General features: G+C 36.8%; 9 protein-coding genes across 23 annotated transcripts in view; 7 read left to right on the top strand and 2 right to left on the bottom strand.

Moving 5' to 3' along the window:
• The window catches only part of LOC109819039 (Tetratricopeptide repeat (TPR)-like superfamily protein), a 3,698-nt gene extending 210 nt beyond the window's left edge, over positions 1-3,488 (bottom strand). The window contains exons 1-8 of one of the 3 annotated variants that reach the window (XM_020384623.3): positions 3,189-3,483; positions 2,975-3,041; positions 2,857-2,896; positions 2,352-2,562; positions 2,186-2,257; positions 940-1,020; positions 151-212; positions 1-66 (exon numbers count right to left, since the gene is read on the bottom strand). The exon at positions 1-66 is cut by the window's left edge and continues 210 nt beyond it. In XM_020384623.3, coding sequence (XP_020240212.1) covers positions 1-66; positions 151-212; positions 940-1,020; positions 2,186-2,257; positions 2,352-2,562; positions 2,857-2,896; positions 2,975-3,041; positions 3,189-3,440 — 851 coding nt within the window. In that variant the 5' untranslated portion in view covers positions 3,441-3,483. Of the gene's footprint in view, positions 67-150; positions 213-939; positions 1,021-2,185; positions 2,258-2,351; positions 2,563-2,856; positions 2,897-2,974; positions 3,042-3,188 lie in introns of those variants that run through there. The other 2 variants (XM_020384630.3, XR_014427851.1) reach the window with 2 other exon arrangements.
• Positions 3,489-13,919: 10,431 nt separating this feature from the next.
• LOC109812127 (uncharacterized) lies at positions 13,920-15,716 on the bottom strand. The gene has a single exon (XM_020376012.2). The coding sequence runs from the start codon at positions 15,714-15,716 to the stop codon at positions 13,920-13,922; it is 1,797 nt and encodes a 598-aa protein (XP_020231601.2).
• Positions 15,717-19,955: 4,239 nt separating this feature from the next.
• LOC109787822 (F-box protein PP2-B15) lies at positions 19,956-40,488 on the top strand. 7 transcript variants are annotated; one of them, XM_083059710.1, is made up of 4 exons: positions 19,956-20,364; positions 20,447-20,565; positions 25,761-26,142; positions 30,962-39,802. In XM_083059710.1, the coding sequence occupies exons 1-4, from the start codon at positions 20,053-20,055 to the stop codon at positions 31,046-31,048; spliced, it is 900 nt and encodes a 299-aa protein (XP_082915836.1). In that variant the 5' UTR covers positions 19,956-20,052; the 3' UTR covers positions 31,049-39,802. The 7 variants fall into 6 exon arrangements, with proteins under 7 accessions (XP_082915836.1, XP_029125751.1, XP_020201993.1 ...); XM_029269918.2 differs by lacking the exon at positions 30,962-39,802 and adding an exon at positions 29,920-30,187 and having other exon boundaries at positions 19,958-20,364; XM_020346404.3 differs by lacking the exon at positions 30,962-39,802 and adding an exon at positions 29,979-30,187 and having other exon boundaries at positions 19,958-20,364.
• On the top strand, positions 36,107-36,493 carry LOC145950037 (uncharacterized). The gene has a single exon (XM_083060955.1). It carries the CDS (start codon positions 36,107-36,109, stop codon positions 36,491-36,493), a length of 387 nt encoding a protein of 128 aa, XP_082917081.1.
• A 1,842-nt stretch (positions 40,489-42,330) lies between the features above and the next one.
• Positions 42,331-47,203, top strand: LOC109815270 (enolase (DUF1399)). Of its 5 annotated transcripts, none has more exons than XM_020379952.3 (8): positions 42,331-43,268; positions 43,345-43,462; positions 43,549-43,944; positions 44,069-44,353; positions 44,945-45,465; positions 45,573-45,697; positions 46,215-46,331; positions 46,476-46,678. In XM_020379952.3, the coding sequence occupies exons 1-8, from the start codon at positions 43,072-43,074 to the stop codon at positions 46,541-46,543; spliced, it is 1,827 nt and encodes a 608-aa protein (XP_020235541.1). In that variant the 5' UTR covers positions 42,331-43,071; the 3' UTR covers positions 46,544-46,678. The 5 variants fall into 5 exon arrangements, 4 of the variants coding, with proteins under 4 accessions (XP_020235541.1, XP_020235551.1, XP_020235528.1 ...); XM_020379962.3 differs by having other exon boundaries at positions 42,332-43,268; positions 46,210-46,331; positions 46,476-46,525; XR_002241151.3 differs by having other exon boundaries at positions 42,341-43,268; positions 46,210-46,378; positions 46,476-46,525.
• A 1,480-nt stretch (positions 47,204-48,683) lies between these two features.
• On the top strand, positions 48,684-52,229 carry LOC109812148 (pectinesterase). Its single transcript, XM_020376047.3, has 2 exons — positions 48,684-50,843; positions 51,362-52,229. The coding sequence occupies exons 1-2, from the start codon at positions 49,952-49,954 to the stop codon at positions 52,060-52,062; spliced, it is 1,593 nt and encodes a 530-aa protein (XP_020231636.2). The 5' UTR covers positions 48,684-49,951; the 3' UTR covers positions 52,063-52,229.
• A 922-nt stretch (positions 52,230-53,151) lies between these two features.
• LOC109795517 (putative pectinesterase/pectinesterase inhibitor 21) lies at positions 53,152-55,975 on the top strand. Of its 2 annotated transcripts, none has more exons than XM_020355052.3 (3): positions 53,152-53,435; positions 53,514-54,583; positions 54,973-55,975. In XM_020355052.3, the coding sequence occupies exons 2-3, from the start codon at positions 53,533-53,535 to the stop codon at positions 55,674-55,676; spliced, it is 1,755 nt and encodes a 584-aa protein (XP_020210641.1). In that variant the 5' UTR covers positions 53,152-53,435; positions 53,514-53,532; the 3' UTR covers positions 55,677-55,975. The 2 variants fall into 2 exon arrangements, with proteins under 2 accessions (XP_020210641.1, XP_020210642.1); XM_020355053.3 differs by having other exon boundaries at positions 53,524-54,583.
• Positions 55,976-61,585: 5,610 nt separating this feature from the next.
• LOC145949558 (epoxide hydrolase 1) lies at positions 61,586-64,505 on the top strand. Of its 2 annotated transcripts, XR_014427852.1 has the most exons (4): positions 61,586-62,147; positions 62,465-62,709; positions 62,818-62,922; positions 63,036-63,176. XR_014427852.1 is itself a non-coding variant. In XM_083059712.1 (3 exons), the coding sequence occupies exons 1-3, from the start codon at positions 61,674-61,676 to the stop codon at positions 63,283-63,285; spliced, it is 969 nt and encodes a 322-aa protein (XP_082915838.1). In that variant the 5' UTR covers positions 61,587-61,673; the 3' UTR covers positions 63,286-64,505. The 2 variants fall into 2 exon arrangements, 1 of the variants encoding a protein (XP_082915838.1); XM_083059712.1 differs by lacking the exon at positions 62,818-62,922 and having other exon boundaries at positions 61,587-62,147; positions 63,036-64,505.
• A 4,514-nt stretch (positions 64,506-69,019) lies between these two features.
• The window catches only part of LOC109791538 (epoxide hydrolase 1), a 1,937-nt gene continuing 525 nt past the window's right edge, over positions 69,020-70,431 (top strand). The window contains exons 1-2 of the mRNA XM_020350850.3: positions 69,020-69,594; positions 69,913-70,157. Coding sequence (XP_020206439.2) covers positions 69,121-69,594; positions 69,913-70,157 — 719 coding nt within the window. The 5' untranslated portion in view covers positions 69,020-69,120. The remainder of the gene's footprint in view (positions 69,595-69,912; positions 70,158-70,431) is intronic.

Raw genomic sequence — 70,431 nt, forward strand, 5'->3', positions numbered from 1 at the left:
TAGTTGAAGACCCAATTTCGACAGAGACAGTGAACCTTGGAGAGAGAAGCCATATAATCATCAGACCTGCATTAAAGAAAGAATGTGCAACTTTTATGTTCCTATTTGCATTCTTGTCTAGCTAATATGTGTACATATTCAAAACCAAACCTTTGTCCATAAGAAGACTGGCATGCCGCAACTATGTGAACTTTAGCAGCATCTGCTTGGTTCTACCCATGCAAAAATCATTAACATGCATTCACAAATTCGTAAGTCATCTTCAAACTAAATAAAACCATATAAAGTATAAATGATCTGACACAGTAAAAGATGGCATGTTTATACACAAAATTCCAGTTTGGTCCACTTTCTTCAAACTTGCAACTGTGCTTGCCAATTCAAAAAAGCAATTTGTGCAAAATGATAAAACACTTCTCTCGTCCCTATAATGGGCGTCTGCATTTGTGCATGGCAATATTTGGTTGGAAATGAATCATCAATCATCATACTACGTGCCCAGAAAAAGAAACAAAGCAATTGCAGGGATTCAACCCAAGGTTTTTGTACCTTCAAATCTTTTAAGCAAACCAATATTGCCCAAGGAAATCAGCTCCTTATTAAACACATTCATTCATGAAAATTAGGCTGAATTCTAGCAAAGTTGGTACATGGTAACAACCTTATAAATTGGAAATACCAAGGCAATGAACAATTATTTCAACAACATATTTCTGATTTTTCCTTATGTCAAAAGAAAGAAAGAAGAAAATTATTTTTCTTTGTCAAATTACCATCCCCATGAATATTCCACTCAACAGAGCCTGTGTGACAACAGCCAGAGTTGCATTGGCGATAATGATATCAATTATGGTGTCATGCATATAATATCTTAACATGTTTAAGATTGGAATAACTAGTATAGGTAAAAAGGAAAAATCTTGGAAGTTGCAAGAATACCTGAGATTCGTAATAAAGTCCAGCATATAACGAAGCATAAAAATATTCACCTTCTCTGCTACCAGAGAATGCAGCTACAAGCTAGACAGATAAATCAATTGCTTGCGTCAGATTGCATTCACAAAGGCATGAGGCATCTTGGAGTGCCAATAACAAAGTCAAATAAAAATATTGTATAGCCATTGCAGGAAAATGAAGGTAGATAAGTATAGTAAACCAGCTTATAAGTTTTACAATTACAATTTTGTGATAAAATATACGAGAAGGAAGAATTGTAAATATGACACCTTAATCTAACCGTCAATCAAACACATTTTTACTAAAATCTTAAAGAAGAAGGGACTATGAAATCCAAACAAAGCCCACATTAAAAAGGCACAAAGTTAGCCTATTTGCACTTTTGGTCCTCCACTTCTAAAAAGTTAAAGTTTTGACTTTCTATTTTAATTTGAATAATGTCATCTTCCTAGTTTTTAAATTGATATAATTTAGTCTCTGTCGATGTGCTGCTGATGTGGATAACAGGTCCTTGACGATAAATACTAGCCTCAAAAAGTCCTCACTTTCTTATTCTCACACCAAAAAGAAGTGGAGTTTTCATTGTACTTTCAATATATATTTATTTTTTTTGTATGAAAAAAAAATGAATTGAAGATACTTACTAAGTTATTAAAAGTTAATAATAGGCTGAGGAACAAGCAATGTCCCCTTGACATATGGCATAATAACATATTAATTAATCTTCAAGAAGATAATCTCAAATTTAGCATTTGTGTAAACATAAGAAATAGAGTAAATCGATATCCATCTCCTTTTTCAACATTACACAAACTCCCTCACGTTATATAACAGTATAATTAGGATAGATTTAGGTACATGAAAGGGATATACAGTGTTATATTGTTAGATAAAATGAAGAAGGCTTATGTAAACTGTGTTAAATCTTAGAAGATGTTAGTACAATTTGTCCTAACAAATATATCAGAATACGTGAAAATTGGATCACATAAATACAATGGCTCAGAGAATCTTAACTTAAGTATCTCAGAAAGGACTCAATATCTGAGAAGGATCACCAGATTATATGAAGTAAATGTGCAGGAAGAAAAAAACAATGGCATGCTTTAAAAATTGTCAAGGACCAACTCTCCTAAAATTAGCTCAAGCTATTAGAGGAAGACTTGAGCATTGTGTTCTATCTAACAGAAATAGCCGCATATTAATTGAAGAGAGCATTGAAGCACACCTTTTCAGGATCCCCACCATCTTTAAACATGTTATATGCTTCCCGCATGACTGGCCTTGGGTCTGTGCCAACCTAAATTCATTTAGAAAGTGGATAATCATTTGAATTGAATATTCACACATTCCATTTTCATATCAACTTCCTAGTAATTGAAATATAGACTTGCCTCAAGATACCGCTTCCTTGCTTCATCCACTCCATACAATTGAGCTTCACACAGAAAGCACCATATGGACTCTTCAGTGTCATTTGGATTTTGCGCAACATCTAACCGAAACTGCTCAGCTCCCTCATCAAATCTACGGCAAAAGGGGTCCAATTCAGATACTTTCAGATCCAATTTGGATTTTGCTAGCCCACACTCCTTTGACTTTGGACTGATTTAGGTAAACTTCCACATAAGCACTTTTAGGAGAAAAAAGTAAGAAAAAAAAAAAATAAGTTTCTCAGTAGGCTAAAATTAGCTTATGCATTAACTAATTAATAGAAACTGTATCTTATTAGCTTTTTTAAAAAAAAATTAATTCATGTATAAACTAGTTTTATCTGAAGAAGTTTCTTTCAATTTTTCTTCTTATTTTTTTCTCCTACAAGTGTTTTTGGATAAATTTATCCATAGAGAACTTTCAACAAGGATTGTATCCCAAAGTTAGTTAGGGGAGTGTAAGTACCGGTTAAGGTAGTAAAGTGATAAGCCCCTTTGCCAAAGATCTGGTAACAACGAGAATGTCTCAACCGAAATATCAAAGTGAATTCATAGAAGCATTTTCCAAAAGTGTATAAACCTACACGCCTTTTGACGAGGGTCCAGCTGAATTGCCTTGTCGAACTCCTCAACAGAACCCGAAACATCACCCTTAACAATAAACAAAGGTTAAAATATTCATTTCATCATCATAGTTATATCTCTTTTTTAAATTTTAGTCCTAGTCCAAGAAAAATATAAGTTGGTCTCTACACATGCATAAAAATCGAATTTTTTTAGTGGGTTTGGGGAAAAAACCTGGCGAAAGAGAGACATTCCGCGTCGGATTGCGAGAACGGCTTCACGGGCATTGTTATTGCCACCGGTGATGGCGTCCCAGATGCCGGAAACAGAAGGAAGGAAGAGTCTTCGGGTGAGGATTAGAGAATGGGAAGCAGAGAAGGGTGGTTTGAAAGATAATGGGAATGGAAAAGAGGAAGGGTGGTGCAGAGAAGGGGAAACCAAGATGGTGGGTTTAAGGTTGTGGGAAATGGACATTAACGATGACATGGTCGTCGTGGCCAGAAGCTAAGGTAAGGTAAGGCATCAAATTATAAGGTCACTAATAGTTTTGTACACTATTTTTTTTATTTTTAAAATTATAGAAAATTTTATCCAACAAAAATATTATTATAAAACAATAATAATAAAAAATTAATGTCACCTAAAGATAAGAATAAAAAATTAAAAGTGTTAAAAATATTACATAAATAATAGGATGAAGTATTATTTAGACAATAAGATAAGCTAATTTTGTTTTTAATTTTTATAAAACTTCTTTATTTGATTTTCATCTTACAAAATATGAAATTATTGTTTTGGTTTCTTATTGTTACAAAGTATCAAGACTTTTTTTTTTTTTTATAATATATTATTTTTAATTTATAAAATAATCTATCTTTCATATTATTTACGTAAACATACTAAATTATTATCTACAGTAAGAAATAGTTTACGTGTGAATTGATTTGTTAGCGTAGATGTCCCTTTCCAGTTTTCTTAAGTGATGAGAAATCGATTTTTTAAAAACCGATTTCTCATCGAGGTTACTCGTTTTTTTTAAAACAAATTTGATTTTTTAATTTCTTTTGTTTAATTTTTTAAAAACTATTTAAATTATAATTGAAATTTTAAATATAATTATTTTATTATTTTTAATTAACTTGAGAATTTAATTTTTTAATAAATATAGATATTTTAATATTTTTAATTATTTTAATAATTTCATTTTATTTCAACAAATATATGTATTTTAATATTTTTTGAGCAAATATTTCTAAAATTATTTTAGTTATAATTTAAAATTTAAAATTTAAAAATTAATATATTTTATAATTTGAATATTTCAATTTTATTTAATAAATATTGATAATATAATATTTTGAAGTAGTTTAATAATTTAATTTTAAAATAAATAAAGATATTTTAATATTTTAAATAATGTATTTATTTATTTATTTATTTTATAATAAATATAGATATCTTAATAATTTTTTAAAATATGTTGACTAAAAAAAGAATATTTTTAAGGTAATTAAAATTTTAATTTCTATTAAAAAATATAGATAATTTGAAATTATTTATTAAAATTATAAAATATGAAGTTATTGGATTCCTTGACACACTGTATAAAGTTATTGGATTCCTAATACGCATGCATTAATGACACTTTAAATCAATGATAGACACACTGCATAAAGTTATTAGATTCCTGACGTGCATGCATTAATGACACTTTTAATCAATAACACTCTTAAGCAATGACACTCTGCATAAAACAATTGATTTCTGACGTGCATGCATTAATTGTCTCACTTTTTTGCACTATATATGCACTATATATCATAAAACTATAAGCACAACAATTCTATTATGTTATTGCATTCATCAATTTCGTTGTTCTTCTAATTCAAGAATGTCTTCTTCATCTTCAACTATGTTGTGGAAACAACACTTCCATAGATCTAATGAAAATCATCTTATGATAAGTTAATATATATTTCATAATCTTTAGAAGTAGTATTACAAATAACTTCATTACTAAATTTAGGATTTACCAAAAAAGAAGAAAAAATATATATATATATATATATATATAATTTTAAAATGTTTATGCATAAAGAAAAGATAATAAACATCTAAATTTTAAATAAAATTATCAGCACAAAATGAAGAAAGTAATAAGAAAAAGATGCAAATTTTCACTAATATCATGTGAAAAGGATAAAGGATAGATATAATTAAAATTTTGTTATTTTTCTGTTAAAAAGATTTTTTTTTTTTGAAAAAAATGAGGATCAGTTTTAAAAGGATAGTTAAGATCGTCAAATATAACATGTCTTTTAGAATAGGCTAAAAACCTAATTTGGTCCTTTATAATATTTTAAAGTTTCAATTTAGTCCCACTTTAATTTTTTGTTTTAATTTGGTCCCTAATAATTTAAATTACTGCAATGTCGGACTTCCGTCCAAATTTCTTAAACATAGTTAACTGTTGGTCACGTAGATGCCACGTAGATGAATAGGTGGATGTCAAATTTCTTTAATGCATCTGGAACGACCCGTTCCAAATGCATTATTTAACACACAACGAGTGCAAGTAGAACAGACCATTCTGAATCTAAAACAGTCCGTTCTGGTTTCAGAACGGGCAACCACATATATATGTTCAACAAAATGCAGCAATGTGGTTCAAAGATTGAAAACAAAAATTCATAACATAACATAAATTCAAATACTGAAATATGGTTCAGAGACTGAAAACAAAAATGCATAACATAACATATACTAAGAAAGTTCAAAGAAATTACTAAGGAGGGAAATGATTAGCATAATGCTAAAGGTACCAATTATAGATCCTATCCACCATATAATTATAGTATTGTGTAGTGAAATGTTGGTCTTGTGTGTCATCTTCCTCTACTTCAGGTTGTACCTTCTCAAAAACAGGTTGTTGTTGTTTTGGTATATTGGTCAATGACTCAAAGAGGAAACACTATGTCGTTTCATCCTTGACTGTATAGTGCCGATTTGGTAGTAAGTGGTTCACTCCAATTTGACTAATAATGAAATAAAACCTGTTAGCATTGTCCTTAGTGATACACTACATTACATAACAAGTATTATAATTAATACTTCTAGGAGCTCCTATATCTTACAATTGGTCCAGGAAATGGTGTATAGCCCAAACGTTTAGCAATTGAAGTTATCAATCCCCCATTGACAATATTACCAAATCTAGTGTTTAAAATACTTTGTACCTTAGGTTTTTTTTCCTTGCACGATTCACAACCGTGATTTAGAATCACGGGCGTGAACTATAATTATTGACCGTTGGTGGTTGGCGTTCTGGTTCCAGATACATTAAAAAAATTTAGCATCCACTTATGCATCTATGTGACATTCACGTGGCTAACAGTTAACTCCGTTTAAGAAATTTGGATAGAAATCCGACATTGCAGTAATTTAAATTATTAGGGATCAAATTGAAACAAAAAATTAAAATGAGACTAAATTGAAACTTTAAAATATTTGAAGGGACCAAATTAGATTTTTAGCCTTTAGAATATATTGTTTGCCTTAAAAAAAACATTTTAACCAAAAAATAACAAATTTTTAATTATATCTATCCTTTATCGTTTTCATCATAAATAGTAAATTTCCTAATTAAGTTTTAGTTATTTTTCTATTTTTAATTACAAGTAAGAAGTTTGTCACGGATGAAAAGGTTTCAAATTTACAATAATTTTATTTACAATATAAACGTAATTTTAATAAGAATTTTCGTTTGTGTTTTCTATTTTCCTAAAAACAAAAAAAGTAAGTGTAAACAAAGGCAAGGTGCCCGCCCTACTGGCTAAACTATTTTGAGACACGCGACGATAAATTATGAGCTTAGGACGTAAACGGTACATGGTGCAATTTTTTTCTTTCCTTTTTTGTATTTTAAAACCTTTTCTTTTACGGTCGGAATTTTAAAACTTCAAAACCAAGACTCACATCGTTCCATTACAAAATTTAAAGTATACTTTTTTTTTTTTTTTGGATGTGTTCATAAGAATAGATATTCCACCTTGATAATACATGTAAATTTTATTAATATATATTTTGTACCTGCAAAAGGGGTACACCAGTAATCTTCTCGTAGTCTGAGGCCGAATGAGAGCTCCGATCCAATGCACTGGTGAAGGGGTTGGTACCTGCAAAAGGCACTCCAACGCTCAAGTCAGGACAAACACGAATATCTAGGATAATTAATGAACAGTGACGTTACCTTTTGACCTGAGCTATTTATACTGACATTTATGGGCCCTGGACCCCATGGGCCCTGCAATGTATTTACCGTATTAGGTAGTACACCTTAATCAGTTAATTAACCCCTAATCATGGATTAAGGACAATGAGTAATGATGGGCCGATCCTGGTGGCCGACTGGCGTTCGGCCACCTGGTTCTGCCATTCGGCGGCTGACAGGGTGGTGGCCGAACGCCCCTACCTGCCCCTACCAGTACACTGCCCCCAGCCTTAAAGGAAGATGAAGCTTTCTTTAAGGGTAAAATGGTGACGGTTGCTAGGGTAAGGTGAACGGGTGCGCACTTGTAACCGTTGGATCTCGGGGATCAAACGGTTATATTTTTTCAAAACTTGAATTTTCCCGCCTCTTTTTGAGCTTATAAATAAGTTGAGTGGTAGGGCCATTCGCACGTACTGCTCTCAACCGAATTGTGGTAGCCGAAGGTCTTAGAAGCCGATCTGACTAACGATTGTGGTTCTGCGAAGAAACTGCCGCTTGACGAGTTTACTATGGGGGTGTTGAGGGTGTTGAATGTTGCTCCTACCCAACTGCACCCGAATAGCTGGGCACAGTTGCAAGGTTTCAAACACCTGTGTAAGTGTCTTCACATTAAGCCCTCTCCACTCCTCTTTTTATATTTCTACTCGTCCCAACCTTCTATATTGGCGAAGTGGCACTCCTTAAGCCGAGTGAGCGATCGACTACTATTGGATAGTTTCACTTCTTCATACAAAAACTTCAAGGCCGGATTCTTCCGAGTGACTATCAGGCCAAATGGACGACGCTTTTTCTTTGATAAGGACGAAAAGCCTCTATTTCCACTGTACTGGACTCGTGCCCCTCGGCCTTACGACGTAGTGCCGAAGAAAATGCTGACAACCGAAGAGCGAACGGATCTAAAGTTATTACTTCGTCTTCCTCGGCGCTTGCCGACTAGGTCTTTAATCAACTTGGTTGAATCCTCTCGTTGGTGGAATGACCTGATAGGTATGTTGTCTGTCCTATTTCAACTGTAAGCTTAATTCCTATTGATGTTTACCTAACCCTTTTTGCAGGATTTATGGTTACCAATGGTGCCGACGAGCTGAACATTCGCAACCTACTTGCTGCTCGGGTGAAGCAAGTCCGACAATTTGGGGGGGTAGGTACTTCGGCTGTTGCGCGCTCCCCCCAACCCGATAATGATGACCGATTGCCTCCTCCTCCGAAACGCAAAAAAAAGAAAGGAAAGGGGAAATAAGCCAATCGGGAGCACACAAAAAGAAAGAGCTCCGAGGAACGACGAGAGCAGGCCAAGAAGGCCAAATCAGCGCCCGAGGCATCACCTAATCAGACTGTGATTGTGGTGCCGCCTCAGCTGATGTCTCGGGCATTTCTCAGCGATGATGCATCGGTCGAGACAGTGATTCGGTCTGACATGGTGTCTCCATTCGGGCAGGAGTTTTTGGCTACTTTGGACGCAAGAGCCAAGTGGAGGCTTTTTTGCGAGGTGCAAACTCGCTCATTGGCCCTGGCTCATCACCTAGCCATGGAGCCTCTCGGCGAGGTAATGCATCTGAAGCAAAGTCTGGAGGAGGCCGAGAAGACTGCAGCCGAAGCAATTTTGGTCAATGAAGAAATAACGGCCAAAAATCGGGAGCTAGCGGCCGAGTTGGATGCTGTTCGGCGAGACAATGATACTCTTCGTTTAGACCTCCAAAAGGCAGCTAATGAAGAGCGCCGCCAACTGGAGGAAAGTCAGGCGGCGTATAACAACCTTAAGGAGCAGGCGAAAGAAAAAATTGTTGCTCAACATGAAGCCGGCTTTAAACACACCGTTCGGCAGGCCAAGCACTTCGACCAATTCCCTGAGGATTTTGAGTTCGACATGACTCAATATTTTTATCAAGGGTCACTCATGTCGTTTGCTGAAATGCCCGAAGGGGCAAATCCCGATGGTGAGGAGCCGGAGGATGCCCCCCAGGCAGAAGAAGATGCCAATACTTCGTCCGGTGAAGAGGAAGGTGAAGAAACTGCCAACCCCGAACCAGAGGGGGAAAATGAGACTCATGTTCAGGGTGACCCAGTAAACAATCCCGATGATTAGTGTTAGGATTTTACTGTTTGTAGTAACGGTGCCGATAGAGCCTCCACCTTTTGAATGAAATGATATTATCCCTTTTTTTTTTTTGATTTCTGTTATCTTTAATAAGTTTTCATTCCAAGTACTTATCCAATTTGCACGTAAGACTTAGGTAATAACTTGGCCGAATCAATATTTTTGCTTGTAACATGAAAACAACTTGTATTCTGAAGCAAGACCGAGTGGATTTATTCGGATTTGTGCTTCTCTTTGAGCTAGACCGATTGGATTCATTCGGAATTGCGTTTCTTTCTAAGAAATACCGAATGGATTCATTCGGATTTGTGCTTCTCTTTGAGCTAGACCGATTGGATTCATTCGAAATTGCGTTTCTTTCTAAGAAATACCGAATGGATTCATTCGGATTTGTGCTTCTTTCTGAGCAAGACCGAGTGGATTCATTCGGAATTGCGTTTCTTTCTAAGAAATATCGAGTGGATTCATTCGGATTTGTGCTTCTTTCTGAGCAAGACCGAGTGGATTCATTCGGAATTGCGTTTCTAAGAAATACCGAATGGATTCATTCGGATTTGTGCTTCTTTTTGAAAAATACTGAATGGATTCATTTGAAATTGTGTTTCTTTCTAAGAAATACCGAATGGATTCATTCAGATTTGTGCTTCTTTTTGAGCAAGACCGATTGGATTCATTCGAAATTACATTTCTTTCTAAGAAATACCGAGTGGATTCACACGGAATTGCGTTTTTGCGTAATTTTTCGAAGGCACATCCTTGGCCGAGTTGGTTAACTCAGAAGAGAGGCCTTTTTGTGTGATTTTCCGAAGGCACATCCTTGGCCGAGTTGATCAACTTGGGAGGGAAGCCTTTTTGCGTGATTTTCCGAAGGCACATCCTTGGCCGAGTTGATCAACTCGGGAGGGAAGCCTTTTTTGAAAAAGTACTGATGGAGAGAAAAGAATTGAACGAAAGAGAAGAATTGAACGAGAGAGAAGAATTGAACTGCATTTCATTGATTTGTGCCTCATTAAAAACCTTGTCGGCCAAAACCCCTTTTCAAGGGGAGAAAAGACCGATCAAGGAAAAGAGTGCACCATGCATGTATATTGATGATAATTTCCTTCGGTTACAAGCATGTCTAGCTAAAATACATTTTCAAATGAGTTGAGTTCCAGGTGCGGGGGATGGTTTTTCCCGATAGCTCTTCTAACTTGTACGCTCCATTTTGAAGGCTGTGTCGGATTCTGAAGGGGCCATCCCAATTGGCTGCTAGCTTTCCCTCGCGGGGGTTGCATCTAGCCGATCCTTGCACTCTCCATACCAGGTCACCTTCTTTAAAATTACGCTGTGTGAGGTTGCAATTATACCTCCGAGTCATTCTTTGTTTGCACGCTTCGGCAACGAGATGAGCCCGATCGCGCACCTCATCAACCATATCAACCTCAGCCCGAAGCGATGTGTCATTAGAAGCCTCATCAAAATGTGTTCGGCGAAATGATGGCTCCCCAACTTCAACTGGGATCATTGCTTCCGTACCATATGTTAACCTGAATGGTGTTTCTTGTGTTGTGGATTGGGGGGGTACAACGATAGGCCCATAGTACCTCTGGATGTTCTTCTACCCATAACCCTTTGGCATCCCCTAAGCGTTTCTTTAACTTCGAAAGAATTACTTTGTTGGCCGCCTCGGCTTGACCATTCGCTTGAGGGTGTTCAACTGACGTGAATCGGTGTTTGATTCCTAGTTCTTCGAGGAATTTGTTGAACTTGTGATCGACAAATTGGAGTCCATTGTCAATTATTAGAGCATAAGGAATTCCAAAACGTGTGACAATATTCTTCCAAAGGAACTTTTGAACGTTGTTGGCTGTGATAGTGGCAAGCGGCTCGGCCTCTATCCACTTAGTAAAGTAATCAACGGCGACTAACAAGAACTTGCATTGTCCTTTGGCAAGAGGAAAAGGCCCTAATATATCCATACCCCAAAGGGCGAAAGGCCATGGCGAACTAATGGAGTGTAGTTGTTCGGCGGACGCATGAGTTAAGTTGCCATGCTTTTGGCATTGGATGCACTTTTTGACATAATCCATACAGTCAGTTTTGAGTGTCGGCCAATAGTAGCCGGCCCGAAGAACCTTTGCTGCTAATGTTCTGCCCCCCGAGTGCGACCCGCAAATGCCTTCATGAACTTCCCTCAAGACATAGTTGGCTTGTTCTGGGTCGAGACATTTGAGTAGCGGGGATGAAAATCTTGCAGCTTGAGTTCTCAACTTTTTGGCAGCCAAAGGGCATGATGGTTGAGCGCCTTCAGTGATGAAGCGCACAATGTCGGTCATCCATGTGACAGGTGGCTCGGAAACTGCCAAGCAATCAACCGTATCGACACTTGGTGCAGAAAGTTCCAGATGGAGAGTGGTTCGAAGTTGTCCCGGCTTGTGATTGCTAGTTGCCAGCCAAGCCAACTGATCGGCTCTTTCGTTATTTCCTCGAGGGGTATGTTTCACAAGTACTTCATCAAAATATTGTGTCATATTTTGGAATGTATGGTAGTACTTTAACAAATGAGCGTCTTTAACCTGGAAGTTATTATTCACTTGCTCCGATACAACTTTTGAATCAGTCCAACAAATAAGCTTCCTCACTCCTACTTCCCGGGCTAACCTTAATCCAGCCAAAAGTGCCTCATATTCGGCTTGGTTATTGGAGGCTTTAAAAGCGAATCGGAGTGATTGCTCAAGTGTCAAGCCTGTCGGTCCATCCAGAATTATACCTGCCCCACTACCTTGATTGTTAGAAGAGCCATCAACATGGATCGTCCATGGAGCGTTCTCAAAATGTCCAGTCGGCTATAATTCATTTATGAAATCGACCAAGTATTGCGACTTTATCGGACCTCTTGGTTCGAATGATATGTCAAATTCTGACAGTTCAATGGACCATGCCATCATTCGTCCTGCTAATTCAGGTTTCCTCAGAACCTTAGCGATTGGGCAATCCGTGCGTACGACTATTCGGTGCCCCTGGAAGTATTGCCGAAGTCTTCGTGCTGTGTGGACAAGACAAAGTGCTATCTTTTCAAGTAATTGATATCGTGTTTCTGATTCCTGCAGCATTCGGCTAATAAAGTAGATAGGCTTTTGGGTCTCGTGCTCTTGTATCAACACCGCACTGATGGCTTCCTGGGAAACGCATAAGTAGATAATAAGGTCCGATTGAGGGTCAGGTTTTGAAAGAATCGGAGGTGTTCCGAGACACTGTTTCAACACTTGAAAAGCCGCTTCACACTCTTTCGTCCATGTGAACTTGTGTACTTTTTTCAGCAAACTCAAAATTGGTTTGGCTGTTTCTGTGAGGCATGGAAGAAATCTTGATAATGTCGTGAGCCGACCTGCCAACCGTTGTACCTCTTTCACGCTTTGCGGGCTTCTCATGTCAATAACTGCTTGGCACTTGTCAGGATTAGCCTCAATGCCCCTAACCGAAAGCATGAATCCAAGGAACTTACCACCTGCGACGCCGAATGTGCACTTTTCGGGATTGAGTCTCATATCATATCGTCGAAGTTGCTGGAAAATTTCGACCAAGTCCGTGATATGGTTGTAGAGTTCTGCCGACTTTACTACCATATCATCCACATAGACTTCCATATTTCTACCAATTTGTTCCTTGAACATCTTGTTCATCAGTTTTTGATATGTGGCTCCGGCATTCTTGAGGTCGAACGACATTACTTGGTAACAATAGTTGGCCGAACGGTGATGAAAGCGGTCTTTTCCTCATCCTAGGAGTGCATTTGAATTTGATTATATCCTGAATAGGCGTCAAGAAAAGTCAGCATGCTATGTCCAGAGGCCCCATCAACTAAACGATCAATGCTGGGCAACGGGTAAGCGTCTTTCGGGCAGGCTTTGTTGAGATTTGTGTAATCGGTGCACATCCGCCATTTCCCATTAGCCTTCTTAACCATAACTACGTTTGCCAACCATGTTGTGTATTGCACCTCCCGAATAAACTTTGCCTCAAGCAGTTTAACTACCTCGTTCTCAACAGCCATTTTCCTTTCGGTTCCCATCTTCCTCTTCCGTTGAGCTACTGGTTTAGCTTCCCGGCAAACGGAGAGTTTGTGACACATCACTTTTGGGTCAATGCCTGGCATATCAGAAGGTACCCAAGCAAAGAGGTCCTTGTTTTTATGGATGATCTTGCCTAATGCTTCTTTTTCCGATTTGGCCAATCCGGCCCCGAGATATGTGACTTGGGAAGTTTCCGAGCCGATCTGGAATGCAATCTTCTCCTCGGTTGATTCCATTCGTTCGTCCTCATTCATTCTGGGATCCAAATCCCAATTTGAAGATGTATCTGCTGCTAGGGGGTTCACCACATGAACTCTCTTTGATTTTGATTGTGTTTCCTCAACAGGAGTTACTTGTAGACTAGCGAAGTAACATTCTCGAGCTGCCTTCTGATCGGCATGAACTGTGAGGATTTTCCCTTTTTCAGATGGGAATTTCATTGCCAAATGCGGTGTGGAAACGATAGCGCCCAACATATTCAATGAGGGCCGACCCAGAAGAATATTGTAGGACGTATTAGCGTGTACTACTATGTATTTGACCTAGATGTCTTTATACTCCTGCTCATCAAAACAAAAGCGAGTAAAAAGTTTAATGTACCCCTTGGTACTTGCCCTCTCCCCTGAGAAGCCGACTAGTGGTTCGTCATATGGCATAAGTTCTTTCTCGGAGATACCCAGTTGTTTGAAAGTGTTCCAATACAATTTATCTGCCGAACTGCCTTGATCCACCAGTGTCTTTCTAACGATGCAGTTGTGAATTTCGACGCTAATCACCATGGGATCATCCTGTATGGGATCTATGCCTTGGAAATCGGCATCGGTGAAAGTTATGGCCGGTAATCTCCGAACAGGTTGTCTATCGATTGTGTTGACCGACCGCACGACACGCAAGTGTCTTTTTCGGGCCGAAGAAGTAAAACCTCCGCCGGCGAATCCTCCCGCGATGGTGTTGATGACTCGCCTATGTGAAACTGTAGGTTCATCTTTTCTCTCTCGTGACCGGCTTCGCTCGCGACGAGATCTATCCGAACGGTCTTGCCTAGGCTGATCACGTCTCGATTGATATTGACGGGACCGAGACGAGCCAAGCCGATCAACAAAATTATGAAGCCGGCCTTGCTTGACTAACTCCTCAATTTTGTCTCTAAGGGTTGCGCACTCCTCAGTAGAATGTCCCCGATTACGGTGATACCGGCAAGATTTACTGGTATCAGCGCGTGGAGGAGTGGAAGCCCTTTTCAGGACAGCCAGTATTTCCGTCGCCAGCGCGTGTTCAAGCACCGCGGATCGACTTGCGTTGAGAGGGGTATAGTGTGTATACTTCGATCCCCGCACGGGTCGGTCCCAAAGGGTTATCTCCTTGCCTCGCCCCTTGTATGGTTGCTCTGTTTGCTTCTCTGGCTTGCTTGATGGTTCGGCTCGGGCTTGATTGCGATATTCAGCCAATTCTTCCATTTGCATATACTTATCGGCCCGCCTTCGTAAATCATTCATGTCCGAAGGAGGCTTTTTACAGATGCTATTAACAAACGGCCCAGGCTTTAAAGCTGTTGTCAGGTGATGCAGTGCAACAGCCGGATTGAGATCGCGGATTTCCAAAGCAGTCTTGTTGAACCGATCCATAAATGTCCGAAGGGACTCTTTTTTGTCTTGGCGAAGATTGACCAGGGATAGAGACGTCAAGCTATGAGGTCGGCTCGTTGCAAACTGAATTACGAACTGGGAAGACAATGTGTTGAACGAATCAATGGAGTTAGAAGGGAGTCGAGTAAACCAACTCAGGGCCCTGCCTTTGAGAGACGTCGGAAAAATCCGACACAAGGCAGCATCATCTGTTGTACTCAATGTAACCTGCGTCAAAAAAACATCCAAATGTTCATCAGGATCTGTTGTACCATCATACTTATCGATGGGCAAGGATTTCCAATTATCCATTAAAGGGAGTTGCATAATGGAAGGAGTAAAAGGGTGACGATGCGAGCCAACAGTGGCCATGTCTGTAGGACGACCAACAGTATGTTGAGCCGAAAGGATTATTGGAGGTGCCGCCGCCGAGGCATGTGGAGCCGAGGTATGGACCTCATGAGACTGATAGGACCCCTGGGTCGGCATGTTGGTCACTTGAGTGGGTTTCCAGGTCGGATCATTTTTTAGTGCTTCGTTTTCGGCTCTTAATGCCGAAAGCTCCTTCGCATCCTTCTCCCGCTGTTGTTTCATCGCGGCCATCTCCTGTTTTAATAAACGAACGGTTTCCGAGAGGTCGGTCTCATCCACCACTTCAACACGCTCCTCCTCGAGCTGTTGTTCTACCGTATTCATTCTCCTTGTTATCGCCATTGTCTTGCTCAACTAATCTTCACAATCATCTCAGTTCGGCCCCACGGTGGGCGCCAAATGTACCTGCAAAAGGGGTACACCAGTAATCTTCTCGTAGTCTGAGGCCGAATGAGAGCTCCGATCCAATGCACTGGTGAAGGGGTTGGTACCTGCAAAAGGCACTCCAACACTCAAGTCAGGACAAGCACGAATATCTAGGATAATTAATGAACAGTAACGTTACCTTTTGACCTGAGTTATTTATACTGACATTTATGGGCCTTGGACCCCATGGGCCCTGCAACGTATTTATCGTATTAGGTAGTACACCTTAATCAGCTAATTAACCCCTAATCATGGATTAAGGGCAATGAGTAATGATGGGTCGATCCTGGTGGCCGACTAGCGTTCGACCACCTGGTTCTGCCATTCGGCGGCCGACGGGGTGGTGGCCGAACGCCCCTACTTGCCCCTACCAGTACATATTTATATATAGATAAAAGTTCAAATGATACCAGTATAATTTTTACTAAGTATTACACCACTTAATAATTTTATATTAAATGTACATTTTATAAATTCAATCATTAAATTAAAATTTATTTATTCTTAGATTATATATATATAATTTTATATTAATTTAAAATAATTTGATACTTTATTCTTATAAAATAAAATTAATGTAATATATATTTTAAAATATAATAAAATATAAATATTTTGATATAAATATATAAAAACGATACGAATTTTTAATTTAATAATTAAATTTATAAAATATATATTTAATATAAAATTATTAAACAATATAATATTTAATTAAATTATATTAATATGGATATTATTTGAATTCTCCTCTTTAATCAAATATTAGATTGGATTTCTAATTCAAACTCGACATTATTTTATCTTTTTAAAAATTGAGTCGACAAAAAATGATATCAACCCTAATCCGTGTCAAGGTTTATTTCCTTTTTTATAACAATACAGGATACAGATTTGACCATAACTGAGGGTTCCAATGCCAAATATGCTATTGCTGGCCATCTCTATTTTGACAATCATCTTCATGACCATACCATCATATCACCCTCAACATCAACACAACCATTAACTTCTAATTTTATATTTAGAATTTTTCACACATTTTTTTGCCACGAATTATCACTATTTTTATTTCTCGTATTTGCACTTCGCTCGAAAAAAAAATAATTAAGAATATAATATGTCAATTTTGTCGTTGAAGTTTTCCAATATTAGATAACCCCAAAAATATCTTTTGGACAATAATTCCAAGAAGAGGACATGTGGGATTAGAGTCTGGTCATCATCGTCGTCATGCAAATGCATAATGCCACGAGAATACAATTTGAATTTGGGAATTGGGAGTCCCCAAAATAAAAATAATTAACGTGGAATGACTATTCAAAGATTTAAAGTTTGTGAATATAGCTGTCAAAAAAGAAGTCTGTGAATAGAAAATATTATCTTGACTACTTTTGGGTTGAGCTGGTTATTAATCAATTACCGAATTATACGGCTCTACATTACAGACAAACATGGTAATTGTTGATAAGATCCACGTTCGGAATGGAGCCCACTATCTTTCCGCAAGTTGACAGCTAGATTGCTACACCTTAAGAAATGTATAAAAAAAGTTATTTATAAAATAATTGTCAACTTCTTTTACTAAAGTTATTTATACTTTAATTAAGTTCCGAGTTAATTTTTATTTTATATTTTTATTTATTATAAGATTCATACGAAATATTTATTATTAGAGCTAATAATTAATTTTTATCAAAATTATGAACGTACACAAAATATCTCTTCTAAATATAATATATTTTATATTTAAGATTAAGAATTAAAAATATAAGTAATTACTATTTATATTAATCAATGTTAGTCGACAACTAACTTTATACTTCTAAACATGTTAGGTTTTTTATAATAAAAAATTATTTATAAAATAATTATGAGGTTTTCATTGTATTTTTTATTTTTACTTTAAAACAAATACACATTTTAACTTTTGAATTATTATAATTATAACCATCAACTAAATTATTACACTTAATCCAGTGCAACTAAAATGCAGCGGAAAGATTTGAATAACATACAATCAACATAGGATTCTCACACAATAATTGTCTCGTTATTCATGATAATTATACATTTATGGGACAAAAAACATATTACTGAAAACACAAAATTTCCTTACGGGATTATATAATGTCTTGTGCATATATACAAACTACATCAACTATATAATTGTATACAAAATAAACTCTACTTGTCGGTCAAGTGTCTAAACATGACCTTTGGCTACATTAGAGTAGCAGCAACACAAAAGAGCCATACCAACATGACTTGTCACCAACCATCCAAGAAAACTTACTAATTTTGTCCTACTTTTATACCAAGTATGACTATTGTAATCTTAACCACAAGAGAAAAAAAAAGGTAAGTTGGTGAAATAGAAATAACATACATATACATCAACTTATAACAATACAACATAAGCAATATGTTCAACATCCCATGCAACACTACATATCAACTTTCAACTTATAAACAACATCTCAACAACTTACAACACCACAACACATTTTAACAACTTCAACATAACAACATAATCAACATAGACAACAATAAGCAACTAATGTGTCGTAACGTATATAAATTATGGAGAGCTTCTACAACTGAGATGAACAATTTAAGTAACTAAATCTTATCAACCCACAATTTTTGACCTATTGCAACTAGGCCAAGTATAAATAACCTTAGACCTCAAAGAGTGTTAGGTATAGATTTTAATTTTGATTTCTTAGGTTTCGCCACTTAAATTATAAAGTCTAGTATTTTTATAAAGGTAGAATAGTTCAATTAAAGTCTACCACGACATTAGGTTGCAATACTAATTCTATGAGATTAGCATACCAATTACCCTTCAAATACTATGTTCTTTCAATACTCTTTTAGGGATTAAGTCTCTTGGTTGGTCACTTTATACATGTATGTTTTGACTTTACCCACATACGGATTCCACATAAAACATAGAGGAGACAATTTAAAGTAACTACCTATTCAAAAAGCCAACTTACTTATTAAAGGGTTTTAAACTAAACTCTTTGAGCACCATAACTTATATCCATATAGTAAGATATTTTTATTTCTAAAACATTTTTTACTCTCTTCTAGTTTTTGTGTATTTTAGCAAAGACATGCATATCTACCACTTGTCTAACAACTTAATCAACTTAATCGACTATAACATCTATATAATTACAATTTTATCATCTATTAACATGCAACTTAAAACATTATACATCTTACAACTTAATCAACTTCATCAATCTCATCGTAGACAACTTTAAACATCATCAATCATATCCATAATTATCATACTTCAACATTAAACAACTTAAAACAACATACTTCATATCTCTCAAAACTTGCCATCCAACCAGCCAAGACAACATGCAAACCAACATACAACATATATGCACCATAAGCAACATTGTTGTGCATCGGAGGTGACCACACACACATGTGTTCATAATGATAAGATATTGTCCGTTTTAGGCTTAAGTCTTCACGATGTGATATTTTGCTTACATCCCAACAAACACCAAACCAACTCAAAACAACACAAGCAATTATAAAAAATCATAATTATTGAAGTTAATCAAGAACACCATTTCAAGAGCACTTCTAACAACACCTCCGAATTGCAACCTTCACTAATTCAGTCATACAAGTGACGAATTCAGACAACAATACTAAACATTCAACATAGCAAATCAAATCACAGAGCTTCCCTTACCTCTAGTCAATCAACTGAGAAGAGGAGAAGAAGAAGAAGAGAACTCTATACGACTTTGACTTGAGATTTCCAACTTTAGGAACTTGAATCCCCAACTAGGCAAGCAAATAAACTATAGGAATGAAGAAGAAAATGATTTCAGTTAAAAGAAAAAAGAAGAAGAAGAAAAAGAAGAAGAAAAGAATTTCTTAAAACTTTAGAGAATTTCTCTGTAATTTTTTTTTTAACTTAAGGTTAACCTAACTTTATTTGAAACTATCCGTACAACTTAACTCTTCAGGATTTTTTTTGATCTCTAAAACAATCAAACAACAAAATAACAATAATTAAATTACAACATCTAAAACACGCCGTATTATAATTAATAAGTAATAATAACTTATGTGATATTCAAATTCTACCATTAAATATGAAAAAAAAAAGTAGAAAAGAGGTGAACACATGAGACTTGGAAAACCTGAAATGGACACGTATCAAGTTGTCTATAATAAGGAAAGGAAAGGAAAGCACGGGTTGGCGTGTTGACGAATGGAGTCCAAAACACAGCAACAGTTGGTTTCCTTTGATGATGAGTGTCCGACGAAGATAGAAGCATTGGCAGAGGATTGTGTTTCCAAAATTCTATCCTACACATCACCAGCCGACGCATGCAGATTCTCCATGCTCTCTTCATCCCTCCGCTCCGCCGCTGACTCTGACCTTCTCTGGCGCTCCTTCCTCCCTTCTGATCACACTCACATTCTCTCCAGGGCCCTCTCTCCCCTCACCCTCAATTCCTCTTCTTTCAAACACCTCTTCCACGCTCTTTCCCACCCTCTTCTCCTAGACGCTGGCAACATCGTATGTATTTCATAAATCATAATCATATACACATATGCTTCATTTTTAATAAATAACTTATATATATACACTATGCATGTAGAGCTTCAAATTAGACAAGTCTTCTGCTCAAAAATCTTATATCCTATCTGCCAGGGAGCTTTCCATCACGTGGAGCAATGACCCCTTGTACTGGTGCTGGAGACCAGCCCCTGAATCAAGGTAATTAATTATGTTACCGTCACTCTAATATATGTAGAAGAATCCAGCCACCAAAACCAGCCAAACAACTTTCGGTGCTGGTGAAAAAAAATCAAAAGGGAAAATTACGATTTTGCCCCTAAGCTTTAGGATATTTACGAGATTGTCCTTGGAGCTTCAACTATAAATAGGCCTCCCCATTTCACTTGTAAATCAACTCAGAAATTACTCAAAAACACAAGTTTCCTCTTGTAGAGTGAGTGTTTGTTGAGTGAAGAGTTCTGTATTCCCACAATTTGTGGAAGGTGGTAATAAAATATTTTCGGAGTTGGTCCCGTGGATGTAGCCCTAGTGTAAGGGTGAACCACGTAAAATTCTTGTGTTGTCTACTTTCTTTTCTTTTTTTGTCTATCATCATCTAGCTAGTTTTATTTATTTGTTGCCGCCTATATGGCTGGATCCGCCTAAATGGCTGGTTTTATTAACATGTTTCTGCTTTCTTTCCCAACAACTGGTATCAGAGCCAGGTTGTTTCTGCTAAACAGCTGGCGAGAGTACTGTTCAAGTAAATAGTATTTTGTAAAAAAAAAAAAATACTATTTACGTGAATAGTGAATAGTGCAAATTGGTCTTCATCACCAATTTGGTAGAAGTTTGCAGAAGCGATCCGAGAAGAAGCAGATAAGTCATGGAGAGCAACACAGGCACCATGGTGAAATTGACGGCAACAAATTATTCATTGTGGAAGTCAATGATGGAGGATCGTCTTAATTTATTGGACCTTTACGATCCAATTGAAGGCGATGGATCGAAGCCCGAAAAGATGTCCGATGGTGATTGGAAGAAATTAAAGAAGAAGACTTTAAGTACCATCCGTCAATGGGTGGATATTACTCTCTATAATCAAGTGTCCAAAGAAACAGATCCCCAAGTTCTTTGGAAGAAGCTAGAGAGTATGTACGAGACAAAGAATGCTCAATCAAAAATATTCATGATGCGAAAGCTCATGAATTTGAAACTACAAGAAGGACGAGCCGTAGCGGAGCACCTGAATGACTTCGAAGGCCTAGTCATGCAACTAATTTCAGCAGGCTTAACGCTTGAAGATGAGATGCAAGCATTGCTACTCTTGGGGTCATTACCAGACAGTTGGGATACTTTAGTGGTATCCTTAAGTAATTCTGCACCAGAAGGCAAAGTATCATTGAATATGGTAAGAAATAGCATACTCAATGAGGAGATCCGAAGAAGAGATGCTGCCAAAAATGAGACTCATGCTCTTGTCACAGAACGCAGGAGTCGAAGTAAAAGCAGAACACCAAGAGGGCATAGAGATCATTCCAAGTCCAGGGAGAGACGCAGTTGCTACAACTGTGGCAAGCCAGGCCATCTCAAGAAAAATTGTAGATTCCTGAAGAAGGAAATCCAGGACAAGAATCAGGCAAATGACAGAAACACTGCAGCAGCAACATCAGCCAGTGATGATGAAATAACACTCTTATGTAATCAAGGAGAGTGTTGTCATATTGCAGAACCAGATGAGGAATGGATTATCGACTCGGCTGCCTCATACCATTGTGTTCCCAAGAGGGAATACTTTACCACCTACAGAAAAGGAGATTTTGGCCACGTGAACATGGGGAACAAAAGTACTTCACAAATAGTGGGAATTGGTGACATCCACTTACAAACTGGTGTTGGGTGCACATTAATACTAAAAGATGTGCGGCATATTCCAGATATACGTTTGAACCTGATTTCTGTGAATGTGCTGGACAAGGAAGGATATGAACATTCCATGAAAGGTGGCAGATGGAAACTCACCAAGGGAAGCTTGGTGGTAGCAAAAGGGAAGTTATGTTGCACGCTTTACAAGACATATGTAAAGGTGTGTAAAGGACAACTAAATGCAGTGGAAAATGATGCTTCACCTAATTTATGGCATAGACGACTGGCGCACATAAGTGAGAAAGGATTACAACTTTTGGCCAAGCAGTCCCTTATTCCTCAAGCCAAAGGAGATTTTTTGAACCCTTGTGATTATTGCGTATTCGGTAAGCATCATAGAGTATCATTCAAAAAGAGCTCCAATCGAAAAAATAATAAGTTGGAGCTAGTACATTCTGATGTATGTGGTCCCATGGAGATAGAATCACTTGGTGGCAATAAATACTTTGTCACATTTATTGATGATGCTTCACGAAAGACATGGGTATACCTGCTACAAGCAAAAAGTCAGGTATTCCAATGTTTTCAGCAGTTTCATGCCATGGTAGAAAGGGAAACAGGAAAACAGTTGAAGTGTATCCGAACAGATAATGGTGGAGAATACATCTCAAAGGAGTTTAAAGATTATTGCTCCAAGTATGGTATTCGTCACGAGAAAACTGTTCCTGGCACACCTCAACACAATGGCATTGCAGAACGGATGAATCGTACAATTGTGGAGAAGGTACGATGTATGCTCAGAATGGCTAAACTACCAAAGCCATTTTGGGGAGAAGCTGTACAGACTGCTGTCTATCTCATCAACAGATTACCATCAGTACCATTGGGTTTTGATATTCCAGAGAGAGTTTGGGCAGGAAAAGAAGTAAGTTACTCTCATCTGAAAGTCTTTGGCTGCAAAGCATTTATGCACGTGCCAAAGGAACAAAGATCAAAGCTGGATGATAAAGCCATTCCTTGTGTTTTTGTTGGATACGGAAATGAGGAATTTGGTTACAAGCTATGGGATCCAGAAAGGAAGAGAATTGTCAGAAGCAGAGACGTAATATTCCATGAGCACGAGACGATAGAAGATCTAAAAGGTGGGGAAGCTGCAAAACCTATGGAAGATGGTGTTAATCCAACATCTCATGTTCCATCAGAATGTGCCACTGATGGAAGACAAACCCAAGAACCAGAACATGAGACAGAAGAGCCAGTTTTTGGGGATGAAGAAAGCGTAGATGAAGAAGTTGTTGTACCTGATACAGAGGCTAATGAGCAGGGGGAGCCATCCTATACCTCTGGGCAAGTAGAACCACAAATAAGAAGATCTACCAGAGAACGCCAACCATCTACAAAGTACCCCAGTTCTGAATACATCCTCATTGCTGATGAGGGAGAGCCTGAAAGCTTCCAAGAAGTGCAGTCTCATAAAGACAAAGGCTGCTGGGTGAAGGCAATGCAAGAGGAGATGGATTCTTTAAAAAGGAACAATACATATGAATTAGTACAGCTGCCAAAAGGAAGAAGAGTACTCAAAAATAAATGGGTATTCAAACTAAAGAAAGATGGTGATAAGCTAGTCAGACATAAAGCGAGACTCGTGGTAAAGGGTTTCAGCCAAAAGCAAGGTATTGACTTTGAAGAAATTTTTTCTCCAGTTGTTAAAATGTGTTCTATCAGAGTCATACTAGGACTAGTAGCAAGCATGGATCTGGAGTTGGAGCAGCTTGATGTAAAGACAGCTTTTTTGCATGGTGATTTAGATGAAGAGATCTATATGGAGCAACCTGAAGGTTTTGAGGTCAAAGGAAAAGAAGATATGGTTTGCAAGTTGAAAAAGAGCTTGTACGGATTAAAACAAGCTCCACGACAATGGTATAAGAAGTTTGACTCGTTCATAAAAAGTCAAGGTTTCAAAAGAACAGATGCAGATCCTTGTGTGTATATCAACAGATATCCAAATGGTAAATTCCTTATCCTTCTCCTATATGTGGATGATATGCTAATTGTAGGCCAAGATGTTCAAATGATCAAAAATCTAAAAGTAGAATTGTCAAAGGCATTTGACATGAAGGACATGGGCGTAGCAAAGCATATCTTAGGAATGGACATCATCAGAGATAGGAAAGCAGGAAAATTGTGGTTATCACAAGAAAGATATATTGAACGGGTTCTAGAGAGGTTCAATATGAAAAATGCTAAGCCTGTTATTACACCACTTGCTGGGCATTTCAAACTCAGCAAGAGATCATGTCCAATAATAAGGGAGAAAATGTCAACAATTCCATACTCTTCAGCAGTCGGAAGCTTAATGTATGCTATGGTGTGTACAAGACCAGATATCGCTCATGCTGTTGGCGTCGTGAGTAGGTATTTATCAAATCCCGGGAAGACACATTGGGAAGCAGTAAAATGGATCTTGAGATACTTGAGAGGAACATCCAAACTGTGTTTAAGATTTGGAGGAGCCAAACCAATTCTTGAAGGATATACAGATGCAGATATGGCTGGAGACCTTGATGATAGAAAATCTACTTCAGGATATATATTTACTTTTTCAGGGGGAGCTATATCATGGCAATCTAAGTTGCAAAAATGCATCTCATTATCCACAACTGAAGCAGAATATGTTGCGGCTACTGAAGCCGGAAAGGAGATGCTGTGGATGAAGAAATTTCTTCAAGAACTAGGGTTGAAGCAAGAGGAATACATAGTTTATTGCGATAGTCAAAGTGCTTTAGACTTGAGCAAGAATACTATGTACCACTCTCGGACTAAACATATTGATGTAAGGTATCACTGGATCAGATTGGCCATTGAAAAGCAGTTATTCCAGTTAAAGAAGATTCATACAGATAGAAATGCTGCTGATATGCTAACAAAGAATGTGACCAGAGAAAAGCTCAGACGATGTATCGAGCTTGTCGGGATGACTGTGGCTGGAGGGGGAGATTTGTAGAAGAATCCAGCCACCAAAACCAGCCAAACAACTTTCGGTGCTGGTGAAAAAAAATCAAAAGGGAAAATTACGATTTTGCCCCTAAGCTTTAGGATATTTACGAGATTGTCCTTGGAGCTTCAACTATAAATAGGCCTCCCCATTTCACTTGTAAATCAACTCAGAAATTACTCAAAAACACAAGTTTCCTCTTGTAGAGTGAGTGTTTGTTGAGTGAAGAGTTCTGTATTCCCACAATTTGTGGAAGGTGGTAATAAAATATTTTCGGAGTTGGTCCCGTGGATGTAGCCCTAGTGTAAGGGTGAACCACGTAAAATTCTTGTGTTGTCTACTTTCTTTTCTTTTTTTGTCTATCATCATCTAGCTAGTTTTATTTATTTGTTGCCGCCTATATGGCTGGATCCGCCTAAATGGCTGGTTTTATTAACATGTTTCTGCTTTCTTTCCCAACAATATACACCAACACATTTAATATAATCTAAATATTTTTGTTACCCAAATATTAGATATATAGATTATACAACTTTAATTAAAAATTGTGTAGATTCAAAGAGGTGGTTGAGCTGAGAACGGTGAGTTGGTTAGAGATTCAAGGAAAAATCGAGACCAAGATTCTGACACAAAACACGTCCTATGGGGCTTATCTTATAATGAAAATCTCGCATCGTGAATACGGGCTTGATTCGGTGGTGTGCGATGTATCGGTCCAATTGGGAAACAAGGTGCAGAGTGGGAGGGTGTATTTGTGCAAGAAATTGGATGAGAAGAAAGACGAGGGAATTGGAATTCCGAGGAGAAGAGAAGATGGGTGGATGGAGGTAGAAGTGGGTGAATTCTTGAGTGGTGAAGGTGAAGAAGTGGTGAAGATAAGTTTGATGGAAGTGGGTTATCGGTTGAAGGGAGGACTTATCGTGGAAGGCCTTGAAGTAAGACCAAAACATCATTCTTAATTTTACTTTATCATCTCTGCAGTTGAAAAGATAACTATGGTTTTATTTATCATGTCACTCTGTCTATCCCAACACTAACCCTCCCTAGATTCAATGAACAAACATTATTCTATTAGTTTCAGAAATGAAAATAGGAACAACTTGACTGAATATCTAGTAAGGATTAAGATATTTCTCGTCCACTGGTCAATGACTCAATGGCATGTGACTTCAATTAATGCATAATAAGTTAACCAGTATTTTAGCAAAATGTTGATTGTATATAACTATAATTTATTTTAAATTATTATAAAAGTTAATTACTTATATATTACTAGTGTAAAATTTTTTTATATTAACAACTAATTAGATATTTTAATTGTGTCATATCACTATAAATATATTTATTTTTAACAGTGATATAACACAATTAAAAAATTTAATTGATTGCCAGTATAAATTTTTTTTACACTGACAATGTATAGGTTATTAATTCTTATTATAAATATAAATAAATATCATATTTAAATATATTTTTTAAATTTATGTAAATAGGTGTTTTATTAATTAATAATTTAATGTAATAATAACAAAGTTTATTCATAAATAATTATTAAAAATATAAATCAAATTAAATAATAAAAAAAATTAAAAGAATCTTTAAATCTTCGTCCTTAAAGAAAAGTTTTAAGAAAATGCCAAAGTACAATATAACCACCTTCATTTAATATATGAGAATTGATATAACATTTTGGTTCGTCTTTTTTTTCTTTAGTAATTTCTTCATATATGTTTAAATCCTCAACAAATATTCAAGTCCCGTTGAGAACTTGAGGTAGATATTTTGGGAAGAATTTTTATTGCTCCAAAAGTACGGGAAAACTACACTACGCCAGCCGTTTCCAAAATTACTTTATCAGATAAGTATTGATAAACTGATTTTAAATGAAATTGATTTCAAAAAATTAATTTTAGTCAAAATTAATATTAAGTTAATAATTTTTTTAAAAAAATAAACTAATGGTAAAAATTAATATGAATATTTTCATTTACCAAAAAAATTACCTATAATTGTTATAATTCAAAATTAGTTTTAGATTTAAAATTGATTTCACAACATAAAATTAAATACTACCTATAATCACGTTAATTATTTTTTAACATAATTTTAAATGAATTAATATAAAATCACTTAGTATGTAGATCAATTAATACGAAAGCTGGACCATTTCAACTTAATTAATGATCTTTACTTGAGTTTTAAATATGTAATTATGTCAAATATTTAGATAAGAAATTTGGACCTTTTGATCCTTGTAGGATAGTTTTATTAACTATTTACACAAACAATTTTTTTAAACTATTCTTTTATATGTATTGTTAAAAGTCATATTAACACATGTCACATTAGTTATTTATTTATTTTTTACATGAGTTGTATTATAGTCATTATAGTTGATAATAACTTTTTTATTGTGATTATTAATTGTAGGACTTCAGAAACATTACATGTATAATTTATTTTTTTTTCACTATAGCACATTCCTTTTTTTAAAGTTGCTATAGGCATAGTAACTTAATTTTTTTTTTTAGCGCTATGGTTTATAGTACCTTCATTATTTTTTTATTATTTTTGTTTTAAGTTGTTATAAAGCATAGTAACTTTATTCTTTTTTCGCTACCTATATTTTCTAGGCCATGGCACCATTCCTTTTTAAAAAAATTAAAATAAAGTTATTATTTTCTTAAAAAATAACATGTTAATTTTTTTTATGATGCTCTATCCTATAACGACATGAGTTTTATATAAACCTACTTACCTGACCATTTTTTAACAAATATTTATATTGTTATGCATTCTTTATCTTTTATACTTGCATTTGTTTTTTTAAGAGGTCAAATAGTGACCAGTCCCAGAAGACAAGTAGTATATTTTTAAGGATTGATGAAAAGATTTCATTAGAAATCTTTAAATAAAAATTAAATTGACTATTTGTGTAAGAAATATTTAAATATAAAAAAGTTTATTATCGACCGTATATTTTGAGGAAGGTAATGATGTTATTATATTTCTTTTCAACTTATGAATGATATGAATGTAAATTACATGTTTTGTGTTTATAACAAATTTTCTAGAGTTGAGTTGATTGAATTATATACCAAAATTAAGAGAACTTTAAAAGAAATTCTACAACATTTGTATTATCACAAATTCTAGATGAAATTATTGTCTATTTATGTGATTCATAATACGTATTTTGACGTCATATTAATGATATGATATTTATTATTGATTATTTATTTTTATTAAATTATTATTAATATAATATAATTAATTAAATATATAAAAAATTAAAACAAAAATATATTTTTATTAATTGTATATTAATATTATCGAATAATTATGTAAAACAAAGTATTTTACATTTTATGTTTAGTATTAGTATTATTAATTATCTAAAATTTAAAATTTGATCGTTATAAACCATAATTATAGGTCATAGAAATAATTTTTTTTATTTTTTTTATTTTACTATACTTTTATTGTCTCTGTACGTAAATTATAACATCCATTTTTCATTTTTATTTTATTTTGTTAATATATATAAATCTATGGGGTGATAATGTTGTTTTGCATTGATTTTTTTCCCCCAAATTGTTGTATCTGTTGTTTTCGATACATGTCGAGTGAAGTTATTTAATTAATTAATTTATTTATATAGTTAATATTTTTTTAAAATGAATTGTTGTCGTTATGGTCTAGCATTTTTTTTATCGCTATAGCGACTTGCTGGATCTATTTTTGTTTTCCATGTTGAAAGTCAACTTTATATATATATATATATATATATATATATATATATATATTATGTACAGTTAGTTGTTTTTAATTATTTTTATATAGTTAAATTATATATGCATTAGATTTTATTGAAAATATTAGAATGTGAAATATTTAGCAACTTAAATATTCATTTTTTATATATATTATTTTGTATGTCTTAAGTTATGGCATTCCTTTTTTATTTTATTTTGTTAATACATGTAAAGTTATTGGATGATAATATTGTTTTACATAATTATTTTTTTCATGTCTATTGTTTTTCAAACATATTAGGTAAAGTTATTTGTTTTTTTTTTTTTACTTTATATTTAATATTTTTAAGAAAAATCATGTCGCTATGGTCAATAACGTTTTTCTTTATCGTTATGCCATATCGTTTTGTTAGATGATACCTTTTTTTTTTTTTTTTTTCATTTTTTAACGTGATTTTTTTTTATGTACAATTAGTTATTTTTAATTATTTTTATATAGTTAATTTATAAATGTATTGATTTTATTACAAGTATTAGAATGTGAAATATTTAGCATCTTAAATATTCATATATTTTTATTTTGTATTATTGTCGTGATAAGTTATGACATTCATTTTTAGTTTATATTTTTGTCAATACACTTTTTTTATTCTATAAAAAAAATTATTTATTTTATTTATATGTTTAATTATTTTTTAATAAATTAATTTCGGTCGCTTGCTAGATGATTTTTTTTTTTTTCTTTTTTGTACGTTAATTTTTTTTTTTAATGTACAGTTTGTTATTTTTATTTAATTTTATGTAGTTAGTTTTTATATGTATTAGATTGTGCACGCTTATGTTATTATAAACTAAAGTTAAAGTAAAATAGTTTGTATGTTTTATTTTAAAATAATAAATAAAAAATTATTGTTGCAAACTTGAAAGCTAGATTAACCCCAAGCGTGTGTTCAACAGTAGGAGTTGATCTACGTTTAAGCAAGGTTAGGGATTTGAATCATGCCTTGTGTATGCAGCTGCGTTAAATATTGGGGTCAGTTATCCCACCCTTTGAGGTGCCTCCAACATAGCGAGGAGATTAGTCACTGCTATCGGCGGTAGATACTCCAGAGATGAACAAAAAAAAAAACTTGAAAGCTAGATTCAAAGTGTTGTAATAATCATCTTCTCATAACTACCATATAATCATATTCAAAACATAAGAAAGATAGAAATTTAAGTGATACACATGTTTTGTATGTAATTATACTTTTTTTGTAAATCTATTATTTATTATAAACACTCATTATTTTGTACTGGTTGTATAATGTTTAAGTGAGACGAACACAATATTTGTGTAACTTTCATAATTATAAGGTTATAAGGTTAAACTTAGGGGACTTGTTTAAAAAGAATACTTGTTTTGAGTTTAGAGGTGTTTAATTATAAAGGAATACTTGGTTGTTAAGTATGAACATACTTGTTATTAAAAGAATACTTGTATAATTGTTTGAAGAGATAAGTCAAAAAATACTTAGGATTGAATCAGAAGTCACTTATTGAAAGAATATTTAAAGTTGAGTCAGAAGTCACTTGTTGAAAGAACACTTGTATATTTATTTAAAGATAGTGAAACTTAATCTAATTAATTAAAAATTGAATGTAATCTTGGTGGTTGAGACGAACCAACATAAAATCATACTTATACCGTATGGTGGCCGACTTGCCCGAATACCCGAGGCCGTTGCTTATGTCGAGTACCCGAACTCGCCGACCACCCCCAGATGGGGCGAAACGTGTCGGCGGAGTCGGCCGAGTATGTCGGCATCATCAAGATGGTTACGGAGAGATTCATTAACATAATGCATAGGATTAGACCCCTAATTTTCCGGGGCCCAGTCCCTAATTGCGGCCCAATAAGAACTACTATAAATAGGACCCCAACGAGGTATGTAATTAATTCTGAACTACCGCATTTATTACGCCGACCACTAACTTGAGCGTCGGAGTGTCTTTGCAGGCACACCCACCCCTGACTTCGGACTACCCGGATAGGAACGAGAAGACCGAGACCCAGGATCAGACCCGCTACAACAAGGATAATTAGAGTGTGTATCCTAACACAGGAACATTTGGCGCCCACCGTGGGGTCGAAGAGACGTTTTCAGCCCCTTAAAACTCTATAGCTGAGACCGAGACATGGTAACAACGCGCAAAGGACAATCGACAACGACTCACCTGATTCGTAACCCCGAAAGCAATCCCGTCATGGCCAACCAAGAGCGCTACTCGTACAGGATGCCTTAGACCCAACTAGAACCTGTGATACAGCAAGTTCAGCCGAACACCAATCAAACTCAACCGAACTTTCAAGACGACTTGCGAGCACTTCGCAAGGAAATGGCGGCCATCCAAAGGCAAAGAGAAGCCGACGCCCGAGAGCTGGCCGAGCTACGTCGGCAAAATGCCGAGCTCCGGAACCTGAACCAAACATACGTGCCGACCACTCCCACACTCGCGGAAGAGTCCGCCTATCACGCCCCGACAGACCAGGTCACCCAAACTCCGGTCACATCTTTAATAGCCAACAAGGCCGACACCACCGTTCACTCCCTAAGGCATCCTTTTTCCAGAAGAATAATGGAGGCAACACTGCTGGACCATTGGAAGAGCATGCCGATCGAGAAGTACGACGGATCATCCGACCCCGAGGAGCACCTGAATGTTTTCTTGACTCAAGCAACTCTCTCCACTCAAGACTACTCGGCTTTGTGCCGAATATTCCCCACGTCTCTGAAAGGAAGGGCACTGGGGTGGTTCACAAGGCTACCGAGCTCTTCCATCGACTCATTCAACGAATTATCGTCCCAATTCACTCTCCAGTTCGCAACGAGCAAACCGTATAGGACGACCTCGCTAGCCTTAGCGGGGGTTCGTCAGGAGAAGAAAGAGAGTTAGAGGACTTTCATGGACCGGTTTAACAAGATCGCTATGGAAATCGGCGACCTCAACCCTGCCGTGGCAATGGACCGGCTGAGCACGACACTCAGGCCCGGACCCTTCGTAAACAGTTTGTGCAAAAAGCTGCCGTTGGATATGAATGACCTCCGACGCCGAGCCGAAAAATACATGCAAATGGAGGAGTTGGCGGAGACCCGAAATCAGGCCAGGGCCGAGGAGGGTTATAGCCGAAAAGAGTCCGAACGAGAACCGATGAGGAAGACCAACGCCGAGCCCCTAAATACCCGCCCCCAAGAGGACCCCGCTATACAGTATATACTCCCCTCAATGCAAGCAAGGCCAAAGTAATGGAGCAGGCTCTTGCGTCAGAAATCCTTGTGATGCCGAAAAGAGCGAACACGCCCCCTAGAGCCGACAGGGCAAAGAATTGCCGATTCCACCGAAACTGGGGGCACTCCACCGAAGAGTGTTCAGCATTGAAGGACAAGATCGAGGACCTCATCAAACAGGGTCACCGCAAAAGCTTTACCACCTCCCAAGACCACCAGTCAAGGGAAATAGACCATTCTCGTGAAACTCGTCCACCGAGGGACCGACGCCGCCGATCCCGTTCGGTTGAACGCCGAGACCGATCACAGCGTCCCAGGGAGGACAATGACCGAACACGGAAGGTGATCAATACAATAGCCGGGGGCTTTGCCGGAGGCGGTTCCTCCTCTTCATCACGAAAGCGACACCTCCGAGCTATCCGATCAGTGAATAATGTGAACCAGCCGAGAATGCCAAGGATGCCACCCATCACTTTTACTGACCGAGATTTCTGTGGCGTCGACCCTGTACAAGACGATCCCATGGTAATTTCGGTCGAAATGCATAACTGCATCGTGAAGAAAACGTTGGTCGACCAGGGGAGCTCGGCCGACATCTTATATTGGAACACGTTCGTGCAACTAAGAATCCCAGAAGAAAGCCTAGAACCATATCACGAACCGTTAGTAAAGAGTAATGACGAGGGGGTACATCGACTTGTACACTCACTTCGGTTTCGACCAAAAGTCTTCCCGAGAGATCAAAATTCGTTACATCGTTGTGCATGCGAACACATCCTACAATGTCCTACTCGGCCGACCCTCCATCAACGCACTCCGAGCCATCGTCTCGACCCCTCATCCGTGCATGAAGTTCCCGTCGAGAGATGGACAGGTAATAACCGTTCATGCCGACCAAAAGACAGCAAGAGAATGTTACCTCTCTAGCCTAAAGGTCCGTCCTGTATCCGACCCCCGTCAACGTTGTCAGGCGTAAATGTAATAAGACAGATGACAGAGGGCTTAGATCTCGACCCACGCTTGGGTGAGGAGGATCGAATCGAGTCGGCCGAAGACCTCGTCCCTTTCCAACTCGGGCAGACACCCGAACAGGTCACACACATAGGATCTCAGCTGAACGAAAACGATTCGAACCAGGTGAAGCGAACGGTTCAAGACAAAAGAGACTTGTTTGCATGGAAAGCGTCAGATATGCCGGGGATAGACCCTAGATTCCTATGTCACCGACTAGCCGTATGCCGAGACGTTCGGCCAGTCGCACAGAAGAAAAGAAAAATGGGCGACGAGAAGAGAAAGGCAGCAGGTGCCGAGGTGAAAAAATTGTTGCAAGCAAAGTTCATCAGAGAGGTCACTTACACGACTTGGCTAGCCAACGTGGTGTTAGTCAAAAAAGCCAATGGGAAATGGAGAATGTGCACCGACTATACCGACCTCAACAAGGCCTGCCCCAAGGATGCCTACCCACTCCCTTGTATCGACCGACTAGTCGATGGAGCGTCCGGACATTCAATCTTCAGCTTCTTGGATGCTTATTCCGGTTACAACCAAATAAGGATGCACTCGACCGACGAGGAGAAGACGACGTTCATAACCGAGAGCGCCAACTTTTGTTATAAAATGATGCCGTTTGGGTTGAAGAACACCGGGGCGACCTACCAGAGGTTAATGGACAAGGTGTTTCAGGCTCAAATCGACCGAAACATCGAAATCTATGTAGATGATATGGTGGTCAAGTCCAACTCTCTGGCCGAACACTTAGTCGACTTAGCCAAAATCTTCGGTGAACTCCGCAAGCACAACATGAGACTCAACCCCGAAAAGTGCACCTTCGGGGTCAAAGGAGGCAAATTCCTAGGTTTCATGCTATCCGCGAGAGGCATAGAAGCGAACCGAGACAAATGCCAGGTCGTGTTAGACATGCGAAGCCCGAGCAACCCCAAGGAACTGCAGCGCCTCTCGGGACGATTGGTCGCCCTATCCCGATTCCTCCCACAGCTAGGCGACAAGATTAGTCCGATGACAAAACTCTTGCGAAAGGCTTCGGCCTTCTCACGGGATGAACAATGCGAAGTCGCCTTCGCAACGTTGAAGACAACCCTGGCGACCCCGCCGACCCTCACGAAGCCTGATCCTCTAAGTCCGCTACTTGTATACTGGCCGTGTCCGAGGAGGCGATCAGTTCGGTTCTGGTGCAAGAAAAAGAAGGCACCCAAGCTCCTATATATTTTATTAGCCGACAACTGCAGGATTCTGAAACCTGATACCAATTGATAGAAAAGGTTGCACTCAGTTTAGTACACGTCTCCCGACGCCTACGTCATTACTTCCAAAGCCACCGAGTTATCGTGCACACTGACTGTCCAATCGCTAAGGTACTAAGCAAACCCGAACTCGCCGGAAGAATGATGGCCTGGTCAATGGAACTCTCGCAATTTGACATTACCTTTAAGCCGAGGGGACCGATCAAGGTCCAATGCTTGGCCGACTTCATAAACAAACTTCACCCTCACGGCCAATTTGAACAACAGCGGTGGACCCTCTATGTAGACGGATCCTCAAACAACCAAGGGAGTAGGGCAGGGGTAATCTTAGAAGGACCGAGAGGGATAACTTTAGAGCAATCTTTGCGTTTCCGGTTCAAAGCTTCAAATAACCAAGCCGAGTACGAAGCTCTATTGGCTGGATTGAGGTTGGCCGAGGACATGAGCGCATCAAGAATCAAGTGTCGTACCGATTCCAAAGTGGTGGCCGAGCAGGTGGGCAGAAATTTCCAAGTAAAGGACCACAACATGATGAGATACTATCATGCCTATCAAAAATTGAAGGCGAATTTCCAGGAGGTGTTGGTCGAACACATCCCCCGCGAAGACAATACCCGGGCCGACCAGTTGGCTAGGTTGGCCGCAACCAAGAAGTCGGGCCACCTGAGAACGATCATTCAACAAGAGATCGACCACCCCAGCATTGAAGCAGAGATGGTAGCAAATGTTAATGCTAAACTAGCCGATCGTGACGATCCCCCCGATTGGCAGGATGAACTGAAGGCATACCTCACCAGCGGAATCGCACCCACCGAACCGACCGAGGCCAAGTGGTTGAGAACTCAAGCCAGTAGATACGTCATCATTGCCGGCCAATTGTATAAACGTGGCTTCTCTACCCCTTTGCTTAAATGCCTAAGCCCCTCCGAGGCCGACTACGTGATGAGAGAAGTACATGAGGGCATTTGCGGAATGCATTCAGGAGCTAGAACGACAGTATCCAAACTCTTGCGAGCCGGATATTATTGGCTGACCATAAACTCTAACTGCGCTATGTTCATAAAGAAGTGCCAGCCGTGTCAAAAGCATGGCAATTTGATCCATCAGCCGGCCGAGCAATTACATTGCATTCCCCCAGCATGGTTGTTCACCACTTGGGGTGCCGATATACTCGGACCTTTCCCGGTCGCCAAGGGCCAATGCAAATTTCTCATCGTTGCCGTCGACCTGTTCACCAAATCGATCGAAGCCGAGCCCTTGGCGTGTATCTCGGCTCATCAAGTCCAAAAGTTTCTATGGAAGAATATTATCACCCGTTTCAGTGTCCCACACACTCTTCTGACCGACAACGACCTGTAATTTACCAACCGAAAACTCAATGAATTCCTAGCAGGCTTAGGAGTGCAGCACAAGGTCACATCGGTCGAACACCCACAAACGAATGGTCAGGCCGAGTCAGCCAACAAGGTCATCCTTTCAGAACTGAAGAAACGTCTAGGGGAAGCGAAGGGAGCATGGGTCGAGCAGCTACTCGAGGTGTTATGGGCATATCGATGCACCCCCCAGTCAACCACACAAGAAACACCTTTCCGGCTGGTCTATGGATCCGACGCGATGATCCCGGTGGAAATCGGAGAGCCGTCATTCCGCCGAACCCACTTTGACGAAGCAAGCAACGAAGCCGAACTCCGAACAAACTTGGACATGGTAGAAGAGATTCGTGACCGAGCACTAGTCGTGGCCGAGGCCACCAAGCAACGCTACAAGCGAAGATTCGACAGCAGGGTGAAACAAAGAGAATTTCGAGAAGGAGATCTCGTTTGGAGAGCCACAGGTGAAGCGAGAAAAGATCCGAGGCAAGGGAAGCTCGCCCCAAATTGGGACGGACCGTTCCGAATCCGTCACAACTTGAACAATGGAGCGTACAAGCTGGAGCACCTGTCGGGAGAACCAATTCCGAGAACTTGGAACTCTTCGCATTTGAAAATGTACTACAGTTGATGTATCAGTGCACTCTTTTCCTTGACCGACTCTTTTTTCCCTAAGGAGGGTTTTGGGTTGGCAAGGTTTTTAACGAGGCACTTCATTAATAAAACAAATTTCATCATATTGTTTCCTATTTTTTAATGTTTAGGTTGACATAGACCAAGCGCTAAACGACGACGCGCACTTAACCCGAAAAATCCTCGGTCGATCGCTCCGGCACGTACTCGCGCCTTAAGGTTCCCCTCCCGAGTAACCTCCTCGGCTAAGGATGCACCTAGGCCAAGTACCTTTCCCAATGCATACTTAAATCGGAACCCTCCTCGGCCGATCACTCCGACGCGTACTTGCGCCTTAAGGTTCCCCTCCCGAGTAACCTCCTCGGCTAAGGATGCACCTAGGCCGAGTACCTTTCCCAACGCACACTTAACCCGAGCATTCCTCGGCCGATCACTCCGACGCGTACCCGCGCTCTTCAGGTTTCCCTCCCGAGTAACCTCCTCGGCTAAGGATGCACCTAGGTTGAGTACCATGCCCAACGCATACTTAAATCGGAACCATCCTCGGCCGATCACTCTGACGCATACTCGCGCCTTAAGGTTTCCCTCCCGAGTAACCTCCTCGGCTAAGGATGCACCTAGGCCGAGTACCTTTCCCAACGCACACTTAACCCGAGCATTCCTCGGCCAATCACTCCGAAGCGTACCCGCGCTCTTCAGGTTTCCCTCCCGAGTAACCTCCTCGGCTAAGGATGCGCCTAGACCGAGTACCGTGCACAACGCGCACCGAACAAACTATGGCCAACCTCTCAACGATTCACGCAAGCCTGACACGCACAAATCGAAACCGAGCGTTCTCCAGCCAAGCAACCCTTAGTCACTCATACGTAACCCACCGCTCACACTCAGGTCGAACACTCTTGCCACAAGTTCAAACCAAACACATGAAAACCGTACACTCGCATACACGAATACACCACACACCAATCATTGACGAAATCGCAAAATTAGCCCCTCAGCCACATCGAAGTCGGTTGATTTTAACTTAGGCATTTAAAAACACGATGAGTAAGCAAAAGAAATTTCATTAATGATGGCCGATTAAAACGGCTACTTACAAAAAACAATGAGTCAGGTTTATGCACCGACACCAAAGGCCGAGCTTACAAAACGCGCTGACGGCCCAATTACAAAAAATAAAATCCTACGACCAAGGCCGATCCTCATGCGGCTGCTGAGTCCACCGGATCCCCATCACCAACAACGTCAATAACCGGGTCCTCCTCCTCAGTCGGCTGTACGGGAGGTTGGGTTGAAATGCCTCGGCATGGAGCCTCAGCATCAGGCTCGGCCCCTTGAGGGAATTCAGCATAACTCAGAAACCTTCCACCCAAGAAGTCTCGGCTAACATCAAACTGGAAATCGGCCGGGACCTCACAGAAGTGGTAGGCCTGCCGCACTGCGTGTTGAAAGCCGACATCATGCTGTGGAAGGATCTGCTCAGTCGCCTCGGCCTCAAATTTGGTGGCCGCCTCCTTCAGCCGAGCAATTTCACTCTCATATTTGGAGGCTTCGGCCTTCAACCTCTGAAAGACTAACTTCAAGTCATCAGCCTCCCTCCTATGGGCGTTGGAGACCCTCTTCAGCTCTTCGGCCGACTCAGTTAGCTTAGCGTTGGCCCCCAACGCCTCCTTCACCATGGCCTCGGCCTCCTTGAGCCGGCCATGAAACCTTTCCTCGGAGACAGCATGTCGCATCATGACATGCTTGGCGACCAAGGAGGTCCGAGTATCAAGCTCACAGAAGAGCTTGTACGCGGCCTCGGCGGACATACCCTCCAAGTATTGCAGCCCCCCTTCGGTAGCAAGATCCAAACTGACCAAGTTCTCGGTCTGCACGTTGGGGGCTAGGAAGTTCGAGCCCGCCACCACAGCGGGAATAGCAAAAGTGCCGCACCCCGATTGCTCCAACGACAGTTGTTTAGGGCGCTTATGAGAAGAGCTCGGCCGCTCCGGCTCTATATTGTGCTCGGCCGCCCTCACTCGGGAGGTGCTTCCCTTCTTCTTGGGGTCGGCGACGGGAATCAGCACATGGGAAGGCTTATCCCGAGCCATCTTCAGAGCCAACCGTGCCGGGGGAACCTACCCACTAGCCTTTGCATCCTTCGCCCTTTACGCGAGCATAACGGTCACGTCTAGCTTACCTCTGGCCATTAAACCTGCAACGAAGGAAATCTTAACATCAATTTAAAAACTGATTAAGTAACTGAATCCTAGAACGCATACCTAGCAAGGCCATCTCAAAATGAGACATTTCAAAAATGTCCAAAAGGCCTCGGACAGGCAAGCCTTTCGGTAGCTGATCTAACAGGTCCACAATCTCCTTGTCCTCGGCAGGGAGTTTAGACGCGGACATCGCTTCGTAACGCGTCGGGCACTTCGTCCAATAAAAGGGAAATAGTGGGTCGCCTTCTCGGTCATAAAAGCAATTCTTCATCTCCGACCCCTAGCAAACCTTGAAGAACCCATTCTTAAACCCTTTGTAGGAAGAGGTGAAGGCTCGGAGAAATCCTCGCTTCGGCACCCGAGACAATGACACCCACTTCACCGGTTTGCTTGGGCGACTGGTATAGTAATAAAGGAAAGCCAGGGGTCGGGGAGTCAGACCCAAACACAAGCATAGATTCTGAAACGCCTGCATCGCGGCCCAGGCATTCGGGTGCAACTGAGTCGGCGCCACGTTGAGCACTCGGAGAACCCCCATTTGAAAATCGTCAAAGGGTAGTTGAACACCGAGGTCTACGAACCAGCACATGTAGGCGTAGAAGTAATCATCCTCATCGTCCCCTGACTCCAAAAACACGAAGTCAGTCTCCGGCCTGTCGTCCATGCATGCCTCGGCAAGTAGGGGAAACTGATCCTCCCCACTTCCGAAACAGTTCTCCAAAGAGACAAACGTGTCTAACAACCCCTAGTCAGACAACTTCGAAAGATAAATGCCGACCTCCCCGTCGACCCACTCTTAACCAGGCATCTCCACAGTTCCATAGTCGATCCGTGCCCTTACCCGAGTACTCGGTCCGACAGCTCTCTTGTCTCGTGCATCGCTGGCCACCTCCAGTTCGTCCCTGCTTATATCAACTTGCAACGCTTGCGGGTCCGGCTGACCGACTCGACCTAGACCTCGGTCATCCACCTCGGTTGCCCGTGCCAAGGCCACGACCAATGTCGCCGGAGGCGATACCTCGACCACCTCATCCCCGCTGTCCTCTTGTTCGGGGTGGTCAGAAGGGAAGACAACTTCGCACTGTGTAACAGCCCAAGCAACCCGCATGTAGATATTGTCCGCTTTGGCCCACGGCCTCACGGATTTGTTTCTGGCAATGGCACGCATGCCACCCCAAAACGCGTCTACACAAGGAAGGTATCCACACCCATATATATGGCATGCTTCGTTCTCCTTCCTAACCGATGTGGGACTATATCCACCCCCCCTCAAGGGAGTCCAGCGCCCTCGCTGGCACACCGGCCCGGGAACCGGCTCTGATACCAATGTAACAGCCCAAGCAACCCGCATGTAGATATTTCCCACATCGGTTAGGAAGGAGAACGAAGCATGCCATATATATGGGTGTTGATACCTTCCTTGTGTAGACGCGTTTTGGGGTGGCATGCGTGCCATTGCCAGAAACAAATCCGTGAGGCCGTGGGCCAAAGCGGACAATATCTACATGCGGGTTGCTTGGGCTGTTACATTGGTATCAGAGCCGGTTCCCGGGCCGGTGTGCCAGCGAGGGCGCTGGACTCCCTTGAGGGGGGTGGATATAGTCCCACATCGGTTAGGAAGGAGAACGAAGCATGCCATATATATGGGTGTGGATACCTTCCTTGTGTGGAGGCCTTTTGGGGTGGCATGCGTGTCATCGCCAGAAGCAAAACCGTGAGGCCGTGGGCCAAAGCGGACAATATCCACATGCGGGTTGCTTGGGCTGTTACATTTGGTATCAGAGCCGGTTCCCGGGCCGGTGTGCCAGCGAGGGGCTGGACTCCCTTGAGGGGGGGTGGATATAGTCCCACATCGGTTAGGAAGGAGAACGAAGCATGCCATATATATGGGTGTGGATACCTTCCTTGTGTAGACGCGTTTTGGGGTGGCATGCGTGCCATTGCCAGAAACAAATCCGTGAGGCCGTGGGCCAAAGCGGACAATATCTACATGCGGGTTGCTTGGGCTGTTACACACTGCAACGGTGGCAACCTTGATATTTCACTTGAAGCCGACCCCTCTTTATCTGATGAAGCGCCCGATGCTTCCGAAGACGTCCAACTCCTCGCCGAAACGTAGCCTTTATCCAGTTATTGCTAAAATTAAAGAATACAAAATTTTACCTTGCTCGGGTTGTTCGGAAGAATATGATCTCGGGAGAGCTCGGAAAATTTACAGCACGTAAATTTTCACGTCCAACACCCCTATTTATAGGCAAGGTAAATGGGGGGAGGTGAAAAGACGCCCCCGGGCCACAACCGTTCGATCTACACCATCCAACGGCCCAGATTTAGTAACCGTTGGGCCTGTAACCGCTAGGGCCAACGTGGCAAGCCACACCTGCCGAGGCCTCGGTCTAAGTCACCAGTATTCGAAGCCCCGGTGCAGGATCTCACGCCCAAGCCCTCGGCTTGACCTCACATGGTTAAGATCTCGGGCTAGACCGCCTGCAAAAGGCCTCGGCTCAACCTCACATGGTTAAGATCTCGGTCTAAACCGCCTGCAAAAGGCCTCGTCTTGACCTCACGGTTAAGATCTAGGTCTAGACTGCTTGCAAAAGGCCTCGACTTGACCTCACATGGCTAAGGTCTTGGCCTAGACATCGCCTGCAAAAGGCCTCGTCTTGACCTCACGGTTAAGATCTAGGTCTAGACCACCTGCAAAAGGTCTCGGCTTGACCTCACATGGCTAAGGTCTCGACCTAGACATCGCCTGCAAAAGGCCTCGGCTGGAGCTCATGGTTAAGGTCGGCCCAAGCATCATCAAGACGAGGCATCGAGATACACCTATACCGACCCTTATTCTCCAACACCGAATACCACGTCACCATCTTTTTTGTACCGTCTTCGTCCTCTCATCCTTGACGCTGCGGGGGTTGTATACCGTATGGTGGCCGACTTGCCCGAATACCTGAGACCGTTGCTTATGCCGAGTACCCGAACCCGCCGACCACCCCCAAATGGGGTGAAACGTGTCGACGGAGTCGGCCGAGTATGTCGGCATCATCAAGATGGTTACGGAGATATTAATTAATATAATGCATATGATTAGACCCCTAATTTTCCTGGACCCAGTCCCTAATTGCGGCCTAATAAGAATTATTATAAATAGGATTTCAACGAGGTATGTAATTAATTCTGAACTACCGCATTTATTACGCCGACCACTAACTTGAGCGTCGGAGTGTCTTTGCAGGCACACCCACCCCTGACTTCGGACTACCCGGATAGGAACGAGAAGACCGAGACCCAAGATCAGACTCGCTACAACAAAGATAATTAGAGTGTGTATCCTAACACAGGAACAATACTTAACAACCAATTATTATCTTCTCGAGATGTAAAACATTATTCTAACAATGATACCGACACAAATGAATCCAAAAATCACCGCGTTAATCAACCGTATCTCACTGGAAACACTATTGATTTGCATTTCTTTTACATTTTTTTTAAATTTTATTAATTAACAAGTGACGTGAAACTCGAGCAGTTAGCAAAAATGGCAGCATGGTGCCGAGAAGACAATGACATTAGACATCCTCATCGCATGTATGTGGGCCAGATGCACCGAATCACCCGATCGTAGTTAGTGGTTTCGGGTGGACACTGTTCTTTAATCTTCATACCCACGTGATGACACGTGGATCACATTATAACTTTTGTGATGCCAGGTTTGGGACCACCAGATCAGAAACCACATTTACCACCAGAATACACAAAACAATTTTATCTCCCCAGTTAAGTGGTTTTACAAGACTAAATCTTCTTCAAGGCAAAGAAAATCTTCTAGTGAATGGTGACGTGACCATGTTTCCACGCTAACGTTATTATGGGCTAAGTGCAGGAACTTTTGGTTGAGTTATGGATAAGATATTCAATTTAAGTTTAGGAGAATCCATAAGGCAAAAGCTTTGTTTCTTCATAATTGACAAACTATCTAGTTATCTTGGCAAACAAATAAATGTATTAGGTGAATTAGCATACAAAGTATAGCGAACAAAAGTTAATAATGGAATTATGTTTGGTTAGCATGGAAAATTAGTTATGATTAGGAAATGGGGCATATGGGTAGAGACACGAGATGGTGACACGTGTTCAAACAGGGCCACCTTAAAACTCAGTTTCAGTCATTCGTGTCTTGTTGAACTCCATCTCTGCTTTCCGCTTATTCTCTTTGTTCCAAACTCCGACATAATAGCCCTCATTAGTCATTAGTCATTATTAGAAAGTAAAAACTCAACCATCTTTCTCTCTCTGCTCAACTCAATCATGCCTCTCACTTACTAAACAAAAGTACCACACTCCCACTCCTCAACTTTACGCCAAAACCATGTCGGATAATCTCGACGCTTCCGAAATCTCGCCCAGCACTTCCTCCAGAAGCCTCGGCGAGTTACCGGAAATCGCCGCGATACCACTCGGGATCGATCTCGTCTCCGCGGCCAGGCGAAATATCGCGTTCTTGAGGACCGTCGCGGATTCCCTGTGGCTCCACCACACGTCCATTACGCTGGAAGCCATACGAAGGTCAACTCTATACTCTACACTCTATAGTCTAATCATGGTATAGTAATCTCATCTGACGGTGGAGCGTTTTTGACAGGTATCATGATTTCTGGATGCCGTTGATTGCTGATCTCACGCAACCGGACACTACTTTTCCTTTCATCCTTCCTCCCCTTGACGTTCACTGGGTTTGGTTCTGTCACACTTTAAACCCCGTGAGTTCCTTATCCTTCAAAAATACGATAAAATTAAAATAAAATTTATTCGATATATAATGTTGTTTGTACTTTGTTTGTGTTAGGTTAGTTACAGGGAATACTGCGAGAGGAGATTCTCGAAGGTGATTGGGAGAGCGTGCATCTTTGACGAAGAGAACAGAGAGTATGCTTTGATGCGGTGCAGGGAGATTTGGAGCAGTACGTACCCGTTTGAGCCGTTTGAAAATGAGGCCAGTTCGGATTCTTCGCAGGATTCTCTTGTTGGAGGGAGTTTGAAGGAGAGTTTGTTTAATGAAGTTGAAAAACAAAGGTTGTTGTGTTCTAAGTTTGTGGAACCGTACAGGTCTGAGGTGGTTTACTTGATTGCCGCCAGACAGAGATACAAGGCTTTCTTGTTTATGCTACAGAGGTTCGCGCGTGAGTTTTCTTCGCGTTTGGTTCTTACTTCCGACATTCTCTTAATGTGGTTGACCCACCAGGTGTGTTTCAGTTTCCATGCCTTTTTTTTTTTCCTTCCCCTCTCATAAATGCTCATGCACTTCATAATTTCATGCTATACACCTCGAGTCTTAATCTTAATTTTTTTTTTTAATAATGGAGTAGAGCTACCCAACAGTGTATGCGGAGGATTTGAAGGCATTGGGTGTAGAAGGGGATCTGCAGAAGGTGGTGACTCTGTCTGAAACGGTGAAGGAAGAGGAGTTTGAAGAAACCAAGAAATTGTGGGACAGGGCATTCAATCAACCTTATGAGAAAGCTGGTGGAGAGGTGCCCTTCACATTCCAAGGGGAAGGTGTTATCCCAATCAAATCCCCTGTCTATTGGGAAGAATCAGCCACAGATGTCAATACAAAATACAGGTCCATGCTTCCGAGGTTTTTACTAGAGGTCAATTTCACACTCTCTCTGATTCTGTCTGCATCTATTATTATCTTTTCTTTTATACTAGAGTTCCATGCTAGAATGTTGTGTAATGGGTTGCTATTTTCTGCTGGGCCTTTGTTGTAAACGAACTAAATTGATGTTAGGAGACACCATCATGAGCTTGGTTGTAGAAACAGTAGAATCCTATAGCTACATTCTTCTGCTTGAGTTTTCCTAAACATAATTTTTTTTTTGGTTTAATTAGGACATTCTATCTCACAGGGTTGACTCTTATAGGAATAAAGTAGTACCTCTAGCCACGATTCCATGCCCAAGTTAGAGATTAAACCCAATTTTTAGTTAAAGAGTACAAGTGCTAAGGCACTTGTGCTAACAACCTTTGGTAGGATGTTCTTTAATACTCAATTCAGTTGTTTCTGTTTGCAATATTCTCATACATGTAAGAGGAACTTATCCAAAGCTTCAATGCAATAGTGTATAAGTGATGGTGTTGCAACAATATATAACATGTTTCAAAAATTCTTGTTCAGAACATCATGAACGTGTATGATAGTATTACAAAAGAATGAAATGTGTCTAATTTTTACAATGTAGGTCTGTGTGTTTGTAAGGCTTAAGCCAAGAATAAGAACATTGCATAAGGATATAAACCGTGATTTCCTACGTCTTCGAATAATAAGGTGTCATAGTGAACTAAAGCTGGATAAAGCCTTCTCCAATTTCACTAATGATTCATGGAAGAAAGCTTGGCACTTTTACTGTGAGTTCGGGACTAAGGGAGTCATGATACAGTATTGTCGACATGGTGGTAACTGTCTAAGAGGAAATAGCCTGCTAGACAGTGTTTCATTCCGCTGGAATGATTTATTAAGAGCAGATTCTTTAACATTGGAAAAGGAAGTTTGTCAACAGGTGAATGTTGTTACGTCGATTACCCCACCAGTTCAAGTGCCATACTTGTTGAAATGTGTGCCAGATCGGGTCACTGATGATGCTGGGGCGATGATATCTGATGTGATTCTGAAGATGAATAGTTATCATCCACAAGAAGGGCGATGGTTGTCTCGCACAGTTCTTGATCATGCAGGGAGAGTGTGTTTTGTTGTTAGAATTAGGTGAACTTCTTTAACTCTGCCTTGATATTAAGAAATACTTGTAGTTTGTACGGTTAATACTGTGATATGCCTTTGTACTTACTAACAGGCAAATATTTGAAGTACAGGATAGGAGGAGGATTTTGGAGAAGAGGGGGTGAAACTCCTTCATCTGTAAAATGGGAAGATAGGATTATAGAGATACGTGAAGGCTCTTGGTCTTATGTTGCTGATTCCATTGGTAGAGCCCCTGGTATGTTTTATGTACATGTTACATAAATTTAATCATATATGGTAAATATGTTTGTCTTAGCTTCCTTGCAGGCACGTGGACAGGAGTCAAAAGAGAAACTAGAAAGTCGGATCTGATATTGGTGTGAATAATTAAAAAACTATACTTCTGCTCAGAAAATATCTTGCTCTCATGTCTTATTTGTTTCCTATTAATCCAGATTCAAAAGTTTTATGAAGGTAGTTTATATTTTGTAACACTCAGAAAAATATCTCAGCCTTCATTACTTGTCAAATATAGATACCCTACTGCCCCCAAATTTTGTACTCTTATGACATTATGTTTGCTTTTTGCTAAACCTTGGTCCTTTCTCTTTCTTTACAATTAAATGCCTTAATTGCATGTCTTTGTCTCCATTTTGATGCGATTGTTGCTTGACTACAATGTTATAATACAAACTACCAAGATTATAGTTCTGCTCTTATCCTTCTGGAGCAAATCTAAAATATTTTCTTGTTTTTGTTTCTGTCTAGTACAGAGAAAGTGGTGGCCACCGCAACACCAAAGGAACCTTCGGAACAATGTAAAGCTGCATGGTGCTTTTCAACAGGAGATGAACTGATAGTACAGTGGGATTCATCACAATCAGTGTCAGGTCTCACCTTTAGTTTGCTAAATCAAACATCTCCTCCTGAGTCATCGGTAGAGTGTCAACTTCCTAATATTATCCCAAAATCAAGTGCAAATTTTGCTTCTTAACTTGTCTAACTCCCAAGTTGCAACCATCAATTACTTACAGGTACAGTTACTGAGAGGGAGGCGGATGCAATATCAAGTAAAAAAACCAAAGTCAAAGAGAAAAGATGAAGGAATGAAAATGGAGTTAGAGGAGAAAGAAATTTTAGAAGAGGAAGATGAGGAGAGTTTTGTAACAGTAGTACGTTTCACAGAAGATAACCCAGATGGAAAAGCAACTGCACTTCTAAATTGGAGGCTGTTGGTTGTTGAAGTATTGCCAGAAGAAGATGCAGTGCTGATGCTTCTGCTTTGCCTTGCAATACTGAGAAGTGTATCAGAAATGAAAAAACAAGACGTGGGAGGGTTGTTGGTGAGGAGAAGAGTGAAGGAAGCAAGGCTTGGAAGCAGGGATTGGGGTTCTGTGATGCTCCATCCATCTTCGTGGTCCTCATCCAATGATTCAACCTATCTTCAACCTTGGTATTGGAATGCTGGGCTTGTCATGAAATCTGATAGTACAGTAGATCAGCTCAAAAGGTATCCAGCATTAAGTCAATCACCAGTGGAAGGTAGTGACAAGTTATACAAGCATGGAATTTTAAGTTAAGCCTGTTTTAAATTCTGGAAAATGCTATTACATCATTATATGCAAAAAAATAATTAGCTTGCTTCAGGTTGTTCACATTTTTGCTTGGAATTCAAAATTCCGAGCCCGAAGAGTTTGTTTGGAACATAACATAAATTTATGTAAAATATGTAAAAAAATAAAAAATGGTTTGATTGTCAGAATTTTGTCCCGAATTTTAGTTCTATCAGTGCCCTCAATTTTAGCTGTCTGCGCATTAACCACGGGTTAAGCTAGAAACAACTTTTGACCCATAAGTACTCTCATTTTTAGTTGTTGAGATATAAATAAGTCCCACATCAATAAAATAAAGATAAAAAATAATAATTTATAAAACACACGTATTTCAATGCTAGAGAGAGGTTTTTTGGGTGATGATCAAAAGTAAAATCGTGAGGTTTTAAGCCTAAAGTGGACAATATCTCGTAATTGTGAAGTTGTGTGAAAAAAAAATCATTAAAATAACCCTTATAAAATATTTTCTCAGACAAATTTTATAAAATAAACTTAACATTAGTTGTGCCCAGTTACAAAAATTTATTGGTCGCATTTAATTAACCTTGAATTTGACTTTAAATTTTAAGACTTAATCAAATCAATTTTATTTTCTATGAATTTGAAACTTGATGCACTATTAAATTAGTAAATGTAGAACAAAATTTTACGTTTGAAATTTATGCTCGTTTATCATTTAATAAATAAGGAGAAGAAAGCCTTATCCTCAGCTGTATAGTAATTCCAATTCAAAATCAGATCTTCAGTCCACATACACATGGAAAAATGCAGCTTAATTAGAAATGTTAATGAGTTAATTAACAATGCGTCCCATATCCATTACTCTTCAAAAAACACGAAAGAGTAATGCTTCAAACAAAAGGTTAATATAAAAAGAAATAAATAATCTTCACCTTAGTTTATTGCAGATGTCTTAAAAGGGTATTTATTTTTTCTGTACAATAGTTGTACTTAAAGTTCAAAACAAACTTAGAATTTCATGCACACACAACTCTAATCCTACTGTTAATGATTTAACATTTGATTAATATATCTAATGTCATAATTTGAATATTAACAGAATTTACTCATTTAAATTCTGCTCGAGTCAATTTGTTGTCTCATGCATAGTGACTTTTGTCATTTTTGTTGAGAGTCAAAAAAGAGAAGATAAAACGAGCATTTTCGTACCACTTATTTTGTTCAATTAATGGACAACGTTAACAATTGAACAAGTTCGCTGATTGTTAAGTAATTGGTTGAATAGAATATACGGTATTTGGCGTATAGAATCTATTTGTTATTTTGTAGCCCATGAAATGTTTGTAAAATACTTATGATTATCGACTTCTTGGCACGTTGGAATCTAATCATGCCTTCCATTAACTTAACCCATCGTTCGTTGACTGAAATCAATTCATAATGAGAAAAGCCACTTAGGAAGTTACTGGTGGCCTCAAAATTCACACGTCTTGTCTATTGCTAACAAAGAAGACAGAAGCAAAAACAATATAAAACCACAACGTGGGACTTGCAAATTTCTATGATTTGTGAGAAAGAAAACAGGAATGCCTATTTATCATTTTCTAAATACGGAGTATTCATTTTTTTTTTTTTTCACGCAACAAGGAATTTCGTTATTTATTATTATTATTAGAGCAAAGTTTGTTTAACAACACATTAGAGAATAATAAAGTAATTTGATTAAAATTAATAAGCACATTTTATACTTTTCAAATTTTAATTTATTTTAAGTTTCCGTGTTAAATTAATCTGAATTGATGGGACCTTAGATTCAAGATATTAATCTTTTGTATCCAAATTTTTAGTTAAATTTTAAAGATTAATTTAATAATACTCGATTAAATTGATTGTTTCCTCTTATTATTATTTATTACATGTATTTAATTTACATCTAACAAAAATACGAAACACGCTAGAATTTAAAATAAAGCAGTTATTTAATACAAGACACATGGTGTGCGAGATATGTAGGGCACGTACGCCATTTTAATTGATTTTGACGAACTGAAATAAAATCATATAGAAAATAAAATCGTTTATCGTCCCGTCATATACTATATACATGAAACATGTTAAAATAAAACGTTATTTGCATCCAACTACGTGCGTGTTTGGGACGTGGTTCCAAACACCGGAGGAAAGAAAGTCTAACAAGTAAAGATCATTCACTACGTAAAATCTTTCCACAACCAGCTGATGCTGGTATATCAACAAATTAAAATTGGCTTTTTAATTAATTTAGGATAATTTTTTAAAATTATTTTTAAAAATACAAAAAATAAATAAATTTTATTACTTGTCAGATCGTTTTATATATATGTTAATGTTCATCATAAAGTGTTTTTTCGACCAATTAAAAGTGATGTTTATTATAACTTGGAAAAGTAATTATTATTATTAAAAAATTAACAAAATTTATATACATAATAGTTTGAATTTGTATAGAGCGAAATTTTTTATAAAAGAAACTTTAAATTATATGTCCTATTTTACAGTGTTAAAACATTTTTTTTTTTGTATTTTTTACAAATAACTAATCATAAATCATTATTGATACAATTTTAAAATAATTATTACTCAGACTTTGATCAATATGGAATAATTAATTTAGCGTCAGAGCGATTAGTATATATTAATAATACAACATAGCTATTGGAGCTGTTAAGTGAGACTGATTTAGTTCATAGCCATTGAACTTCTTTTGTTTAGAATAAAAAACAATCACATGTTCTCTGTTGTGGTTTATTTAGTGAAAACCATTCGTATATTATGACACCGTTCTTCCCTCAACCAGATTTTGAACCTGAAGGTGTACTTAATTAATGATAGTGCATGCAGTTAAATATAAATATATATATGCAATAGCATAAGTGAAGTCTCATCAACACATTGCTATGGCCACAAACATGAAGGCATGGACTACTTTGTACACCCTTCTTTTCCTCTTCTTTTCTTCCTCTCATGTCTCCTCGGAAAGCACGTGCGACGCCACACCCTACCCAGAATTCTGCAAAACTATTCTCCCCCATCAATATGTATCCACACACGACCGATGCCGTTTCTTCCTTCAACAATCCCTATCAACAACAAAAACCATTTCAGAACTGGTCTCTTCTTATCTCACAAACCAACACACCATTCCTTATTCAACAGTACACGCCCTTGAAGATTGTCTCAATCATGCAGAACTCAACACTGATTTCTTGTCCAATGTCCTCCAAACCATTGAAAACACCGTGACCATGACAAGCTATCAGGTCTATGACTTGCAAACCTTGCTTAGTGCAACTTTAACCAACCAACAAACATGCTTGGATGGTTTTAACGAGGTAATAACTCCCTATCCTCTAGTTACCAGTGCCTTGACAAGTCCTCTTTCTGATGGGACCAAACTATATAGCATATCTTTGGCCCTTTTCACCCTTTGTTGGGTTAGTGATGCCACGGGAAGTTCAAATTCAACCACAGTTGAGACTATTCTAAATAGAAAGTTATTGCAAACAAGCGTTGACGATGTTCTGGTGACACAAAAAGTAGTGGTGAACCCTGATGGTTCCGGGGATTTCACTAACATCAATGATGCAGTGAGTGCTGCACCTAACAATACCGGCACCAACAACGGGTACCATGTAATTTATGTTGTCGCTGGGGTTTACAACGAGTACGTGTCTGTTCCTAAGAGCAAGAAGAACCTCATGATCGTTGGAGATGGCATCAACCGCACTGTGATCACTGGCAATCGCAGCGTGGTTGATGGCTGGACCACTTTCCAATCTGCCACTTTTGGTAAGTAGCCCATGTTCTAACATGTCATGTCACATTTATCTGCTTATGCATGCGCATTAATTTCAGAACTTGAGTCAGATAAAGACAGAAACGAAGTTATTTACATATTATTCTTAGCTTAATTACAACAAAAGTCTCAAATCCAACAGCGATATACATATATAATATATCTTATCAGGTACTATTTTCTTGTAGCAACGTGTGGCTAGTCTGAGTAAAACAAAGCTGAAATTCTTAAATAAAGTTCTGGTATTGCAAATAAAACAAAGTTCAATCGAGATTTGTGGATAGAAAATATGATTTAGTGGAAATATTCTAATAAAAATATTAAATACAAATTCGAGATTAATTATCGACAATGATGATATTAAATAATTTGTAAATATAACATGTGATCCAAAATGAGGCTAGCTATTTTCTTAACAGACATTCAATTTGGCATTTTGCATTAACTTTTTCTTATGCTAAATTCAGAGAAATGTGTGACCTAATGTGATTGGTAAATCTGTGTTGTGCAGCTGTAGATGGAAAAGGGTTTGTTGCAGTGAACATAACATTTCGTAACACTGCGGGGCCGAGCCAGCATCAAGCAGTGGCTGTGAGAAACGGGGCAGACATGTCCGCGTTCTACAATTGTAGTTTTGAAGGTTACCAAGACACACTCTACGTATATTCCCTAAGGCAATTCTACAAAAGCTGTGACATATACGGCACAGTGGATTTCATATTTGGCAATGCAGCAGCACTACTCCAGGATTGTAACATGTATCCAAGACTTCCTATGCAAAACCAATTCAATGCAATCACAGCACAAGGCCGAACGGATCCAAACCAAAACACAGGCATCTCAATACACAACTGTAACATAATAGCATCCAGTGAATTGGGTGATGCTAGCAGCAATGATAATGGGATAATGACGTATTTGGGTAGGCCTTGGAAGGAGTATTCGAGGAGTGTTTACATGCAATGTTTCATGGATGGCCTAATTGATGCAAAGGGTTGGAAGGAATGGTCGGGGGATTTTGCTTTGAGCACACTGTATTATGCAGAGTTTGCTAACTGGGGATCTGGTTCAAACACTAGCGATAGAGTCACATGGGAAGGGTACCATATCATTGATGAAAATGAAGCAGATGATTTCACAGTGCACAAATTTATTCAAGGTGATAAATGGCTGCCAAAGACAGGAGTGCCTTTCAAAGCTGGGTTACACTGAATTTTTTCATGATGCTTACACATTTCAACTTCATCTCATTTAATTTTACAACTTTACGGTTGGGCCGGGAAAGATTATGTTCCTTGAAGAATATTTGTCACATCTACCAAAAAGATAAACTTTAAAGTTTATAATATTTTTTATTCACGTATTTTATATTTTAAACATTTTCGCCGTCCAGAGGATGTATAATTATTTGAATATATGTCCATATCGTACATGAAAGTGCCTCGCGTATCTATCAATATTTATGCTTCAAATACAATTTTTTTTATATATAAAATGACTAAAATTTCTCAGCATTTTTTTATCTCTATAAATTTTGAAATTAACATTTTTAATGTCTACAAAATTAACAATTTTTATTCTATTATATGTAAAAAATTCTTTAATTTTCATCTCTTTAAAATATAATTTTTTTTTGTCCATAACATTCATTTAAGATAAATAAATAACATTTATTTTATAAACTTAAAAAATATTTTAAAAGTATCACATGTTAATAGAATACCATATACGTTAATAAATTTCATTTAAAATAACTATTTAATCTTTTGTTAAATGCATGACACTTGATGAGTGTGACATAATAGTAAAAATTAAAAACAATAATTTCAACTTTTTTCTTGATATAAAATTCAGAGAAAATTTTATAAAGGTCAAAATCAAAACTTCTTTATGTATAGTACTAAAAATATATTTAACTCAATATTTTTATATAAGTAATTTCCCCTTCCCTTCTCTCTATGTATCTATTATTTCCTTCAATGTGGCAAGAATCTACATATTCTAATTATGAGTTTAAGAAAACTTAGAAAGATTTCCCTTACCTAATTATCCCCTTATTAATTATTATTTCCTTTGATATCAAGCCACATATTTTACTCATTTTTTTTAATTGCGTAGAGGTTGCCAAAACTAACACATAATACAAAATGCTAGCTAAATCCATGCGCGCTAAAATGAACGGATGAAGAATTCAAATAGGCCTTCTGATGCTAACATTAGCATAATCCCAGAAAAACACAAACCTAAAAGGTTCTATCTATATATTGTGCGGCTTCTGCTCTACATCCTCTTTAGAAAAAGATATATTGCTAATCTAGTATTTGACTCCAAATGTCACATTCAGCATAACCATCTTTTAACCATTCTTTCATATCTGTATATATATAAACAAATTTCCATTTTGCCCGCCAATCTCAGAGATGCACGCTCCAAAAGGGTTTGAAGGAGGATTGCCACACCCTCAACAGGCCCTTTCTCTTCACTTCTCTGCGCGACTCATTTTGCATAACACGCGCAGGAATCAGAACACAGAAAAAAATTAAAAAAAATAATAACCGCAAAGTTTAACCATATCTCATTTGCATGTAAATTCTTTTCTCTCATCATTCATTTGTTTAGCATCACAATATGTCTTATGGTGTTGCATGTATTTAAATTTGAAGGTGTTGATAGGGTTTAAAAATGGCTGAGGAAGATGTAGGGAAGAAGAGGAGACTCATCACCATTGGCGTCTCTAGCATCTTCCTAGTGGCTATGGTCATTGCCGTCACCGTTGGTGTGAACCTGAATCTGACAGGTTCCGAGGAAGACGAAGAAAAATCCAAGCCCTACGTTATTTCCACTAGGAAAGCCGTGAAAACCATTTGCAAACCCACAGATTACAGAAAAGAATGCGAGAAAAGCCTGAGAGCAGAGGCTGGGAACACGACGGACGCAAGAGAACTCATAAAAATAGCCTTCAATGTTACCATAAAGAAAATAGGTGACAGTATCAAGAAAACAGATCTGATGAACGAGGTAGAGAAGGACCCTAGGGCAAAGATGGCGCTTGACACGTGCAAGCAGCTCATGGATCTTTCCATAGGGGAATTCAAGAGATCGCTGGAGAGAATGCGGTCTTTTGACCTCGACAACCTCGACAACATCCTCAACACTTTGAGGGTTTGGCTCAGCGGTGCTGTCACGTACCAAGAGACATGTTTGGATGGGTTCGACCACACCACAGGGGAAGGAGGGAGGAAGATGAAGCAACTGTTGAAGGTCACCATGCACCTCAGTAGCAACGCCCTTGCCATCATCTCAGAGCTTGCAGACACTGTCGCGGATTTGAATGCGACCATGAATGGACGTCGTCGCCTTCTCGATGATTCAAGGGGTGTTCGTGGTTTTGTCCATCGTGAGGATGGGGTTATTCCCTATTGGGTTAATAATGACGGTGTTCATAGATTCCTTCATGCTCATTCGAGTCCAAAGACTATAAAGCCTGATGTGGTTGTGGCCAAAGATGGGAGTGGAAAGTACAGGAGCATCAACAAGGCCTTGCGGCATGTTCCTAAGAAGAACCAAAAGCCCTTCGTCATTTACATCAAGGAGGGTGTTTACCATGAGTATGTTGAAGTCAAGAAGAACATGACCCATGTCGTGTTTGTGGGTGATGGTGGCACCAAGACACGAATCACCGGCAACAGAAATTTCATAGATGGGATTAATACTTACAGAACCGCCACTGTTGGTACGTACATATCCTATCTTTCTTATAGATCCACTCCATCTACCCATGCTATTTAATTACCAAAAAAGAAAATTAGGGTAACCCTAAATATATGTCATACTCTTTTACAACTCGTATTTTTACAACCCATAATTTACTCTCTTTCTTTCTATCTCTTCCTTATTCCACTCCAAAAGGGTGTGGACATTTAGTATATAATTTCCTGAGAAATATTACTAGATACTATTTTTCCCTATTAATTTCATTCCTTCGGACATTCCTTTCTCACTCACAATATAAATAAAAGAAAATCATAGATATATATAAGCATGTAGGAGAATTTTGTAAATATATTAAATTACTTTGGGAGTGAAGAGTGATGAAGGGTTGCAATGTTGTTATATATGCAGCCATTCAAGGAGATTACTTTGCTGCCATCAACTTAGGGTTTGAGAACTCTGCTGGCCCCCACAAACATCAAGCAGTAGCCATAAGGGTCCAAGCAGACAAATCCATTTTCTATAAATGCACAATGGATGGGTATCAAGACACACTATACGCCCATGCCATGCGTCAGTTCTACAGAGATTGCACCATTTCAGGCACCATAGACTTCGTCTTCGGTGATGCAGTGGCTGTTTTCCAAAACTGCAATTTCGTGGTGAGAAAGCCGATGGAAAACCAACAATGTATTGTGACAGCACAAGGTAGAAAGGAGAGGCACCAACCATCAGGAACAGTGATCCAAGGAGGCTCCATTGTGTCCGAACACAAAGTGAAGTTTCATAACAAGGCTTACCTAGCTCGTCCATGGAAGAATTACTCAAGAACCGTCTTCATAGACACCTACATTGGCGATTTGATTCAACCTGATGGGTATATGCCATGGCAAGGACCAAATGGTCATTCGGGCATGGACACTTGTTTCTATGCCGAGTTCAATAACACTGGTCCTGGTTCAAACAAATCCAAGCGTGTGAAATGGCGTGGGATCAAGAACCTCGATTCAGAAGCCGTGTCCCGTTACTTGCCATACAAGTTTTTTCGTGGAGATGATTGGATTAAAGTTACTAGGGTTCCTTACGACTCAGCTGCAACCTTACCCAATTACTAAATATTTTTTAGGGAGGAACATGCATGCGTGCGTGTACAGACTTGTAGTTTTTAATGTTTGTCTTTCACATTTGTTTGATTAGTTTAAGTCGTTGTGTATACTGTATGTCGTACGTTGTGCCATATTTCCCAAACTGCAGATAGAGGATCATGCTCATGTTTCTGCAGGATGCATAGATTAACAATTAATGTAATTAAATCCTTCTTTTGGAGATGAACAGATGAAATACTAGGTCTTTTTTGTATTTGATACGGATTAATGATTTTATTTACTTAGTGAGTCCTTAATTTGCAAAGAAATTTTAGTTGGGGTACGAGTAGTATAGAGAAGTGTTGATGGAGTTTGCCTTCCCCGAGATTCTTTATTAATCTCATTATGCTTGGAATTACTTTTAGCTTCCACCTATGTGCTTTGGAATTAATGTAACAAGTTAATCCCCGCGGGTGTTTGCTACTAGTAATAAGTATGTTCTTGAGGAAAGGATATGTTTGTTCTACACAGGCACTCTTAGAAGGAAAAAAATAGTAAAAATAAAATAAATAAGTTAATTTTTATAAATATTTTCATATAACTTGTAAGCTAAAATTATAAATTAATTTGTGTATAAGTTATTTTTAGTTTATAAAAAAATTGTTTTATTTATTTATTTATTTATCTTGTTGTTCAACATATACGATGCAGTTACAATAGGTAATTAAAGACAGGAATGCGACAGATATAATACCATTAATAGGCTATTTATTTGGTAAGAGTATAAATGGGTCGTTAAGTCGGGTTTGGATGGATCCGTTATTTGATCCAATCAAATTTAATGAGTTGGATTGGATCGAGTTTATACAATTTTTTTTAAAATCCAACCCAACTCAATCCGATCACAAACATGTTGGATTAAGTTGGGTTAATCAAGTTAACATAATTAAATTTATTTATTTATATAAAAAATTAAATATTTCAAAAAATATGTAAATCATTTGATACGTTGTTGTAAATATAATATTATCAATCTATAAAATAAATAATAATACAAATTAAATTCTAAAATAAATTTATTAATTTATTACATCATTATCAACTTAAAAAAACAACATTAATTAATACAAAATAAATTTAAAAATAAACATATTATATTGTTATAATACTATTAATCTAAAATACAAAACTTATTATTAAATAAGAATGAAAATGTGTATTGTCCTGAGTAAATAATTATTCAAACATTATTATTATTATTATTATTATTATTATTATTATTATTATTATTATTATTATTATTATATATGACTGGGTTAGGTCGAATAATAGTTTGGAATCATAAAACCTGTTATTCAACTTGTATAGTGTCAGATTTTATCTAATTAGATTGGATCTGATCCAAACACTAAAAAAATCTTATTCAAACTCATTAAATTGTTCATAGATTATCCGTATCTGTTTACTCCCCCTGTTATTCGAAGCAAATCCAGGAAAAGAAATTTACCTTACTAGTTCAGAAGTAATCACCAAATCTTGCAACCATGGTGGGTTGGGTGTTAGTATGGCTAGCCCTTAAAATGTTCTATTGTTATGTGGAACTTATTTATTATAACGAGAAAATGTTATTTATATTAGCACTATCTTGAACGAAATTGGCGAGAAATTTGAGAACCAAAATTGGAAGGACAAAACTAAGCAACTGCGCACGAGCCAATTTTGCGGAACCAATTATATATGTCATGATAATTTCTTTTAAATAATATTTCCCTTAAAAATACAATTAATTTAAAATAAATTCATAATAATTATAAAATAATAATTGAATATGCGAATCAAGAAATAAATTATTAAAAAGTAACATTGTAATTGTTAAAAAAGGAATGTGTTTATTTTAACACAACAAAAGATGAATGGTATAATATTTATATCTATAAGAGATATTAATGAAAAATAATGTTTTGAAGTCTGTTGAAGAAAAAAAATATATTAATTTTTAACATCATGTATGTGGAGAGAGGATCTCTTATTTCAAACTCGATAATCATTACTTTTAGGCCTGAGCACGGGGCGGGTTCGGACGGACTCGGGTTGAAAATATTAAGTCCAATCCAAACCGATCCAAAAAAAAATGGCCCATTTTCGATCGTGAACAGTGTTTCGGGTTTGTCGGGTTCGGGTTTTCGGGTCTCGGGTTAATTGGATGGGTTAATCGGGTTGGGCCATATTGGGTCACACAGTGTCAATGATACGCAGCAGAATAAAGAAAAGGAAACCAGCAAGATTCCGAGCTATACCTATCAGCTGAAAACCGTGAGGAGAAGTGCTTCACAGAAGGAATAACTCCAGAGAGATTATTATAAGACAAATTTCTAAAACACAAACAAGATACAGGCTCATAAAAAGTTTGGTGGAAGCAAGGGAGAGGGGGTACAGATGTAAAAGGAACAAGCTGGCTATCAGTCATACTCACAACGAGGTAAGACTAAAACAATTTTCCAGCTGATCAGGAATCTTCCCACGCACAAGGTTTCGCGAGCAGCGGCGCTTAGGGTTTAGGTTTTCTCTCATCTCGCGATCTGATACCTTTAAAAGAATAAATATCACACCTTTTAAGTGTTTTGGGTCGGTCGGGTATGGATATTTACGGGTTCAAATTTTTAATCCGAACCCGACCACCAAAACCCATAACAAACCGACTTTACCAACCCGAAAACCCGAAAAAACCGCAATAAACCGGCCGCACTAAGAAACTTACCTGCGGGCACTTCGGATTCGGTCGGGGCCGAAATTTCTGCTCAAGCCTAATTACTTTCCTCGCAATCAGAGAGAAAACAATAATACCTTCGTTTAAAACAGGAATTTTTTTATTATTTATCAATGTTATGCATAAATTATTAATTTAAAATATTTTATATTATAACGTATATAATAAAAAAAATATTTTAATTAGTTTTATGTTTTAAATTGTATTTAATTTTATATTTTGAAATTATTGTTATGTTTATTTATAATAATAGAAACAAATTGATTTTGTATCATTTATATTAAAAGTTGTTAATTCAAATAAGTTGGTACTTATATTCTTTAACCAAGGACCCAGGATTTATTCTAACTTATGTATGAAGTCATCCTTAGAGATATCTTTTTATTTTTATAGGGATGATCCAGTGAAAAAAAAGTTATAGATCCTTATCAAAGCAAAAAAAATAAAAGTCTTAATTATTAATTGTATAAATTCTTTTTAAATAATTTTGGAGATTATAGTTTTGTTGTATGTGTTAGATATAATTAATTAATTTTTTAATATTTTTTTTGTTTGGAGATACGAAATTGTGTTTTTGTTTTATTCTTAACTTAAAAATGTTAGTAATTTACATATGTTGAAATTATTGATCGATTGATTGAGGTTTCATTTTTTCAAATTTGTAATAGTTAATTAGACCAATTAATTAAATTTTATAAATTTAATTGTTTGATATGCAACAAATTTTTTTTTTCCATTATGAGTTAGCCAACAATATCAGATTCTTTATTTCATCCACTACATGAATAAGATTTTCAAACTTTAACATAATAATCTCAAAAAAAAAAATAATCAAAAGGCATGTGTTGTTAAATGTATACAATAAAAAAAAATCAATAATATGTTAAAATTTAACATATATTTTATAAAATTCATAAATCAAATATAAGGAATCAAAGTTTAAACTTTTTCATATAGAGATTTCATAAAACTAATAGATGATTTATCAATTCACGGATAACAATAGATTTTTCGAATAATTTTGATTGTTTGTAAATTTGTTATAAACAACATTGATCCTCCTATGAAATGTCATTTATTTCAAATCAATGATACATTCTTCATTATCTTCTAAAATGTGAACATGATTATCCATCTGAAAAATATAATATGCTTTTTCAAATTAAACATAAAATAAAAACAAAAAAGAAATTCTCTCAATAATTATAGGATTATGATTCTATGGTGTATAACATATATATTGCATTAAATCATTGAAATGCAAAATGTCTAAAAAAAATTATAATTACTTCTAATTCATTTAAAAATTAGAATTTCCATAAATGGTAAATTATAAATTAAATAGACCCAAAATATTGTTTAAAATTTTCTCAATAATTAAAAATATATATATATATATATATAATCTACAATGTCCAACATATAGTATATTCAATTATTGAAATGTATAATTAGATTTTAATTATAAATTTTAAAATTAATATATATATATTAAAAAAATTATTAAAATAATTTTTTATTTTATTTTAATTCCTGAAATCTATTATTGCTTCATGAAATTATGAAACTCTATCAATTAATATGAAGCGGAAAAATGAAGACACATAAGATAAATTTTTTCAATATGTAGATTGTTTTTAAAAAAATATTAGATTTTTGTTTTTGCAAAATTTACATAGATTAATGAGTGGAAAAAGTTCCAAATGTATAAATTCTATATATAAAAGACACTTCATGCTTCCATGAAAAAAGATAAAAATTAATTAGTGAACAATTATTATTTTTAAAGAAGATAATTATTTTTTGTATTATATATTTTTCTATTTTATCTTTAAATATATATTAATAAAAAAACAAAATACAACAAAAAAGACATAATTATCTATAAAAAAGTAAACATCAAAAGTGATATTAATAAATAAATATAAAAAAATATATCTATGAAGTGAAAAAAGAATGTATGAACTTTTATTTTATTTTATTTATTCAGATAAGACCCTAAGACCAAGAAAGAAAGTATAAAGTTGAAATTACCAATGCGAAACTGAAACCATATTTTGTTCCGCCTCTACTTCTGCTTAAGGACGGCAAAGTGCGGGTCAGGTACCGGTTTTACGATACTCATTTCTATTTCTGTAACTCAAATTTATGTTGTGAATGTAATTTTCATCTTTATTTTTGTCTTTATCGAGTATCGGGCGGGTATACCTGTATATATAAAAAATTATTAGTTTTTTATAAAGAAAATATATAATATTTTTAAATTATTTTTTCATTATATTATAATTATAATTAAATTGTTTATCTATCTTATTTTTTCTTAATAATTAAACAATTATAAATATTTCACATTATAATAAATAATTATATATAATAAAATATTAAATTTTTTTAACATAACTTAATCGAGGACGGGTATGGATACGGGACAAGCCAGATATGTATATACTTATACCCGGTTTAAAGTTTTACCCGTATTTATACTCAGTCAAATCAAGTATTTCCTATCAAAATCAGAGTTTAGATATTATCCACTATTATTCACGAGTACGGATCTATGAGTGATCCCTAATTATGTTACTTTAAGTTCTAATGAGGGGTCGGCATCCTTTTATACGGATTAGCATTGGGATTATCATTTATGCGCTTCATTTTTGAAGCAAATGAATATCAATTTCTGATATAAAATTTTACTTAAATAAAACATTGATAAAGAAATAACAATTTGTTTTTAAAGTAAAAGTAAGGTCGCACCTGTGCAGTTTTCTTTCAACTGCAGATGATCCCTTCCCTTTTTGATACACATATGCAGAAAATTAAATTTATTATTATAATACTATGTACATTGAATTTGTTACATTGACCTTATCACAAACTATATTATATTGGCAAAATGTTAAGTGGATGATTGCAGCAGGCACAAATATTACTAAAATGTAAAATATGTTAATTTTAGATTAGGTATAGAATATGAAATTTTAAAATTTGTTCTAATTATTTAGATACATATAATTTATCGAAAAAAAAAAAAAAAAAAACGTTGTCTGAATAACACTGAATTCAATTCTTTTTATAATATAAAAAAATATAGTTAAAAAAATTCATTAAAACAAATTAGTCAAATTGTTTGACTGATATTAATTATCAATAAAGTTGAATATTTTAAGAAGGTGCCATAATTTCTTCTTAAAGGATGCGTGGTTTGGTTGGAGGAATTGCAGGTGAAGTGAAGAAGGAAGAGAGGGAGAGAGTGTGAGAGAATGGAGAGCATAGTGCACAGAAGGGTGGAAGTAAACGGCATAAAGATGCATGTTGCGGAGAAAGGAGAAGGGCCAGTGGTGCTGTTCTTGCATGGCTTCCCTGAACTATGGTACTCCTGGCGACACCAGATTATTGCTCTCAGCTCCCTCGGTTACCGTGCGGTGGCACCTGATCTCCGAGGCTACGGTGACACCGATGCCCCTGCTCCGGTGACCAGCTACAGCGTTTTCCACCTCGTCGGTGACCTTGTTGCGCTCATTGACTCTCTGGGTGTTGACCAAGTCTTCCTGGTGGGCCATGATTGGGGTGCCATCATCGGTTGGTACCTTTGCTTGTTCCGACCAGACAGAATCAAGGCCTATGTTTGCCTCAGTGTCCCTTTTCGTCCCTTCCTCGGAAGAAATCCCCACCAGAAGACTGTAGATATGTTTCAAGCCTTGTTCGGAGATGACTTCTACATCTGCAGATTTCAGGTCTCTCTCTTTTTATTTCCAACCCTTATGAACTCAATTATAATAAAGGATCTTCAATTCTCCATGTGGGAAGAGATTCACATTTAAGACCAAACTAGTTTTATTAAAGTGTGTAATGTGTTGAATTCAAATTTAAATTTTTTGAGATCATGTTAATCAGACTTTATTTAGCTCTCAAGCCAGTGAGATGTGATTAGTTTAGGACACGAAAGAAAAGAAAAGAAAAAAGTAAAATCAGTTTTGGAAGGTTTACTTTTTCATAATTGAATGTAGATCTGATGGTACTGTGCCTGATGTCCTGTCCTGGGATGAAATAGGAACCAGGCAAGATGGAAGCTGAGCTGGCTCGCGTTGACACTGCATATTTGATGAAGAACATACTTACTACGCGCATCACTGGTCCACCCATTTTTCCCAAAGGGGAGTATGGAACCGGTTTTAATCCAGATACTCCTGACACCTTGCCCTCTTGGCTCTCTCAACAAGATCTTGATTATTACGTTACTAAATTCAACAACACTGGCTTCACTGGAGGCTTGAACTACTACAGAAATCTCAATTTGTCAGTTCCTATTCTTCCATATTGATTATTTTCTGTGCTTCTATAACAATGTACTAAAATTGGAAGTCAATCTTGTTTATTCAAAGAAAATAAATAATATTGATGCAGAACTTGGTTGTTACAATCATTAGAGTCGCTCTAGTGGGAAAAGGTTGAGATAATATTCAAACTTTGATGCTGTTAATTGAAATTCTTCCTGATAAGTGAAACCTGGTAGGTAGTTTCAAAGCTTAATCTAATGTTCTTAGAAATTGAGAACTGTTGGAGTGTGATATAAGATATTAGAGTTAAATTCTATCACAAATAATAGAAATTGTGATTTGCAGAAATTGGGAGCTGACAGCACCGTGGACTGGTGTAGGAATCGTGAATGTACCGGTTAAGTTCATTATAGGTGCTGTTGACTTGGGTTATAATTCGGCTCGGATGAAGGAGTATATCCACAATGGGGGTTTCAAGAAAGATGTGCCAACTTTGGAGGAAGTGGTAGTGCAGGAAGGGGTTTCACACTTCAACAACCAAGAAGCAGCAGAGGATGTCAGCAATCACATTTATGACTTCATCAACAAGTTTTGATACTGATTACTGAATCATTTCACAACTTGGTGCCAGTTTCTATATCAAGGCAAACCCATTTTCAATCACTACTCTTTAGTGCGTGTGTGTAGATTGCAAAACGGAGTTTGACTCTACTTAAGTATGTAAACATTGGTCAAAATTTAGTTTGGAGTAACGTAATTTCTTTACAGGTTATTAAATGAATGTTAAATATTTGGATGATATCAATCAAAATTACTTTTGAGTATATAATTACTAAAAAAAAAATATAAGTTATATAATAAAATATTAATATCACTCTTTTCTTTGATTTCATTAATTTAGTATATTTGATCAAATAATAAAATTATTATTTTTATAAGCAGTTTTTAGAAAAGAACTTTTATATATATCTTTCTTTCATTTCTTGTACAAGGTTCAATCTTCCTGTTATTCTTATTGCTCATTTACTACTGTTTTCTTAAGGATTACTTAAATTGATTTACATAATTCAACATTAACTTCATTCCTAGCACTTCAATTTTTTAATATCTCAAGATTCTTCCTCTAGATAATATTTATGCCATTAGATAATATTTCATAAAAGGGTGTTTATATAAATTTTTCCAGTAGGAATCACATCTTAAAAAAAGTTATTCATTAGTAAAAAAACAAGTTATCTATATACGATTTTTTCATATATATAACTCATAATGAAAGCAATTTTCACCTCTCCCTTGTCATGCATGAGAAATTTTTTTCATATTTCGTTGTACCTTTGCTTACTCTATATAGCAAAAATGTTGAATTGGATTGGAATTTAACAAAAGTTATCTATATGGATTGGTGCTTGCTTACTCTATATAGTAGAAATGTATGACTTAGATTGGAATTTAACAAAAGTTATCTATATGGACTAGCGTTGAATTCATATTAAATACTCTAACATTGTTTTTTCTCTCTGCAATTGACAGGTCTAACCTTATTTGTATTTGCAATAACTTCTATCTTAATTATATTGTTGGTAGTTATTTTTTGTGAAAGGGATGAACCTACTTTAGAATCTTATTGATTTTGTTCTACCGTTAAGGTGTCGCTAGCTTGTATTATTTTGTTAGCTTCATTATCTTTGTCTTGAGCTTGGATTGTTTTTGTTGAAACTAGGCTTGGATTGTTATATATTGTTGCATCAGTTTTTGTAATCACTACTATTATATTATTGGTTGTGGTGTAATTTCATATCTTATAAGTGCACTCAACCTTCTCTTTCTCTTTAATGATATTTGATTTGGCCTTAAAATAAAACTAGAGTAAGCATCCATGAAGGATATAAAGGTATTGTCCACTTACACTTCTATATTTGTTTAACTGAAGGGTTGATTGATTTTGTTGATATCAGTATAATCAATAAAACGTCATCCATTTTTCATATGACTTTTTCATTTGGACAACATCATCTACTCAAGTGGCATACCAGATTTCCTTGATGAATTTGGCATTCGATCAATTAGTTGTATGCTATTGGGTTTTTAATATTTATTTCTCCTTCAACTACTAGCTAGTTTGGAAGTCAGATGCATCGGATGATTATGGTAGCAAAACTTTGGATCAATGTCGGTCCAATAGTAGATAGTCATTACTTTTTCATTCTATGTCTCACTATCTTTAAGTGTGTTTGGTAGAGAGAAAAGAAATAGATAAGAAATAGAATGGAGAGAAATAGATAAGAAATAAAATAGAAATTTGATTATTTAGTTAAAAAGAAATAGATAATATATAGGTGAGAAATATCTGATAAATAAAATAAATATAAGATAAAGAGAGAGAAATAAACTTGCATATGTTGAAATTATCGATCAATTGATTGAGTTGTTTCATTTTCCAAATTTATAATAGTTAATTAGACCAATTAATTAAACTTTATAAATTTAATATGCTTACAACGAAAGAACAAAAAACACAAAATTGCATATATAGTTTAACTATCACACTATTATGTGATCAATATTTATCAATCAATTGATAAAATATATTTGGTTAAGATAATACACCATTTAATTTTCAAAGAATAACTTAAATTTTACTACTCAAAATAATACAACTAAATAACATTCAAGTAAATGTAATCTATACCGTATGGTGGCTGACTCGCCCGAATACCCGAGACCATTGCTTATGCCGAGTACCCGAACCCGCCGACCACCCCCAGATAGGGGCGAAACGTGTCGGCGGGGTCAGCCGAGTATGTCGGCATCATCAAGATGGTTACGGAGAGATTAATTAACATAATGCATAGGATTAGACCCCTAATTTTTCGGGGCCCAGTCCCTAATTGCGGCCCAATAAGAACTACTATAAATAGGACCCCAACGAGGTATGTAATTAATTCTGAACTACCGCATTTACTACGCCGAGCACTAACTTGAGCATCGGAGTGTCTTTGCAAGCACACCCACCCCTGACTTCGGACTACCCGGATAGGAACGAGAAGACCGAGACCCAGGATCAGACCCGCTACAACAAGGATAATTAGAGTGTGTATCCTAGTACAGGAACATAATCCATCACTTCTAGCACTACAAACGTGATATAGAAGCATTCTTTTAAGTTGTTTGATATGCAACATTTCTTTTCCATTATGGGTTAGCCAACAAGAAGATATATCAGATTTTTTATTTCATCCACTAGCTACTTGAATAGGATTTTCAAACTTTAACATAATAATCTAAAATAAAAAATAAAAAAAAAGGCATGTGTTGTTAAATGTATACAATAAAAAAATTTAATAATATGTTAAAATTCAACATATATTTTATAAAATTTATAAATCAAATGTTAGGAATCAAAGCTTAAACTTTTTCATAATATAGAGATTTCATAAAACTATTAATTCACGAGTAACACAATAGAATTTTTTTTAATAATTTTGATTGTTTGTAAATTTGTTTTAATTTTACTTACATAAACAACAATGACTCTTCTATGAAATATCATTCATTTCAAATCAATGATGCATTCTTCATTATCTTCCAAAATGCATGTAATTATGATTATGACTCAAGTTTTCCATATGAAAAATATAATGTTTTTTCAAATTAAACAAAAAAAAAAACTCTCAACAATTAAAGGATTATGATTCTATGATACATAACATATATATTGCAATAAATCATTGAAATGCGAAAAGTTTCAAAAAATTATAATTACTTCTAATTCATTCAAAAATTTGAATTTCTATTATTAATAAATTATAAATTAAATAGACCCAAAATATTGTTTAAAATTTTCTCGATAATTAAAAAAGTATAACTCTACAATGTTCAACATATATTGTATTCAATTATTAAAATATATAATTGTATTTAAATTGCAAATCGTAAAATTAATATATATATATATATTAAAAAATTAATAAAATAATTTCTTTTTTATTTTGATTCCTGAAATCTATTATTAAAGAAATAACAATTTGTTTTTAAAGTAAAGGTAAGGTCGCACCTGTGCAGTTTTCTTTCAACTGCAGATGATCCCTTCCCTTTTTTATAAACATATGCAGAAGATTAAATTTATCATTATAATACTATGTACATTGAATTTGTTAAGCTGACCTTATCACAAACTATATTATATTGGCAAAATGTTAAGTGAATGATTGCAGCAGGCACAAATATTACTAAAATGTAAAATATGTTAATTTTAGATTAGGTATAGAATATGAAATTTTAAAATTTGTTCTAATTATTTAGATGACATATAATTTATCAAAAAAAAAATGTCTGAATAACACTGAATTCAATTCTTTTTATAATTAAAAAATATATAGTTAAAAAAATCATTAAAACTAATGAGTCAAATTCTTTGACAGATATTAATTATCAAAAAAGTTGAATATTTTATACTAATAATATAATTAAAAAATAAATACATAATTAGAAAATTAAATATTTTTTTAAGTTGTTTATTTTTCGTTAAAAGGTCCAGACTAGGGTGTGAATGAAACCTTATTAGTTATTTGTTTTAATGTGTCGTAACCGCAACAGCAACACAGTATAGCAGCCGCAACAGTAACACAGTATGAATTTTAAACAAATAATAAAGGTAACAGTAACACAGTATGAAGCCGCAACAGTAACACAGTATGAATTTTAAACACATAATAAAGGTAGGGATGACAAAAGAAAAATAAATAAATAAACAAAAACTTACCCTTAAAAGTCTACAAATGAAATCAGTTATGAATTTTAAATAAATAATTAAATCAATATCTACTTAATAATAACACAAGAATATATAATAAAACAAAAAGGGTTCAAATGGCATTGGTGTAGTTTTTACTAAGTATTACATCGCTTAATAACTTTATATTAAATGTGAATTTTATAAATCTAATCGTTAGATTAAAAGTTTTTTACTCTTAAATTATATATACAAAATCTTACATTAATCCAAGATGATTTGATACTTCATTTTTATAAAACAAAATTGACGTAATATATACATTTTAAAATATAATAAAATATGAACACTTTGATTACCATCAAGTTGTTATTTAATTTTAACAAAAATTGATATACATATAAAATGATATAAACTTTCAATCTAACGGTTGAATTTATAAAATTCATATTTAATATAAAATTATTGAACGATATAATACTTAGTAAAAATTATACTGATATCGTTTGAACCCTTCTTATATAAAATATTTGTATTTATGAGCATCCATATTTTAAAAATATTAAAAAATTAATTATATATAGAATAAATTAAATTATTTTTAAGTTAAATATATATGTCAAAATTATTTATTTATGATAAAATATGTTATAAAATAATTTTTTAATATAAAAGTATTTTAAAATTATTTGTTTTTGGTTTTATTTTATCTCTTATATTGTGTTATCAAATATAATAGATATTCGTGATATTGACATATGAATTATCCTAGTTTCCATGTAATATAATTTATGCATGTATCATATTACATAACATGATTGTCGAGAACGAGCGATACACATATTAAAACAATATTGATTATAATGGTATAGAAGATGACATGTCAAGATCTGAAATCCGGAAATGTTCATCCCAATTTTAGATCAATATACTTTTAAAGGAAAGCAAATGTTCATGAGAAACAAACACAATGTCAACTTCAAGTAGATGTTATTGAACATATTTAAAACTATTTAAAAAATAATAATAATAAAAATTAATTTTGTATAATAATATTATATATTTATTTTTATTTTATTTTATTTTTTAATATCTACTTATTATATATTTTTCTCGTAGTTTATTTTTTATTATTATAGTGTAATTATTTTTTTAATAAAAATTTAAATTGATTCATAAATAATTAAAAAAATATAAAAACTGAGTTTCTTAAAACTTCTTATCATTATAATAAATTTATATTTAAATTATTTAATACTAATGAGAACCACTTTTTACACTTTGCACGGTGACCCAAATTAGTTACTTACAGAGGAGATACTACATTTCTAATTATGAACACATGTACTATATTTAATTACACGTGGGGCTATAATTAGTCCTTATTAAACGATGCGTGATTTGTGGCGGAATGGATAAAAATTTTGAGGCTCAAATTAATTTTTTTATAAAAATTAAATTTTTTATTAATTATAAAAAGAATAGAAAATTTCATTTTTTTTATTCAATTTTTTTTTATTTATTACAATTAATAATATAATGATATATAAATTATATATATATATATATATATATATATATATATATGAAAGAATTTAGAAAAGTTTGAGTGATAATGAAGTTCCGCCCCTGGTTTGGTTGGAGGAATTGCAGGGGAAGTGAAGAAGGGAAAGAGAGAGAGAGAGAGTGTGTGAGAGAATGGAGAGCATAGTGCATAGAATGGTGGAAGTGAATGGCATAAAGATGCATGTTGCGGAGAAAGGAGAAGGGCCAGTGGTGCTGTTCTTGCATGGCTTCCCTGAACTATGGTACTCCTGGCGACACCAGATTATTGCTCTCAGCTCCCTCGGTTACCGTGCGGTGGCACCTGATCTCCGAGGCTACGGTGACACCGATGCCCCTGCTCCGGTGACCAGCTACAGCGTTTTCCACCTCGTCGGTGACCTTGTTGCGCTCATTGACTCTCTGGGTGTTGACCAAGTCTTCCTGGTGGGCCATGATTGGGGTGCCATCATCGGTTGGTACCTTTGCTTGTTCCGACCAGACAGAATCAAGGCCTATGTTTGCCTCAGTGTCCCTTTTCGTCCCTTCCTCGGAAGAAATCCCCACCAGAAGACCGTAGATATGTTTCAAGCCTTATATGGAGATGACTACTACATTTGCAGATTTCAGGTCTGTCTCTTTTTATTTCCAACTCTTCATGAACTCAACTATAATAAAGGATCTTCAATTCTCCATGTGGGAAGAGATTCACATTTAAGACCAAACTAGTATTATAAAAGTGAGTAATGTGATGAATTCAAATTTAAATTTTTTGAGATCATGTTAGTCAGACTTTATTTACCTCTCAAGCGAGTGAGATCTGATTAGTTTAGGACACGAGAGAAAAGAAAAGGAAAAAGTAAAATCAGTTTTGGAAGGTTTACTTTTTCATAATTGAATGTAGATCTGATGGTACTGTGCCTGATGTCCTGTCCTGGGATGAAATAGGAACCAGGCAAGATGGAAGCTGAGCTGGCTCGCGTTGACACTGCATATTTGATGAAGAACATACTTACTACGCGCATCACTGGTCCACCCATTTTTCCCAAAGGGGAGTATGGAACCGGTTTTAATCCAGATACTCCTGACACCTTGCCCTCTTGGCTCTCTCAACAAGATCTTGATTATTACGTTACTAAATTCAACAACACTGGCTTCACTGGAGGCTTGAACTACTACAGAAACCTCAACTTGTCAGTTCCTATTCTTCTATATTGATTATTTTCTGTACTTCTATAACAAGGTATTAAAATTGGAAGTCACTCTTGTTTATTCAAAGAAAATAAATAATATTGATGCAGAACTTGGTTTTTACAATCATTATAGTCGGTCTAGTACTAAAAGATTGAGATAATATATTCAAACTTTGATGCTGTTAATTGAAATTCTTCCTGATAAGTGAAACCTGGTAGGTAGTTTCAAAGCTTAATCTAATGTTCTTAACCAGAGATATAAGTTAGTTGAACT

Source organism: Cajanus cajan, chromosome 7 (genome assembly GCF_000230855.2).
Source record: "Cajanus cajan strain Asha chromosome 7, NIPB_CcT2T_4, whole genome shotgun sequence".
In the NCBI taxonomy this organism is placed as follows: domain Eukaryota; kingdom Viridiplantae; phylum Streptophyta; class Magnoliopsida; order Fabales; family Fabaceae; genus Cajanus; species Cajanus cajan.

What these genes read in the sequence shown, in the direction of transcription:
- LOC109812127 (XM_020376012.2), bottom strand. Translation starts at nt 15,716, where the DNA reads ATGGCGATAACAAGGAGAATGAATACGGTAGAACAACAGCTCGAGGAG.
- LOC109787822 (XM_083059707.1), top strand. Translation starts at nt 33,222, where the DNA reads ATGACAGAGGGCTTAGATCTCGACCCACGCTTGGGTGAGGAGGATCGA.
- LOC145950037 (XM_083060955.1), top strand. Translation starts at nt 36,107, where the DNA reads ATGATCCCGGTGGAAATCGGAGAGCCGTCATTCCGCCGAACCCACTTT.
- LOC109815270 (XM_020379939.3), top strand. Translation starts at nt 43,072, where the DNA reads ATGTCGGATAATCTCGACGCTTCCGAAATCTCGCCCAGCACTTCCTCC. An exon ending in TAATGTGGTTGACCCACCAG is followed by an intron (nt 43,945 to 44,068) that starts GTGTGTTTCAGT and finishes ATAATGGAGTAG; the next exon opens with AGCTACCCAACAGTGTATGC. An exon ending in TGTTTTGTTGTTAGAATTAG is followed by an intron (nt 45,466 to 45,572) that starts GTGAACTTCTTT and finishes TTTGAAGTACAG; the next exon opens with GATAGGAGGAGGATTTTGGA.
- LOC109812148 (XM_020376047.3), top strand. Translation starts at nt 49,952, where the DNA reads ATGGCCACAAACATGAAGGCATGGACTACTTTGTACACCCTTCTTTTC. An exon ending in TTTCCAATCTGCCACTTTTG is followed by an intron (nt 50,844 to 51,361) that starts GTAAGTAGCCCA and finishes TGTGTTGTGCAG; the next exon opens with CTGTAGATGGAAAAGGGTTT.
- LOC109795517 (XM_020355052.3), top strand. Translation starts at nt 53,533, where the DNA reads ATGGCTGAGGAAGATGTAGGGAAGAAGAGGAGACTCATCACCATTGGC. An exon ending in TTACAGAACCGCCACTGTTG is followed by an intron (nt 54,584 to 54,972) that starts GTACGTACATAT and finishes TTATATATGCAG; the next exon opens with CCATTCAAGGAGATTACTTT.
- LOC145949558 (XM_083059712.1), top strand. Translation starts at nt 61,674, where the DNA reads ATGGAGAGCATAGTGCACAGAAGGGTGGAAGTAAACGGCATAAAGATG. An exon ending in TCTACATCTGCAGATTTCAG is followed by an intron (nt 62,148 to 62,464) that starts GTCTCTCTCTTT and finishes GGGATGAAATAG; the next exon opens with GAACCAGGCAAGATGGAAGC. An exon ending in TACTACAGAAATCTCAATTT is followed by an intron (nt 62,710 to 63,035) that starts GTCAGTTCCTAT and finishes TGTGATTTGCAG; the next exon opens with AAATTGGGAGCTGACAGCAC.